Source organism: Ochotona princeps, chromosome 17 (assembly GCF_030435755.1).
Source record: "Ochotona princeps isolate mOchPri1 chromosome 17, mOchPri1.hap1, whole genome shotgun sequence".
Classification (NCBI taxonomy): Eukaryota; Metazoa; Chordata; class Mammalia; order Lagomorpha; family Ochotonidae; genus Ochotona; species Ochotona princeps.
This window is the reverse complement of record NC_080848.1, coordinates 46111309-46181551: the sequence shown is the minus strand read 5'-3', so window position 1 is coordinate 46181551 and position 70243 is coordinate 46111309. Positions and strand designations below refer to the sequence as shown.

Genomic DNA, 70243 nt, shown 5'->3' with positions numbered 1-70243 from the left:
TACATACTCTCTTCGGCTAGTCACTTCATTGATATTTAGGAACAATGTTGTTTTTGTCACTTTGTCCTTCAAGAGATGGACATACCGAAACAAAACAAACAAACAAACAAAAAACCACGAGGCTGCGTAGAGATTTTATACACAAAAGTCATGCTAACACATTTGTATATGTTAACAGTGCTGGAATATTCCATATTCAAACGGCTTGAAACTACAGTGGTTTGGGGACAAGTGACTTCTACAGATTTGGGGATTATTTGCATTTAAATAGTGGCTAAACTCAGAAATGTATGTTTCATACACTTTATCCACATGATCTGAAGGGTTTTGCTTTTTTTTAAGTCTGAGGTAAGGGAGCAGACATCTTCCACTTGCCGGTTCGCTGCCTAAGTGGCCACGGCGACCATGGCTGAATCAGGTGAAAGCCAGGAGGCGCCTGGGACTCCGTCTGGGTTGCTCAGGGCCCTGAACACTTGGGGCATCCCGCCACCTTCCGCTGTTTTTCCAGGCACCCTAGCAAAAAAGCTGGATCAGAAGTAGAACAGCTGAGACCTGAACCAGTGCCCATGTGGGATGCTCGTGTGGCAGACGGCTGCCTCACCTGCTGTGCCACAACCCAGACCAGTGAGTGGAGTTGTGTGTGCTATTTTTCAGCCTTTTGAAGGTGGACCATACGAGGTCATGGGCATCACTTTCCATTTGTGGCGTTGTGGAAGAGCTTAAAAAGTTTTGCATTTAGGATGATTTTGGATTTTTGGATCAGGGGATGCTCAGCCTGTACATACACGGGGGGCATTAATCAATTATCTGTGTTAAAAAGATGGGCACAAGTCACACCCAGCCCCCGGCAGCAAGGCGAGGGCGTCCCTCAGGGACGGGGCAGAAAGGCTGAGGCAGAGTTTCTGTCTCTTTTCAATCATGTTTTTATTTCTTTGAAAAGATAAACTGCGAGAGAACTTCCATCTTCTGGTTCACTTGCCAGATGTCGACAACGGCTGGGGCTGGGCCAGGCTGAAATGGGGGCTGGGAATGCCTTCCTGGTGTCCCACTGTGCCTGACAGGGACCCAGCCACTGCGGCCAGTGCCTGCTGCCTCCCAACGGTGCACCACCAGGTAGCTGGAATCTAGAAGGAGTTACAACTGGGACTCCGTAGTCTGCAACATGCTCTGTGCGTGTGTGTGTGTGTGTGTGTTAATTTCTTTGATAAGGAGGAAGGGAAGGTGAGAGAGATCTCCCATCCACTGGTTCACTCCCCAAATGGCCACAACAAGCAGAGCCTGGCCAATCCGAAGCCAGGAGCCAGAGTTTCTTCTAGGTCTCTCACACGGGTACAGTGGTCCAAGCCCTTGGACCATCCTCTGCTTTCCTGGGAGCATTAGCTCCTTGCTTATGACCTGGGAAAGCAGTGGAGGATGGCCCCAATGCTTGGGTCCCTGCCACCCTGATGGGGGATCGGGATGGAGTTCTGGCTCCTGGCTTCAGCCTGGCCCAGCTCTGGTCAGTGTGGCCGTTTGGGGAGTGAACCAGCACATGGAAGAACTCTGCTGTTTCTCCGTATATTACCCCCTTTCAAATAAATGAATAAATTCATATGTACATATGATGACCCATCTGACCTCTGTCTTTTGATCTTCTTCCCCTCATGACTCTTTTTATGCAAATAGTGAGGAAAGAGGACTTAGCTCTCAGTTCTGCATTTACCCCAATTGCGTGACCCTGGACAGTTCAAGCAACCTCTGTGCGTTCAGCTGCCTCGTCTGTGCTTCTGGGCTCGGAGTGCCTTGAAGGCACCGGGCTCACCTCCCCGGTCGCAGGCGGCCTGGCCCCTGCGGGATCCCCTGGATCCTCGGAGACCCAAGAACTGGGGTGCGCGGCTGGTTTAACAGCCAACCTCAGCCCACCAGCAGAGGGCGCAAGCGGCAAGCCCGGGAAGCACTGCTTCACTCCCAGGGCTGCAGCGCTTCTAGCCCTGGGAGAACTTCTAGAAAACCCTGTAAACTTTGCACATTAATAACCGTACATCTAAATTTCTCACCACAACCTGAAGTATTTGCTAGTGCTTGGTATTCTTTTAAATAGCTCCAGGAAAAATCCATATAAACCTGGAAACCGTCATGTATTATTAAAAATGAAAGAACAGGTTGGGGCAAAAGGAGCCCCCTGCAGTGTGGCAGCTTTGGTGGGTGCCCCAGCCAGGTCAAACTCAATGCTGGGGACTCAGGTCAAAGTCACTGCTGCCAGGCGGTGACCGAGTCCTTGGCTTTTGGCGGCCAGCACACCAAGCGATGCCTGCTGGCCGCCCTGTTGTGAGCTCTGGGGTTTTTAGGATATGTAATTGCTGCCTTGGGACATCCATAGGTAAGGCCAGTGTGAGTGTAGCTGAGGGATGACTTCTGGGTGATCAAGGAACTTTCTGGCAAGCGTGGGGACTGAGACCTGGTGGTTTGGAGGAGAGTGTCCATAAGATCAATTTGGGCTAGACTGATTCACCAGCCAAATTAGGAATCCTGAGATGGGCTGTTAGCGTAGAGCATCACTGACTGCCACACACTGCTCCACCCAAAAGCTGTGGCTGGGGCCTGTCTGGCAGGGCTAGGGACCAGTGCCTGACTGAGTGGTGGGACAGTGGATGGGTCACACTTGGCAGGGTCAAGACACTAAGCAGCACGTGAGAGAACCAGGTCTGGGGGTGGATTCTGTGGGGGAAGTGTGGGCCCAACCCTGTGGAAATACAAGTCCCGCTGGTTAGCTCGCAAGCTGGGGTGGCGATGGGCTGAGCTAGGTGTGACCATGGAACCTGCCATCGCTCACGGGTAAAGGAACAGTCTGGGCAGGTCAAGCCAGCAGCAGCTGAATGTGCATCCTAAAATAGGATGTGGGGTGGGCCAAGCTGCAACTGGAAGGGGGCAGACCAGGCAGGGCCGAGCAAACCTCAACTCACAAGGAAGAACAGAAATCAGGCTGGAGCACTGGTCATGCCAAACTAGGCTCTTACACCGACTGGTCTGCATGAGCCAGGGATACTATGCCACAGCTTCGAAGGCAAAGGCCAAGACAGATGAGGGGCTAAGCTAACTGGGTCAGAGCAACCACTGACACGTGCCTAATTTAGGGCTGGAAATAGTTTGGTTGGGGAGCTGTGAGAGTACACCCTTGCTGGGTTGAGTTTCCCACGGGAGAGTGCGGGGGCTGGAGTTGGGGCTGCGTTCTGGTCTGGATATGACTGCAATCTCCCTTGGCACAAGTGTGAACTGGGACTGGGTACACCTAACTGGGCTAGATGCCAGCACCATCTGGCGCTCTGGAGAATCTGGGTAGACGTAGGACGGACTAGGCTGGGTCTCTGCCCCAACTGAGCCATGTGTGAGCAGTGTCTGGGCTGAAACATCCAACAGCAAGTACCAGAAAGGATTGAAGGCCAGCAAGGAAAGGTCACTGCTCCTACCAGGACAGGAGGTAGACTAAGTAGGGCTGGCCCATGGACCCACCAATGTGCGCAAGATCTGGCATAGGGAGAGGTTCTGATGGAAGAGCTTGGGAAACTCCTCTGGCAGGACACAGTCCCTGTAGGTGAGCACAAGAACCATGATAGGGAGCAACCCAGACCAGGCCAGAGCAAGATACCCACTGGCATACATTTGGCATAGGTTGGGGGCAGACCAGGCTGAATCAGTTCACATCACCCGCTGGCGAATCTGAGTAACAAAACAGTGTGGGTTGGGCCCGGTTCGGTCGTGACACAAACCAATGCACATTACGGAATGCCATGGTGAAGTGAGCCGTACCAGATGTGGCTGCAGCGCCCGAACAGCACACATGAGAACCAGGGAGGGAGGGGGCAAAGACGGTAGGGGGAATGTAGGCTCCCCTGCTGGACAGCCACTCCCACTGGGGAGCGTGAGTTGGGATGGGGGCAGACCAGACCAGGCAGGGATACAACACCTGTGGGCCTCATGTAAGCTAGATCAGGGAAAAGCCAGGTTGGGCTGACTGTCCAGACTGGTGCAAGCAAAAATTAGAGTGGGTGAGCATTGGTTGGGTTTTGCTGCAGCATCAGCTGGCAGAGGTTGGCACTGGGGGCTAAATCTGTCAAGTTAAACTCCAGAACCACCTGGAGAGTGCATAATCCAGGAGTGGGAGTGGCCTAGGAGGGAAATAGTGGGCTCCTCCTTCTTGGGTTACCACTCCCACTGGAGAGCATGAAAACCAGGACAGGGGCAGGGGTGGCTAGACAGAAAGGCACCCGCCAGTATGTGTGTGGCCTGAATAGTAGGGCTGGTTGGGTTGAACTAGGCTTCAATGCCCATTGATATGTATGAGAGCTGAAAGGGATGTGGGACAGACTGAACAAGTCTGCTGTACATCTGGTAAGCATGGGAACCAGAGCAGGGGGCAAGCCTGGTGAGGTTATGGGGAGTCACCTCAACTATATGCAGCTCCCACTGGTTTGCATGAGGGCCGAGTATGGAGTGGGCAGGATCGGGCTGGACTACAACACCCATTGGTTCGTGTGGAAGACAGGGCTGGAAACAGAACTGACCCAGCAATTGCAACGACCAGCATGTGCATAAGCTGACTGGGGACTGTGCCAGAACCTGTACGTGCAAGCACACACAAGAATCAGGTCTGGGATCACCTCAGATGAAGTTTCTTTGGAGAGCCCTCCAACTGAGCCCCTGATCTCAGAACCCCAACCATGAAGAGACTGTGTCAGCCAGTGGATTCTGAATAGATTTCATCGTGCTTGGAGTGGCGAGACTGGCAGCAATTCAGAACTGTTGAACTATCAAAACTGCTTGAGCAGGACCCTCGGAGCGTGCCCCACATCGGGGACCTGGGGTGGGTGGGAGGCTGGGTGGGGCTTCTCCCTTTGTCTCCCTCTTGCCCCAGACACAGGGGGAAAAATGATGATGTTAGTGTGGAAAAATGGTCTTACCAACTTTCCTGTAGCCCTTGACCCTTTGTGCCCTAATCAACTATGTAAGATTAGCAAGAAAGAAAGAAAGAAAGAAAGAAAGAAAGAAAGAAAGAAAGAAAGAAAGAAAGAAAGATGTAAGAACAGACTCATTCAACAGGAAATCCGGGGCCTTCAAATACAGTCTTGAAATAATTTTTAAAATGTTAATTTTGTTTGAAATGCAGTTACAGAAAAGAAAGAGAGAGAGAGAGAGAGATCTTCCATTTGCTAGCTTACTCTGCTGGTTCACTCCCCAAGTGGCTGCAATGGCTGGAGCTGCACCAATGGGAAGCCAGCAGCCAGGAGCCTCTTCTGGCTCTCCCATGCAGGTGCAGGGTCCCAAGGTTTTGGGCTGTCCCCCTCTGCTCTCCCAGGCCACAAGCAGGATGGGAAGTGGAGCAGCTGGGACGTGAACTAACACCCGCATGGGATGCCGACGCCTCAGGTGGAGGCTTAGCTTATGATGATTCAGTGCCACCCTCCCAATACACTTTTCAATGAAGGAGTTTAAGACATTCATTTCTTTGAGAAGAAGAGGGAAAGAGGGCAAGCATGCCCATATGCTTGTCCGTTCGCTTCCCCTTCCCCACAATGTGCAAGAACAATCCAGGATGCGTCCTGAAACTGCCCGTGTGAATGGCCGGGATGCAGGCACTTGGGCTGTCCCTGCTGCCTCTCAGGGAGCCAGGAGCCAGAGCCAGAGCAAACCAGCTGCTGCCCTGTCGGCTGTGCTGTCCTTCTCGCTAATGCTTTCTCCTCACACTTGTTCTTTCTTTGAGAGTATTTATCCAGAGTTGGTGAAAACCATCTCCATTGCTCTCTCTTCCCCTCCAGTGAAGGGGAGCCCCGAGTTCTCCACACAGGGCAGGCCCAGGGAAGCCTGGCCAGTTCTGGGCACCTGAACTTTTGCAGAACGTGGGGCGTCTTGGTAGAAAGGAGATCAGTGGGGCCGTGGGGCCTGACATGATGGTGTTGCAAACATCCTCTGCTTGCGGCACCAGCATCCCATATGGATACTGATTGGAGCCCTGGCTGTTCCACTTCCCATCCAGCTCCTTGCTAATGACCCGGGAAAACACTAGAGGCCGGCCCAAGTCCTTGGGTCCCTGTACTTACATGGGAGACCTGGAAGAAGCTCCTGGCTCTTAGCTTTGAATCAGCTCAGCTCTAGCCATTGCAGCCATTTAGGGAGTGAACCAGTGGATGGAACATCTCTCTTTCTCTCTCCTCTCTCGGTACAATTTGCCTTTCAAATGAAAAAAAAATTTTTTTTTTCTAAAGAGGAGCTCGCTGACTAAAATAAGACTCCCCAGAAAACATGCTAGAACTTTCCTTTTAGAAAGAAATGGGGGCACTTGCCTCAGAGCGCGGGAAGCAGGAGCCTGCTTGGGTGTGGCTGCTGACAGCATAGCTGAGTGCGGTAGGAGGGAGTTGCAGGTTCAGTCGGCCAGCAAGTGTCCTGCCACAGAGCTGCTCAGAGCCTGGGAGGGGGCAAGCAAGATTTACTTATTTTTATTACAAAGTCAGATATACAGAGAGGAGGAGAGACAGAGAGGAAGATCTTCCATCCGATGATTCACTCCCCAAGTGACCGCAATGGTCGGTGCTGTACCAATCCGACGCCAGGAGCCAGGAACTTCCTCCAGGTCTCCCACACGGGTGCAGGGTCCCAAGGCTCTGGGCTGTCCTCGACTGCTTCCCCAGGCCACAAGCAGGGAGCTGGATGGGAAGTGGAGCTGCTGGGATTAGAACTGGTGCCCACATGGGATCCCGGTGCGTTCAAGGCGAGGACTTTAGCCTCTAGGCCCTGGGGCCCCGCTCAGTCAGTCTTAATCCCCAGGACCCTGTGACCTCGCCTGGCTCTGCCAGAGTCCCCCAGTCTCCTCTGATACAGCTGAATGAGTCTGTAAGAGATTGTGACCGGGCCCAGTATGGTAGCCTAGCAGCTAAAGTCCTCGGTTTGTATGCTCTGCCGGGATCCCATATGGGCAATGGTTCATGTCCTGGGGGCCTCACTTCCCATCCAGCGCCCTGTTGTCTGTGGCCTGGGAAAGCAGTCGAAGATGGCCCAAAGCCTTGGGACCCTGCACTTGCGTGGGAGACGTGGAAGAAGCTCCTGGCTCCTGCCTTTGGATCTGCTGAGCTCCAGTCATCTGCCACTTGGGAAGCGGACTAGCAGATGGAAGATCTTTTTATCTCTCCTCTCTGTATATCTGACTTTGTAATAAAAATAAATAAATCGTTAAAAGAGAGAGCGAGCGAGAGAGATTGCGGCCACATGGGTGAGCAGTGCCACAGGGGCTGGCCACCTCGGCAGTGAGGGGGTGTGGGCTGGAGGTGGGGTGCCTCAGAGAGCCTCGCTTGGGGTTGTAGAGAACATTTCCCTACACCCCGTGCGGCAATGTGGTTTTCTGCTGAGCACAGAGCAGACCTGCCGTTGCCTGCTGGGGACCCAGTTCTGCTCGCACTCTAAACGTAATGGCTTGATTTCGAGGAACCAGCTTTTTGCTTTTTGCTTTTTTCCCTCTGCCTGGAGGTTGGGAAGACAAAGCAACAGTGGTCACTACGAGAGGAGACACAGGAAGGACTGCAAGCTCACAGGGGTTCAGAAAGGGTGCAACCCACGCAGGGGCCGAGAGGTGCCCCCGAGGGACCCGAGGGCCGGGGAGCTGGGAGAGGAGAAGGAGGGGGAGGTGAATCAGTCTGGAGGGCTGGTAACCCCCAGGACGCGGTGGGCTCTGGTGGGCTGCAACTTCTCCCTCTGGCCCTGGGTGGATGGGAGGAGGTCAAGGGAAGCCCCTCCTCGGGCTCTGGGAGTCACGGAGAGGGGGTGGGGGGAGGTCAGGGTGGCAGGGAGTCCTTAAGGTCGGATTGGATTGTTCGGCACACCACCACCAGGTCAAAGCGGGGAGAGGGCTGGGGTGTGCGGGGTGTGTGCCGTGTTGGGTTTTCCCTCTTGAATTTTATGTTTTCAGTTCTATTCTCTCTCTCTCTCTCTCTCTCTCTCTCTCTCTCTCTCTCTCTCCTCTCTCTTTCTTTCTTTCTTTCTTGATTTATTTTATTTTTACTGGAAAGTTAGATCTACAGAGAGAAGAAGAGACAAAGATCTTCCATCCACTGGTTCACTCCCCAAGTGGCCGCAACGACTGGAGCTGCACCGATCCGAAGCCAGGAGCCAGGAGCCAGGAGCTTCTTCTGGGTCTCCCACATGGGTGCAGGGTCCCAAGGCTTTGGGCCATCCTCAACTGCTTTCCCAGGCCACCAACAGGGAGCTGGTTGGGAAGTGGAGCTGCTGGGATTAGAACTGGAGCCCATATGGGATCCTGGTGGATGCAAGGTGAGGATTTAGTTACTAGGGCATCATGCTGGGCCCTCCAGTTCTGTTCTTTGCTTCTCTATTTTCTTTTTCTGTTGATATTGGATTTAATTTGCTATTCTTTTTCCTACTTTGCTAAAGTGGAAGTTTTGATAACAGAGTTTAGAGTTTTATGTTTGCATTCAATGCTATGGACTTTATTTATTTATTTATTTTTAAAGATTTATTTATTTTTATTTGAAAGAGATACAGAGAGAAGATTTTCTGTCTGCTGATTCACTCCCCAAGTAGTCACAACGGCTGGAGCTGCACTGATCCGAAGCCAGGAGCCCAGAGCCTCTTCTGGGTCTCCCATGCAGGTGCAGGGTCCCAAGGCTTTGAGTGGTCCTCCACCGCTTTCCCAGGCTACAGGCAGGAAGCTGGATGAAAAGCAGGGCCGCTGGGATTAGAACCGGCATCCATATGGGATCCTGGCATGTGCAAGGTGAGAAATTTAGCTGCTAGGCTACTGTGCCAGGACCTGTTTTATTTATTTATTTATCTATTTATTTTTATACAAGATTGATTAATTATTTGAAATGATGGAGAGAGATGGCCAGAATTCCTGGGGCTGGTTCTATACCCTAACACCAGCCTGAATAACCAGGAGCTTCTTCCAGGTCTCCCACATGGGTGCAGGGTCCCAAGGCTTAGGGCCATCCTCAACTGCTTTCCCAGGCCACAAGCAGGGAGCTGGATGGGAAGCGGGGCTGCCGGGATTAGAACCGGCGCCCATATGGGATCCCGGCGCGTTCAAGGCGAGGACTTTAGCCACTAGGCCGTTGTGCTGGTCCCAGATGAGTCGTATCATAACTTTTCATTTAGTTCAAAATTTAACAAATGTTTCTTTGGATTTTTTCTTTGGCCCAGGTGCTATTTGAAAGCGTGTAGGTTAATCTTCATTTGGGTCCATATTTTCCCAGCTGTCTTCACGTGCTCAATTTCTAAGTTTTATTTTGTTGTGACCTTCATGCTCTGTCTATATCTGGGAATTTGAGCATTGCATTTCACCTCGTAGACTGCAGTGCATGTTGGCTGATGACTCACGTGGGCTTGAGAGAACTGTACGTTCTGGCATGGAGGCAGGAGCAGTCCAGTGTCCCATTGCGCCCGGGCGTTGACGGTACAGTGGAATTCAACTCAGTCCTCTCTGACTTAGTACCTGCCAGTCTGTTGGGAGCACTGCACGAGTGCCCTGCCCTAAGATGGTGGCTGGTTCAAGGCCAGGAGGCAGCAGGAAGACAGGAGGTCACAGGGGAGGCGGATCTGCCTCCTTTCCAGGGCCTGGCCAGTCAGGTAGCACCCAGTGGACCCACGGGAATGCAAGTGATGGGAGTGAGAGCTGAAATTGCTATGGCAATAAATATAGTTATTTTTATCTTATAGGCTAGCCTGTTTTCGCAATTTTTTGGACATAGAAAATGTAGCTGTTTTAGCCGCTTTTATAATTTTTAGCTAGAGGAATTAAGGATGCTTTTAGTAAGGAAAAATGTTTTTGATTATTGTTTTATTGTTTATGGGGCTGCAGGGTCTATAGTTGTAGAGGGATTTAATATTTGTAATTTTTGTTTTTAGATTTATATTTTTCCCCTTGTAAATTATTTTCCCATTAAATAATGGGCAAATTGTAGAAATGGAAATGTGGTAGGAATGTACTACTGATTAGCAGGTAATCGCATGTGCCTTGGCCTTGGAGTCCTGGCTGCTGCTCCATGGCTACTGTTGAAGAATGAATAATGGCTTGCTTTGAAGAATATAAATACAGTGTTTTAAAGAATTATCTCTGAGGACACCTGCTTAGCCCTGAAGTGCAGACGCAATGACCGAATGTCTGTACATGCCCCCTTAGTCTTGAAGTAAAAAACAGAACAACTAGTTGCTTCTGCAGAAGCTTGCGAGGTTTTGAGTAAATAAAAAGGACAGTTTTTTCTTGGGCTGTTGTGAGAACGCACCAAGTGTCAGTGTCTGTGTCTTTCTTTATTGCCGACTCCACGCACCCTTCCCGAGCTCCGAACTCTCGGCTGGAGCTGGACTCCGGCACCAGTCAGTCCATTTCCAGATATAACAGCCGATCTGTGCATTTCTCCTTGGAATTCAATTCCTATCTTGCATATTTCAAGTGATATGCAAGCCTTTTCAGGTGACCTTGTTTTTTAAGAGATTTATAATTTACTTGAAAGTCAGAGTGACAGAGAGAGGCGGCGGGGGTGCGGGGGGCATGTGGGCAAAGAGCTCTTCCATCCACTGGTTCACTTCCCAGATGCCAGGGCTGAGTTGACCCAAAGCCTGGGTCTCTTACATGAGAGAGGCAGCGAAGCACCTCGGCCATCCTCGACTTCTTTCCCAGGTGCCTTAGCAGGGAGCTGGATCAGAAATGGAGCAGCTGGGACACTAACTGACTCCTGCATGGGATGCTGATGTTGCAAGCAGAGGCGTAACTTGCTATGCCACAGTGCCAGCCCCAGCTTCACAGGCATACCCTCACCCAGGCGAGTTGACAATTGGCGCTATCCACCACAAATTGTTATATACTAAAGATCACTCTTCCTGTTAAGGCGCTTATTATTATTTTTTAATTTGAAAAGTAGAGTTACAGAGAGAGAGAACTCTTCCATCCATTGGTTCGCTCCCCAGATGGCTGTAGCATTCAGAGCTGGACCAGTCCAGAGTTAGGGGCCTCCTCAAAGTCTCCCACGTGAGTGCAGGGACCCAAGCACTTGAGCCATTGCCATCCTCCACCAATTTCCTAGACTATAAGTAGGGAGCTGAATCAGAAGTGAGGCTGCCAGGACTGGAACTGGCGTCCACCTGGGCTACTGGCGCTGCAAGCATAGGTTTAATCTATTATGCCATGAGGCTGGCCCCAAGATCATTTTTTTTTTTTTTACCAAGACTTTCTCATGTATTGTTTTAAATAAAAATATTTGTTTATTGGGGGGGGGGGATCTTCCATCCACTAATTCACCATTCATTACTGAAATGATAGTAGTGGCTCAGCCCCGGAGCATAGAACTCCATCATTCTCTTATGTGAGAGGCAGGGACACAAGTGTTTGAGCCAACAGCCATTGTCATTCAGGATACACATTAGTAGGATGCTGGAACCGGACCTGGAGGAGCAGGGACTCAAACCCAGGCACTCCAACATGAGATACTATCATCCCAAGGAGGGGCTCAAGCAGCTGAGCCAAACCCTGGCCCTGCCCACTCGCTCTGGGACCGAGCTGAGGGCATGTCCAGGTCCGGCCAATCACAGACCCCAGTTTCATGGCCAGCATCATGGCTTGCCCAGAGTTGATTAAGACACCCCAGCAAGGCGGATCAGCTTTCCTCTGCACTTCTGGCTTCTGGTTTTTTAGGAGTTAGAAGGGGGGGGGGCTTACACTCTGACTTCTGGGGTGAGAGGCCACACTCCCTCATGCAGGAAGGGAGAAGAAGGAGGCCCGGGCAGAGTCACACAGGGTGGGGACAGGACTGAGAGGTGCTTGTCTCTAGTTTTTTTTTTTTTTTAAGATTGATTTACATATTTGAAAGGAAGATGTTTACAGAGAGAGAAGAAGAGAGGCCTGGCAAGATGGTTTAGTGGTTTAATCCTCGTCTTGCATGTACCAGGATCCCACAGGGGCGCTGATTCTAATCCCTGCAGCCCTGCTTCCCATCCAGCTCCCTGCCTGTGGCCTGGAAAAGCAGTCAAAGGACAGCCCAAAGTCTTGGGACCCTGCACCCATGTGGGAGACCCTGAAGAGGCTGCTGGCGTCGGATCGGCTGAGTTCTGGCTGTTGCAGACACTTGGGAAGTGAACCAGCAGATGGAAAATCTTCCTCTCTATTTTTCCTCCTCTGTAAATTTGCCTTTCCAATAAAAGTAAATAAACCTTAAGAAAAAAAAAGACACATAATGTTCAGAGCTGGGCTGATGCGCAGCCAGGAGCCAGGAGTTTTCTTCAAGATCTCCCACTCAGGGGCAGGGTCCCAAGGACTTGAGCCATCCTTTGCTGCTTTCCTGGACACCCAAGTGGCTGCACAGACTGCAGGCTGAGGATTAGCCTTGTTACATCTCCACACAGGCCCCAGGATCTTATTTCTAAGTCCCTGAATGTAAACTTCCTGGTTAAGGCAGCCAAGCACTGTCCACTCCCCATTCCTACTGCTTCCGCTGGCTCTCTTACAGCAGAAAGGATTTTTGCCCGTGGCATGACTTGTTCTTCTCACATACAACAACAGCTGCACCCTACTGAGGGCGCCTCTGGCCATGGAGTTCCCACAAGAGGAAGCCAGGTTCCAGGAGGCACTCAGGCTGCTGGCTGAGAGTGGCAGGTGTCACGTGAAACCTGCTTGCCCCTTGCGTCCCAGCCATTCCTCCCCCTAGACCTAGCTGATGGGCAAGCACGTTGAACAGCAGGCTGCACACCAACTCTGCTCCTTGGAAAAAGGGGAATGCTCCATCCGGGTCTAATCCCAAGTCCTTTGAGGTGGAACTTGTTCTGGTCAAGGAGAGTACAAGGTTCCCAGTGCAGTCTGCGGTGCAGGCTCCCACAACAGCTTGCGGGGGCACACCTGGCTGGACACCGCGGTGACTGCTCTGGGACTCTAAATCACGTGTTTCATAGCCTTCAATCTTCAGGAGGGGCGCAGAGCCCCGGCCAGCGGAGGACCCGCTCCCCCCTCACTTCCCTTAGTTCCGCTAAGAGCTCTTTGCCGGTCAAGTGCAGGAGGTCACCCGCCCTGCTGAGTCCTCGGGCACAGTGGAGTACGGGAGTTTCTCAGGTTCCCCGCGCTGGGCGGACCAGGGGCGGGGACTGTGGTGGGGGTTGTCCTCTGTCGTCCCCCTCCAGCGGCTCTACGCGCAGACCACACAGTGCCGGGCGCATGGAAGCTCTGGCGGAACCCGGGCCCGGAGGCCCGGAGGCCGCCCCCGAGCGCCCATGGCTGCGCCGCCTGGTGCTGTCCGACTTCCGAAAAGAGCTGAGGGCGCTCCTGGTGCTGGCGGGTCCCGCGGTGAGTCAGGTGGCCTCAGTGGGAGGCCGCGTGGGGCTTGGCGTGGGTGTTGGGGGCGCAGAGTCGGGCGTGCGTCCCTGTGCCCACTGCTGGCACGCCGCGGCGCTGGTGAACCTGCCCTCCGGTTGGCACAGCTAGCACGCGCCCCAGGCGCGCGGGCTGGAGCCTCTGCAGCAGCCCGGAGCTGCAAGCTGCCAGCACTCACTGGGACCTTCATTGGGACCGGGCTTCCGCTGTACCCCGGGGGTGGGTGCCCTGTCTGGGCGGTGAATCTTGAGTTGCCTGAACTTGATTTCTTTGAAAACTAACAGTCCCGGGAGCTCAGCGATCTGAATAATTATCCTGCAACATACAAGGAGGTGGAGGGTGTCTTGGATTCAGGTCTGGGTACTTCCAAAAGTTCCTGAAAAATGGACTCAAACGACAAATTTATTTCTGGACCCCAATTTTTTTTTTCTCTCCAAAACTATGACACAGGAAGATTTTGAAAAAATTTCATGGAAAATGCTGGTTATAAAAGCTTTCAAATTTCTACACAAGACTGAACATCTTTCATTCCATTCTCCCTTCCCCTCCCCGCCCACTCACATTGTTTGAAGCACCTGTTATTGAAGTTTGGGCAGAGAGAAACAGGGCACAGGGCACTCTACCCCACACAATTTTGTTCCAGAAAAGTTTTTTTTTAATAAATTTATTTCTATTTGAAAGGCAAAGTTACACACACACACTCTCACACACACTCTCTCACAGATCTTCTGTGTGCTGTTTCACTCCCCAAATGGCCTGGTGTAGGTGCAGGGACCCGAGCGCCTGGGCCGTTCTCCGCTGCTTCCCCAGACCCGTTAGCAGGGAGTTGGAAGTAAACTGTTGTGTTCTCTGCTTGCTTTGTACGGGGGAGCCTTGGGAGATCGCTCTGTGGGGAGACTGTCGGGGGGCGGTCTGTGGATCCCCGGCACAGGCATTCCACTGTGCATTCTGCTTGTCAGTAGCATCTTCTTGCTATACTGCCCCGTGAGTTCCGGAATAATCACCTAGAAGCCCGATTTCTTGTGGACTGTGATGGGGCAGGAGCCAAGAGCTTCAGCTGGGTCTCCCACATGGGTGCAGGGACCCAAGGACTTGGGCCATTCTCTGCTGTTTTCCCAGGTACAGGATGGGAAGTGGAGCAGCTGGCTCTGGAACCACTTCCCATATGGGATGCCGGCACCACTGATGGCAGCTTTACCCACTGTGCCCCAGGGTCTTTGGTTTGTGTACCCCATCTCCTCTGAGCTCCTGACCTCACCTGAGCTTGACCGCAGACTGCCCGGGTGCTGTACTCCCTGAAGTTTCCTTCCAATGCACCCCTGCCATCCCTGCCCTGGCCCTTGCTGCAGCCCTGGGAGGCCCTGTGCAGCCCGACTGCTTCCAGCATCCAGCCTTGTTGTGTGTGCCCTGTTCCCCTCACCGTCCACCCCGGTGGCTCCAGGTGGTGCCTCAGCCCCTGTACTCTCTGGGCACACCCTGCTCCCTCTGCCCGCAGAGCTGTCTCCTACACCTGTTGCGTCCACCTGTTCCCTGCTCAGGTGCAGCTTCCTGTCATCGCCCCAGGAACTTTCTCTGCCATGCCTCGTGGCTCCCCTGTGCTGTGTATCGCACCCTGAAAGCTTACCACGCTGTGTGATCTGTGAAGTAGGAGTGGGGACATGGCGTTAGACTCACACCTGCACCCCTGTGCGTGGGGTGCACCCGGTGCTCCCGTGGAGTTCAAGTGAGCACTGGAGTTGAGGGGCAGGGGTCTTTGGGCTGGAACATCCATGTGAGGATGAGACTGCTTCGAGTCTCTCCAGCATTGTAAGGAGGAGGAAGGGAGGTCCTCCCAGACCTTGGTGCAACACCCAGAGTGGGTGTGCGTGCGTGTGTGTGTGTGTGTGTCTGTGAGCATGGGTCAACATGAACATGTGTGAGCACGCATGTCAGTATGTGTGTGTAGCCCTGCAGGCACCCTTCTGAGAGGCAGCAGGAATCTTAACAGCCAGAATCACCTGCTGCTGCCCGGACAAAGGATGATCAGAGACGTCAGGACAAAATAAAGGCCCGCCTGCTGCTACTACACATGATGTTCTCTGTGAGCCTGCTAGGCAGACAGCAGCAGTCGCCGAGTGGTTTTATGGGAACAAGCCTTGTCCACAGCATACTTCATGAGGGACATAGTTGCTAGGGATCCCTTGCCTTTCCCTTACTTTTTCCTAAAAAGATTTATTTTATTTTTGTTTGAAACATAGAGTTAGAGAGAGGAGAGAGAGAGAGAGAAGAGAGAGAGAGGAGAGAGAGAGATATCTTCCATCTGCTGGCTCACTTTCCACGTGTCCACAGCGGCTGGAGTGGGCTGTTGCAAGCCAGGAGCTTCATCTGGGTCTTTCACATGATTTGCAGGGGCCAAGATGCTTGGGGTGTCTGCTGCTGCTTTCCCAGGTCATTAGCAAGGAGCTGGATTGCAAAGAGAGCAGCCAGGGCTTGAACCGGTGCGCGTATGGGATGCTGGTGAGGGGTAGAGGAGTAGTCTACTGTGCCGTGGGGCCACCTTTCCCACCCTTCCGCTTTTGATGGGGACCAGGGCACAGGTGCTCTTTGACCAGGAGTTCACCCAAAGGCTTTGGCCTCTGGGACTCAAGCTCAGGCCAGGCTGGCTCCAGCCGGTACATGGTCCTTGCTTGCACCTCGGTGGAGCCACAGGAGCCCTCACACAGGAGCTCTTGGCACTGGCACTGATGGGGAAGGCACAGCTCAGATTGGTGCAGCTCGGCTGCACTTCCTGGTGGTTTGTGGGAGAGATAGCTGACCGTGTCCACCCTTGAGCTGGGAGTTCATTCCCAAGCAAATGTTCCATCCCCACCCAAGTGCAAATGACATATATGGTGCGTGACTCTGGGTTTGCAAACACAGAGGACTCTGACATCGGGCCTCCTGATTGAAACCTCGGAGAGGGTCTACAAGGCTGGTGACAGTGCCTGAACCATGGCATAATCCCCTGGCCCTGGGCCCCGCTGGTCCTGGGATGTTTTTATAAGATGTGTTTATTTACTTGAAAGGCCAAGTTACAGAGAGGGAGAGGGAGAGAGGGAAAGAGAGAGGAAGCGGGAGGAGAGAGATTGAGACAACCTCCACCTGCTGGTTCAACACCCCCCATACCAAACGGCCACAGTGGCCAGAGCTGGCAAGGTTGGAGCCAGGAGCCAGGAGTGTCCTCCTGGCCTCCCGTGTGGGCACAGGGGCCCTAGCACTTGAGCCATCCTTTGTTGTTTTTCCAGGCACATTAGCATGGAGCTGGATTGAGAAGTGGAGTAGCTGGGACGGGAACTGGTGCCCATATGGGCTGCTCCCGAATGAGGGCTGTGGCCATCTGGGGCTGGACTAGGAGGAAGCCAGGAACTGGGAAGCCCTTCCTGGTCTTGCACATGGTTGGCTGGGACCCAAACACTTGAGCCATCTGCCGCTGACTTCCCAGGCGGTTGGATGGGAAGTGGTACCCCGACAGCAGATGCCAGCATCACATCCTCTGACCGCAGTTGACAGGGGCAGGGCTATCCCAGGGCTGTCACTACCTTCCCCCCTTGTGCCATGGTGGATGGATTGTCCTCATGTCTGTCCCTCTCTCACTGCAGTTCCTGGCGCAGCTGATGGTGTTCCTGGTCAGTTTTGTGAGCTCGGTGTTCTGCGGCCACCTGAGCAAACTGGAGCTGAATGCTGTCACGCTGGCGATTGCGGTATGCGTGGGGCTGTCTCACCTGGGTGATGAAGGTCGTTCGTGTGCCGCTGTCTGGCTTGGCGGGGTTGGGGGTGGCACGGGGCTCCCTGGAGCTGCAGGGGCACCAGGGTTTGGTGCTGACCCTGGGGAGGGCAACTGCATCTGAGAAGCGACAGGCCACTTGAATGGTCTCACTGCAGACGACCAGCAGTCCTTGGGAATCTGTCTTTGGGAATCTGTCTTTGGGAATTTGTCTTGCTTTGAGACAAGTGGGGGCTCTAGGGGGTCAGGGGGCTGGGAAAGGGTAGGCAGCAGAAGCAGAGAGCGCTCCTGGGCTTCTGATGGTCTTCAGTTCAACACGCCGTTATATTTTGGAGAGAAATGTCTTGGTTTGCTTCTGGAAGACCAAGAGAGCAGCTAAGAACTTCCTTTCTCTTCCCTCTCCTGTTTGTGCTCATCTGTGATGCTGGCCCAGACAGGGGCTCCAGTCTGTGCTCGGAGGGGCTTTGTGGGTGTGTTTCTTTTAAGTCCCTCACACACAGACACAGGCTAAGGTCTGTCTTCCCACTCAACAGAGTCACCTGATGTAATGCTAGCTGACTGACCAGCGTGCGCGTGCACAAACACACGTAGAATTCACCTTCCTTTCCTCCCTTAACTCAGTGAGACCTTATCCTTGCTATGTCTTCCAGGTTATCAATGTCATGGGTGTTTCCGTGGGATTCGGCTTGTCTTCGGCTTGCGACACCCTCATCTCCCAGGTGTGTGTGGGAGGGACAGTCTCAACTGCATGTGGAAAGAACCCCTTGCTCAGGTGAATGTATCCACGGCACCCACAAGGGCCTTCTCTGGCATGTGACTGGATCTCTTTCAACCCTTGGGAGCCGCCTGGCCCTTACGGCACACTGACGCCAAGCAGGGAATGTTCTGGAAAAGTCCCTCTATAGGGCTGGGGGTTTGTTATGGTGGTGCCCGCCTCCTGTAGAGTGGCGCCTGACTTGGGCTCTTGGCTTTAGCTTTCTGCTAATGCACATCTTGGGAGACAGCAGTGGGCTTCCTGCCACTCTCGTGGGAGGTGCAGTTTTACTCCCGGGCTCCCTGGCTTTCTCCTGACCCAGTTCTGGTTCTAGAGAGTGAAGTGGTGGATGTTTCTGATTTTCTTCTCCCTTTGTCTTTCTACCATTCCACAAATAAAATAAAGTCCCTTGGGCACATCTTAAGGTTTGGTGCCGTCCCCATGGTTCTCAACTTGAGCTTGCATCAGAATCACCTGTAAGTTTTGTTAGGACAGGGTCGCTCCAGAGCTGCAGGCAGAGGAAGGATCATTCCAGCTTGTGGCTCGGGTGCAGGTGTATCCTAGAGGCCCAGTGCAAGCTGGAATTGTCTGGTTGGTTCAGCCTCCCTTGCCTGTGCTCAGAGCACTTCATGGGCCTAGAGCAAGGCCACAGCAGCTGATGCCGGGCTTGCTTTTGTTCAGCGTGTTGACTACCTCATGTCCCTTGCTGATGCTGTGGTGGGTGTGAGCACACAGGCCAGTGGTTCCAGTGGTGTGAGTGCCCCCTCCAGTGAGAACAAGCCTAGCACCACAGTCTCAGCCCCCAGAGTGTCTGCTTTAGATGGTCCAGAGGGTGTCCAAGAATTTGTGTGTGTGTGTGTGTGTTTGAATAAATCTCATGATGTGCAACGCTCATGGGTCATTAACATCACATGGGGATTTATTTATTTTTTTGTTCAGAGGCAGGCAGACGCACACAGAGAAGTTCCCATTGACCCCACACGCTCCCACAGCTGGGGCTGAGCTGGGACCAAAGCCGGGAGGTGGGGGAGAACCTAGGACTCCCACGTGTGTGCCAGGAACCCCTCTGCTTGAGCCATCCCTGTGCCGTCTGGTGTGCATTGACAGGAAGCTGGAGGAGGGACCCAGAACCCGAGCATTCTGTTGGGGGATGTGGGCGTCTTGGCTGGTAGGCTTCCAGAAATTGTCATCTAGTTGTTCCCCTAGATTAGTTAATTTCAGGATGTCTTCACCAAGTTCACGGCTTTAGTTTTAATATAATGTCTATTTGGATGTTTTCACCTATTTGAAAGGCAGGGCAACAGTGTGTGTGTGAAATAGCAAGATAAAGAGAGAGAAAGAGGAAATTGTCCTTCTGCTGGTTCACACCCCAGACACCTGCAGCAGCCAGGTTGGGCCACGCTGAAACCAGGGACCAGCCTCTCTATCGGGGTCTCCCATGTTAGTGGTAGGTGTACGAGTGCTCGAGCCATCACTGTTGCCTCCCAGGATGCATTAGCAAGAAGCTGGATCAGAAGGTGAGTAGCCGGAACCAATACTTGAATATGGAATGCGGACATTTCAAGTGGCAGCACAACCCGCTGTGCCACGACTCTAGCCACAGCACCAGCGTTTCCTCGGCTGATCTCACAGACTCGCACTGCAGGATCACTCACCTCTCTCTCCATCAGGGCCTTCCCTTTAAAAGAACACGAAAGGGCACACACTGTGGCATGGTGCTGGCAGCCCATACGGGCTCTGGTTCCAGTCCTGGCTACTCCACTTCCACTCCAGCTCCCTACTAATGTGCCTGGGAAAGCAGTGGAGGATGGCCCAAGTGTTTGGGCACCTTCAACCCACATGGGAGACCTGAGGAAGCTCCTGACTCCTGGCTTTGACCTGGTTCAGTGTTGACCAGTGCAGCCAATCATCTGATGTAAGATCTCTCTCTTTCTCTCTCTCTCTCTCTCTCTGTAACTCTGTCTTTCCAAAAAGTAAGTATTAACAAAGGCAACAAAAAAGAATATGGCAATGTCTCAGGGCCAACTGTTTCTGGATGAGACCTGGCTGAAGGTGGGCTTTTGGCAGGGGTGTGTGTGTGTGTTGAGGGTGTCGTTTCCATGCTAATGACTGTGTCTGGCTGTGTGCACACCAGACCTACGGGAGCCGGAACCTGAAGCACGTGGGCGTCGTCCTGCAGCGGGCCACACTCATCCTGCTGCTCTGCTGCCTGCCTTGCTGGGCCCTCTTCCTCAACACGCAGCACCTCCTGCTGCTCTTCAGGCAGGACCCAGCTGTGTCCAGGTAGGCTGGCACAGGCCATGATTGAGTGAGAGGCATACGCAGCCCATCCAGTGCAGCCTTGGAGATGGGGGATGGTAGAGGCCATTAGCATTTTCCATGGCTGGCTTCTATGATCTAGAACCTTCCTTCCCTGTGAATTCCTGGGGAAGTAAAATGTCTGAGAAGCCACCTTGGTGTGCGGTTGGCTGGTGGCTTGCGCTGTCAGCGAGTGCGGGCTGAGTCTGAGACGCCTGTGTTCTGGTGCACTTGGCCCGGCCTGAGATCAGCTCCGCCCATTGGCTCTGGTGAAGTGCAAGGGGCTGCTGTGACGGGCGGGAGCCAGGGTGATGAGAGCTGTGCCACGGGGAGTCAGCTGGAAAACCCTGTCCTGGGCTGGGAGACCTGGCTGGAGCTGGGAGAACTTGCTTAGGCTGTACGATGCCAGGCTGGGGGGCGGGGGGCGGGGGGCGGGGGAGGGTGCTCTCCAGCTCCATCCAGTGGCTGGCAGAGGGAAGGGTAATGTGATCTCTTTGGTCCTGCCTGTTTGCTGTTGAAATGGGAGCACTCTCATGCTGGTTTTGCCTCTTTCTCTAAACAGGCTCACCCAGACCTATGTCACAATCTTCATTCCAGCCCTGCCCGTGAGTGTCTGGGGTGGGGTGGGGCTTGGCACGTTGCTTCTTCGGGCTCTTAATGACGGGCACTGTGATACCTTTATCCCCATGGAACTCTCAGCTGCTGCTGGCTTCATCCAGGAAGTGTGGCTCTATTTGTGCTGTTAGGAACGCAGGCATTTGCAGGCAATACCTGGATGGAGGTGAGGGGAAGAAATGGAGATTTTTTCATCTGCTGGTTCACCCTGCATTGACTGGTGCTGGGTCCCAGGCTGAAGCGAGGAGTCAGGAGCCTCTTCTGGGTCTCCCACACGGGTGCAGAGACCCAAGGACTTGGGCCACCCTCTGCTGTTTTTCCAGGCACGTGAGCAGGTAGCTGGAGCAGAAGTGGAGCAGCTGGGACTTGACCCAGCACTTGTATAGGATGTCAGCACTGCAGGTTTAACCCACTGCACCTCAGCACCAGCTCCTGAAGTGACAATTTCTGGAGGGTGCTCCCCTGAGCTCCGGTAATTAGAGGAACTTCTGGCGTCACCCACGGAGAAGCGCAAAAGACTTATTTTTAGGAGTAAAAAAATGTGACCCACATCAGAGCCCTTAGCAGACATAACTTTGTTTACTTTCTGGAAGCTGCGAGTCCAGGCTCCGGGTGCCAGTAGGGTGCTGGTTTCTCCTGGGGTCTCTCTTGGCTGCCTGCTCATGCATGGTCAGCCCCTGACCATGGGGTAGCCCCCACCCTGTCCCCCCGTGCCCCGGCTCCCTCAGTATACTCTGATCTCCCCCTTACTGCATCTGTGGGTGCACCACATTGCAGTCAGGCATCAGGGTGACTCCAGGACATGCAGCTGACCCCGTAGTAGTTGCCCTCTGCCTTGTTCCCTGCCAATGTGTTCTCCAGGGCATCCTGGGAGCACTCACGTGTGGTCTCTAACACACAGGAAGATGGCCTGGTCTGCAGGGAGGTGCCCCCTGCCACGTGGCTTGGGGTGCCTGTCCCATCCCACAAGGCTCTTTTCCCAGCACACTGCACCTTCTTTTGCCAGGCAGGAGTTGGTTGAATCATTTTTGTCCATACGAGAGCTTATGGAGGGCCTGGTAGTTAAAGTTCTCCCCTTGCACGTGCTGGGATCCCAAATGGGCACTGTTTTATGTCCCGGCAGTCCTACTTCCCAGCTAGCTCCCTGCTTGTGGCCTGGGAAAGCAGTTGAGGACGGCCCAAAGCCTTGAGACCCTGCACCCGCGAGGAAACTCCAGGCTCCAGGCTCCTGGTTTCAGATCGCCACAGCTCCAATCATTGCAGCCATTTGGGGAGTGAATCAATGGGCAGAAGATCTTCCTCTCTGTCTTCCTCTGTGTAGCTGCCTTTCCAGTGAAAATAAATAAATCTTTAAAAATAAAAAACTAAATAAAATAAAAGAGCTTATGGGCCCCTTAGCCTGGAGGACCCTGGCCCTCTGCCCGGTGCGTGGTGCCCTCCCTGTCTCCTGTATGGAGAGAGGCAGCCCAGCCCCAGGAGAGGCTGAGCCAGCCCAGGCTCCCGTTCCCTGCTGGGGACCTAGGCTGTACCACTGAGCTGTGGGACAGGTGTCTCTCTTGTTCTCTTGCAGGCCACCTTCCTTTATGCTTTACAAGTGAAATACCTGCTCAACCAGGTAATGTTGCCTGTGTCCTTGTCCCTTGGGAAGTTTGGGGAGTCTGGACCTCTGGGGCTGGGAGGATGGGTGCTTCAGGAACACTCAGGGGTCACAGAGTCAGATGGGATACGCTGATAACCATTTCTGGGTGTTGGGCTTATTACGAAAGGAACACATTATTTTTGGTTCTGCAAATATTGTCATTGGCAATGTTACTGTTGGAGCTGGCTCTGGCTTTTGCTTTTTTTTTTTTTTTGAGATTAATTTTACCTAAAAGGTGGAGTTACAGGGAAACAGAGGGAGGTAGGGAGAGAGAGAGAGAGAGATCTTCCGTCCAGTGGTTCACTAGCCAAATGGCTTTAAAGGCTGGGGCTGAGCCAGGCTGTGTTTAGGAGCCTGGAGCTTCATCTTGGTCTCCCATGTAGGTTAGAGGCGCTAGGTCTTGGGCCTCCCCTCGCCTCCCTGCTTTCCCAAGTCTGTAAGCATGGAGCTGCATTGGAAGTGGAGCAGCCAGGGCTTGAACTGGTGCTCATGTAGGATGCTGGCATTGCAGGTGGTGACTTTATACTCTCTGAGCCACAACACAGCCCCCTGGCTTTGCTTTTTGAATCGGTTCCCTGGATGAAAGGTACAGCTTTGTGCTCCCAGAGGTTGTGAGGAGTCAGAGCCAGCTGTCGGGCTCCCAGGAGCCAGCCTGGCTGCTTGTGTTCAGTCTGAACCCCCACTTATCCCAGGGGGAATATGCAAGCCCCAATCATAGAAATAGCTCATGTCAGGCTCGGGCCAACAGCAGTAGGATGGCTGACTGCATGGGCGTATAGCCATGATGCCATTGTGTACACTGTCGGCCTCCTTCAAAATAAATCCAGGTAGACGGGGGTCTCCGGCTCGGGCAGTAGATCCTGACCTGACAGACGGGCTGTCTAAGCATACACAAACAGGGAAGGACAAGGGAGGGATGGGAGAAGAGGAAGCTTCCCCCCCTAGTTTATCCTTAAAAAAAGTTTCACTGGGGCTGGTGTTGCGGTGTAACGAGCTAAGCCTCATCCTGCAGTGTGGCATCCCACATAGGAGCCAGTTCAATTCCCGGCTGCTCTGCTTTCATTGCAGCTCCCTGCTAATGCGCCTGTGAAAGTAGTGGAGGATGGCTCAAGTCCTTGGGCCCCTGTGCCCACGTGGGAGACCTGGAGGAAGCTCCCGGCTTCAGGCTGGACCACTATGGCGACTGAGGCTGTTTAGATAGTGAACCAGCAGATGAAAAAAACTCTATGCTTCTAATTCTCCCTTCTCTGCAACTCTGCCTTTCAAATAGATAAATCTTTTAAAAAGAATTTTCACTCCCCCAAAATGGATGCAGTAGCTGAGGCCAAGGCCCTGAGCCTGGCGCTTCTTCTGTGACTCCCACATTGTTGCAAGTGACCCAAACATTTGGGCTCTGTTGTACTGCTTTCCAAGGCACATTAGCAGGAAGCTGGATCAGAAGCGGTGCAACCGGGATGCAAACCGCCTGGGATGTTGGCCTTGTGGGCTTCAGGTGTGACCCGATTCCCCAGGATTATTGACAGTTCGTTAGCATTGGGGTCCTTGAGTAGCTGGAGACTGGAGAGCAGGAGGTCGACATTTCAGAGGGACATGGAGGTAAGGTGGGGCTTTCACCCACTGGTTCACTCTCTGAATGGCTGCAGGAGCCAGGGGCGCTAGGTCGGGCTGAAACCAGGAGCCAGGAGCTTCCTTGGGGTTCTCTCTCATGGGGGCAAGAGCCCAAGCACTTGCATTAGGCTCTGAGCTAGATTGGAGGTGGAGCAGCGGGAACTTGAACCAGTACTCAAGTGGAATTGCTGTAGGTGGCTCACGTAACTCCGCCATAGCGCCAGCCTGAAAGGGAGATGCCATCTTGACCCACAGCGCTGCTCTGTGCCTTCCTGCAGTCCCTGGTTGGTTGGTGACCCCACTCACTTTGCTTCCCCACGTTTGGTCCTTCACAGACGCTTCACCCCCAACTCCACCTCCCGCCTCCTGCGCCTGGGATCCCACCTGCTCCTCCACCACTCAATTTCATTTCTCAGTTGTCCTCTGTGTCCTCCCAGAAGGGGCTCAACCCCTCTCCCTGCTGCCGCCCTGGCCCTGCCTCCCTCCAACACCAACCTGGGGGATTTGAATGTGATGGTGACTTCCCTTGCTGAAGACTAACTGGCTTGGGGGCTCACGGTCTGATTGGTCATTTGCCCAAGGTCATCTGTTTAGAGCTAGGATTTCAGACAGCAGTGATTAGCAGAACAAAAGTTGCCTCCCAGGCAGACATTTCACCTGGGAGTTAAGGCCTTGAGTTTCCGGGTTCAGCGTCCAGCTTCAAGCCCTGACTCCTCTTTTCCCTAACGGAACCTGGGAGGCTGTGGTGGGGATGGCAAAGTGCATCCTTGCTACCCACGTGGGAGAGCTGGCTGCAGTTCCTGCCTTCCGCCCTGCCCTGGGGAGTAACCAAGGAATGGGGTGGGGAACTGTCCATCACTCTATCTTCCAAATCCAAAAACTGAACTTAAATACAAAAAGAAATGAGGATAGTGACCCTTTCTGGCCTGGGGGGAATGGTGTCCTCTGCCTTTTGCCCTGGACTGCAGCTCTGTCTGCTCATGGACCTTATTTCAACAGGTTTTTTTTTCGCTTTAATTTTATGTTTGTGCTCTAAGGTCTTTTTATCCTTCTTTTATTTTTTATTATTATTTTTGGAGGTGCAAACATTTTATTGAGGAGCCTGAAGGGGTGTGGAACTTGGAAGTCGCGTTGAGACCGGAGGAAATCCGAAGTCTGCGGCCCGGACCTTGCTCCTGCCACATCCCCGCCTTCTTTTTTTTTTTTTTCAAGATTTATTCATTTTATTACAGCCAGATATACACAGAGGAGGAGAGACAGAGAGGAAGATCTTCCGTCCGATGATTCACTCCCCAAGTGAGCCACAACGGCCGGTGCGCGCCGATCCGAAGCCGGGAACCTGGAACCTCTTCCGGGTCTCCCACGCGGGTACAGTGTCCCAATGCATTGGGCCATTCTCGACTGCTTTCCCAGGCCACAAGCAGGGAGCTGGATGGGAAGTGGAGCTGCCGGGATTAGAACCGGTGCCCATATGGGATCCCGGGGCTTTCAAGGCGAGGACTTTAGCTGCTAGGCCACGCCGCCGGGCCCCCCCCCTTCTTTTGTTTTTTAAAAGAAAGTTTTTTATTTACTTCAAAGACAGAGTGGCAGAGAGGAAGAGGCAGGGAAAGAGATTTTAAAAAAAAGATTTAATTATTTTAAATAATAAATATAGATAAATTATATATATTATAAAGCAATTATTTATTTAAAATAATACTAATCAAATAAATATTACATAGAGGGGGGGGAGAGAGAGAGAGAAAAATCTTCCATCCCCTGGGTTCACTCCTCAGTCCTCACTCAAATGGCTGCAGCAGCTGGAGCTGAGCGCAATAGCCTAGCAGCTAAAGTCCTCACCTTGCACGGTAGCCCCACTTCCCATCCAGCTCCCTGCCTGTGGCCTGGAAAAACAGTCCAGCACAGTCCAAAGCCTTGGGACTCCACACCCACGAGGGAGACTCAGAAGAGGCTGCAGGCTCCTGGGTTGGTATAGCTCCAGCCATTGCAGCTGCTTGGGGAGTGAATCAATGAATGGAAAATCTTCCTTTCTGTCTCTCCTCTGTATATCTGCCTTTCCAATAAAAATAGAATAAATCTTAAACAACAACAACAAAGAAACCAGGAGCTTCTTTCCCATTCTCTCATGCAGATGCAAGGTTCCAGGGTCCCAAAGACTTGAGCCATCTTCTGCTGCTTTCCCAGTCCATAAGCATGGAGCTGGATGTGAAGTGCAGCTGGGACATGAACCAATGCCCATAAAGGATGCTGGGAACTGTAGGTGGAGGGTTAGCCTGTGGAGTCACCATGTTGGCCCCCAGAAATCTCTTTGATCCAAGTGTTGGTTCACCACACAGAATGGTCATCACAGCTGAGGTTGGCCCAGGCTGAAGCCAGGAGCCGGAAACTCGATCTGGGTTTCCCATGTGGTTGGCAGAGTCCCAGAACCTTCTGGGTCCTTCTGGGTGTGTTAGCAGAAGGCTGGATCAGGAGCAGAGCGGCAGGGGCCAGTGTGCTGATATGAGATGCTGGTGTTGCTGGTGGTGACTTATCTGTGCCACCTCCAGGTGCCCTGAGTCTTAGACACCAGCCAACCACGTTGTTTCTCCCCCTCCCCTTTGCTCCGCCAGGCATTTAACCCTGAGCAGGTATGCCCTGTTCCACATTCCAGAAAGACATTTCTGAATGTCGATCTTGGCCGGTATAGAGTATTGTCTTTTCAACCTCCCAGTTGACGTTGCAAATGACTTGTCTAAACTTTGACCCCCTGCCAGTGTTTGTCGTCTCAGAGATCGCCCATTTCCCTCTACCCAGCTGCTACCTTCTCCCTCCCTGCCCACTCCCCTCTGTACCTGGGACTCTGCGCTTTATACTTTAAAGAGAGAAGAAAGGGGCTGATGCTGAGGCGTAGCAAGATAAAGCTGCTGCCTGAAGCCCTGCATGATGGCCTAGTGGCTAAATCCTCACCTTGCGTCCTCTGTGATCCCATATGGGCGCCGGTTTGTATCCCGGCAGCTCCACTTCCCATGCAGCTCCCTGCTTGCGGCCTGGGAAAGCAGCAGAGGACGGCCCAAAGCCTTGGGACCCTGCATCCACGTGGGAGAGCTGGGAGAAGCTCCTGGCTCCTAGCTCTAGGACTGGCCCCAACTTGAGCTTTGGCTGCCATTTGGGAAGTGAACCAGTGAATGCAAAAATCTCTCTCTTTCTCTCTTTGTATTTCTGCCTTTCAAATAAATAAATGAAGAGGAGGAGGGAGAGAGCAGAAAGGAGCAGGACTGGCCAGGGACCATCAGCTGAGCAGGACCGGTCAGGCACCACCAGCTGAACTCTCCTGGGCTGCATGACACCCAGTTGGCTGCCTGGGTTGGCAGGAGCCTTTTGGGAGCGTGGGAGGCAGGAAGGCCTCCCACTTTGCAACTCTTGACTGGCTTGTGCTATCTGCTTGCTCTAGGGAATCGTCCTGCCCCAGGTGGTGACTGGAGTGGCAGCCAACCTTGTCAATGCCCTCGCCAACTACCTGCTCGTCCATCAGTTGCATCTGGGGGTGATGTGAGTCTTCCCTGCTCTTGGGTCACACAGAAGGGAATCCCTGGGTGGGTGGCTTTTCCCTGGGGAGTGGGGAGATGAACGGGACCTTTGGCTAGCATCTGTGTCACTGCTTCGACTCCTTGCCCCCCACTCTGAACACACTGCCGGGGCACAGGGGATGCTGTTCGGGATGGATGGATGGATGGGTGGGTGGGTGGACGGATGGGTGGGTGGATGGAGATGGCAGCCCAGCCAGGCCTCCCCTCACAGTGACCCTTCCTTCCAGGGGCTCTGCGCTGGCCAACACGGTAGCCCAGTTCACTCTGGCCCTCCTCCTCTTTCTCTACATCCTCAGGAACAGGCTGTATCAAGCTACGTGGGGAGGTAAAGAAGCCGGGATGTGCGTGAGTCGTGTCTCGGACTGTAGTATGGCCAATGGCCACATATGTGTGTTCTTCCTTGTCCCCTCTGCAGGGTGGTCCCTCGAGTGCCTGCAGGACTGGGCTTCCTTCTTCCGCCTGGCCATCCCCAGCATGCTCATGATGTGCATGGAGTGGTGGGCCTATGAGATTGGCAGCTTCCTCAGTGGTCCGTGGGAGGATGCGTGATGCCCACTAGTGGGGGCTTGAGGTCTTGCCCCCAATCAGGGCGTCAGCTATCTCTCTGTCTCTGCACTAGGTATCCTGGGCATGGTGGAGCTGGGGGCCCAGTCTGTCACGTATGAGCTGGCGGTCATCGTGTACATGGTAAGTAGCTGGGAGCATTGGTGGAGATGCCAGACTTTTTTTGAACTTACATGTTCATCCCTTTAGGTAACAGTGTGGGGAGTGGCTGATGAAAGTAGCGAGGCCATATTGAGTCCAGGCAGGTCCTTTACGAAGTTTAGCTCTTCCCCATGAGCTGAAGGGGTGGGCAGCAGACACTCCCAGTGGTCTGTCCTACAAATCCTAACCCAGTTCCCACTGGATCTGTTAGAATCTTGGAATGGTCACAACATAAATGCCCAGGGGTTGTGGGGGTGGAGCGGGGTGAAGAGTGACAAATGTCAAGTTAGCATCCTTGAGAGTGTGACCCCAGCGAGACAGATACATAAAGCCTTCAAGAGGAGGAGAGGAGCAGGTGCTTGTATGCGGTGTGCCTAGCAGCAATATTCACCATCGCCCAAAGTGAATACCTCGGGTGTTAGGTGGCTGTGTGGGTGAGCAGAACATGCGCACGACAGACTCGTGTTTGTCCACAGCAGGGAGGTGTTTCACGCGAGGCTTCTCTCTGGCCTTGTTTCACTGAAAACATCGCTTCTGAAGGGCCATCCTCAACCGCTTTCCCAAGCCATTAGCAGGAAGCTAGACAGAAGTGGGGCAGCTGGAACTCGAACCAGCATCTGTATGAGTTACCTGCGCTGCATCCTACAGGTGGAAACAGTCCCCCATACTGCAGCGCCAGCCCCTAAGGGGAAATTAGTGCAAGTGAGACTTAGATATACAGATGTAAGGCTTTTGTACATGTTGCCAAACACTTTCCAGCACATTTGTAGGAATTGGTGTTCCTATTTGTCAGGTGTGCAGGCCCTGTCCTCAGATTCGCCGGTTCCTTAGGTTTCACCCCGTGATATCTACGCATCTGTGTAAATGTCCATCCGTGCATGCGTGTTGCTTTGTGCCTGCACGGTCTGTTCGGATGCTGTTGGATGTCCCGGTAATGTCCTTTCTGACAGTTTTCCCTCTGGCAGGAGGACATGCTGTGTCATCTGTCCTGTAAGCTGGGATAGATCTGCAGGCTCTATTGTTTCCCCTTAGCGTTTGGACAATAAGCCCCTGTCAATTTCCCTTCCTGTGTTACAGCTGGTAGCCCCTCATCAGTAGATCCAGAACCCCAGTCTGTGTCCCTCTCAGAGCCTCCTCTGAGGACACTTGTGATCGAGACCCTTCCCAATACGGACGACCTTAATGGGTTGCTTGGTTCAAGTGGTTTCTACCAAGCTTCTCCCTGCCGCCCTCTCATCTTTTCCTCTCATGGTGAAGAAGCCGTTTGTTGGGAGCTCTCGCTCTGTCCCTGCTTGTGAGCTTCCAGGCAGGAATTCCGACTTCGTTCCTTCTGTTACTCCTTCAGCCTCATCTGCAGTCATCCTGAGCGGAAGCAACATTCCTGTGTGGATGAGTGCCTAATCGTCTTTCCTTATGCATGTGCATTTGTCAGATGGTAGCTTCAGAGATCATGGCGGTGGCAAATCTACAGTGAGCGATCACGCCACTGAAGGCTCTCTTCTCAATGGAATGAGGGGGTTTGCACCAGCTTTCATACAGGTGCTGGTTCAAGTCCTGCCTGTTCCACATCCAATCCAGCCCCCTAATAATATGCCTGGAAAAGCAGCAGAGGATGGTCCAAGTGCTTAGGTACCCTGCACTCATGTACGAGACCCAGATGAAGCTGCTGGATTGTGGCTTCAGCCTGGCCCAGTTCTGGCCGTTGTAGCCAACCGGAGAGCGAACCAGCGGGTGAAGGATCTGTTTCTGTCTCCATGTGCTCCTTTATCATTCTCTGCTTCATCTTAGATCCCCATGGGCTTAAGTGTGGCCGTCAATGTTCGGGTTGGGAATGCGTTGGGTGCTGGAAACATCGAGCAAGCAAAGAAGTCCTCGGTGGTTGCCTTGCTGGTCACAGGTGCTGAGCTTGACCACTTGTTGGGTGGAGCCCAGTGGGGCAGCATCTGCTTATGCAGCAGGGGTCCCCGCCTTCGGGGGGTGAGGGTCGGGGGTTGGGGAGTCCCTGCTCAGTATGCTATTTTTTTTTTTACCTCCAGAGCTTGTTGCCATCATCTTTTGTGTCCTGCTGTTGAGCTGCAAGGATCTTGTGGGCTACATTTTCACCAGCGACCGGTGCGTGCTGGAATTTTCTTGCCATGTGAGATCTAGGACAGAGAAATAACTAAATGGGATGGATGTGATCTTGGGGTTCCCTGGGACTGTTGTGTGAGTCATTTGCAAGATCAGAAAATTTACCGATTGTAGACAGGAACTGGCTTGTGATCTGAAGTGTCAATGTAAGGACCCCTGGTAGAGTTTGGAACACTAATGAATTTTATAGAAACCCTTACCTGGTACCATCTGTAACTTTTTTTCAGTTCATTATTTTATTCCTAATAGCAATGAGCTTGGTGTCTCAGTGTATGCCCAACTACCTGTTTTGTAGTTGTTGTGTGATGTATTTCTCAAACCACATTGAGTTAAAGTCTCACCAATGGGCTTTCTCAACAGTCATTTTACAGTGTGACTATCCCCAAGCCTAAAAATCTGAAAAATCCCAATTCTCTGATGTCCAAAACATTTTTATGTAAAAGTTTATTTTACTTAGAGAAGGGGAAAGAGAGAGAGAGAGAAAGAATCTTCTATCCACTAGTTCCATTCCAAAATGCCCAGAAAAGCCCAGGTTGGGTCCGGCTGAAACAGGGAGCCAAGAGCCGGGAACTCCAGCTGTGCCCCCCGTGTGGGTGGCAGGGACCAAGTACTTGGGGCTATCTCTCCCTCCCTCCCAGATGCATTCATAGGGAGTTAGATAAAAAGCAGAAAGGTCAGGACTCCAACTGGCACTCCGATATGATGCAGGCACCATAATCTCCGGCTTAAGCTGCCATATCACAATGCTTGACCTGTCCTGAACTTTTTGATCAGAGACGTGATACACAGAAAGTTCCAGATTTTGAAGTGTTTCAGATTAGAGACATTCAACTTGTATTGTCTTTGCAAGACTTTCCAGAATTTGAAAAAAAAAAAAAAAGCCTGCAAAATCTGCAATATTCCTGGTCCCAAATATTTTGAAGGGACAGTCTATCTATTTCAGATGGAGCACCAAAAAATTCCTGTTGGTCTCCCCTGTGCTCTGTGGAGTTTTCCCTGTGCTGTTCAGGGATGGTGGCTATTCTGTGACATATAGAAACAGGGAGACATCCTGCTTGACCTCATCCCCGAGGGGGAGGGAGAAGCTCCCCTACGCCAAGTGACAAACGCGCAGGGGCAGGTGACTGGCCTGTGGTTCAGGCACTCCTGTGCTACCTCGGAATGCCTGGCTCCGATACCTGGCTCGACTTTCTTGCTGTACTTCCTGCCAGTGCAGATCCTGGGAGGCAGAGCTGATGGCTTCAGTAGTTGGGTTCCTGACACCCACTTGGGAACCTGGATTGAGCTGCTGGTTCTCAGCTTCAGCGCTGGTCCAGCCCTGGCCATTGTCGGCCTTTGGGGAGTGGACCGAGACTGGCCAGAGGGTCTTTCTTCATCTGTCAAATACATAAATAGATGAAACATTTAGAAGGAAGGTAAGGGAATTCAGACTTCTGTTTCAGGGATAGGGAGAGGTACCAGGTTATTTCATTCGTCTATGTGAGCCGACGGACTAGGTGTGTGTTGTACAAACTGTGTGATTTGACACAGTTGAATGATCCACGGGCCGGACAAAAGAGCTGTGCCGGGCTCGGCTGTTGGCTGGGATGTGCGTACAGCAAAAGCTGAGTCTTGTGGAGTGGCTTAGACACAAAAGTCCCTGCTGTGGGACCGCAGGGGCCCCCGCTGCCACTTGCTTGTTCCTTACTAATCACCATGTGCTGTATCTTCCCAACAGAGACATCATCGCGTTGGTGGCCCGGGTGACCCCGATTTATGCGGTTTCGCACCTCTTCGAGAGCCTTGCTGTAGGTATTGTGTAGTAATCTCTTGGGCTCTGTCATCATCTATGAGGACATTCCCCCAAGTTCATGAAAAACGAAAAAGAAATTTTTAAATGTTTGTTTTTCTGTGAATAAGTTTGAGACCCATACAAGGGATCTTCAGATCAGAAAGTTCATTGAAAACGGGTATCATGGCGGGGGGGCGGGGAGCGGGAACCTATGCATGGCTTTCAAACTTTTTTGGTATGACTGATTTTTATTTTACTTAAAAGGTAGAGCGCTAGAGAGCAAGCTCCCACATGCTGGTTCTGGGCCAAAGGCCTGCAACCACCAAGCCTGGGCTGAGCTCAAGCGAGGAGCCCCAAATTCCATCTCTTCTCCCACATGGGTGGCAGGGACCCACAAGTACTTGAGTCATCACGGCCCGCCTTCTGGAATGCATTAGCAGGAAGCTGGATTTGAAACAGAGCAGCCAGAACTCATACTGGGCACTCTGAGTTGTGGGCAGCTGTGCCACGTGCCCACCCCAAGTTTATCTTTTTATTGTCTGTGAACCTTAACCCTAATCCTCCTATATATTTCTTCTGATGACAGTAACTTCAACTGAAAGGAAGGTCTAGGGTCCGTAGTGAAATTGAATACTGCTAGCACGCTCAGTGAAGTTCAACGCTGTCATGTGGCCATGGGCTGTTAGATCAGGGTTCCGTGGAGAGGTTGGTTTTGCCTGGGAGATGGGAGTCTCTGGCGAAACCCCATGTTCACACTTATGGGTGATGCTGTCTACCTGCAGGGAACGAGCGGCGGCATCCTGAGGGGAAGTGGGAATCAGAAGTTTGGAGCCGTTGTTAACGCCATTGGGTATTACGTGGTTGGGCTTCCCATCGGCATTGCACTTATGTTTGCAGCCAAGCTTGGAGTGATCGGTAAGCTTTAACCACGGGAATGCAGAGCTTGGTTACCGTGGCCCAGGAAACGGCTAACAGAACACAGGAATTCCAAAGCTCTCCTACATTCCCTCTGTGCCTGGTGACAGAGAGCAGGAGGAGGACGGGTGGGGACCTCAGCTCGGCCAGGGACCCAGGGCTACATGATGGCACGAATCTTGCTGACACAGAGGGTCTTGCACCAGCAGGCACATGTACCCTGTCCTGAGCTATCTAGTCCTCATTTCTTCAAGGGGGTGACCATAACGCCCACGGAAGAAGCACCTGGCATTGTTTCTCTCGTGGACCTCATTCCATCTTTCAGAGATGATACTTGGATGGTGAGACCCTGTGAGTCTGTAGAACTGAGGCTCTGGTGCACTTGGCCATCGCCACAGTTTTGTCTGAGGCAAGGGAAAGTTTGCAGGTGTCTAGGGTTAAGTCCCAGCACAGCGCCCCCTTGTGTTAGTCCGTGCACTCACAGAGAGCCAGGCATGGGTCAGTGCCCTTCTTGTGTGTCCCCCCATCCCACCCTGCATCCCCCAGCTCGCCGGTCTCAGCCGGGGCTCCCCACCAGGGTGTGGGTGTGATAGTGTGCATGGCTCAGAGCGCAGGGGTGCTCCTGGCTTTACTGCCTTGAGAGGAAAGAACTTAAGCAGGATCTGAAGTTGCCCCAGGTCGTCTTTTTGAAGAAGGGAAACAGATGGCTTTGATTTCTAAGATAACCATTTGGAATACATTGGCAGTTTGCTGGTGATTATCTCAAAACCTGAGTGTTATCTCTGGGATGAAGTCTGGCTTGTTTTGACCCAGCAGTGCTGGGTGGGTTTAAAGTCATCTGAAACCTGTAAGAAAACTGCCTGCCCGTGGATTTTACTGAGGTTACAGATTTCTCTCAAGTTCAATAATATTTTAATTGAAAATATGGGACATGTTTCCAGAATGGAATTCCCAGAGTTCACTGGACTTGCCTTGTGGTTCAGGAAATTATTTAACCAAGTTTTCTGGCATTATTCTTAAGTTGGCTATGCCAATGGTGTGGCCAATAGAAATATTAGTGTGATCTACTTTGCTTTTATTTTTTGATGAATATGTTTTATTTAACACTGTATATCCAAAGTATTACATTGCAGTACATAATCAGTAAAAAAATATTAAGAGATACTTTACATTTTCGTTTTGCATTTTATATCTTTTATGGGAAGGTCCTTCCAAAAGCCCATGAAAAATAAAAGATAAGTTTGTTTTGGTACAAAAGGTAGAAATCCATAAATATTTCTTTTACCATAGAATTTTTCATTAGACCTCCGGAATTTTAGTTATGAAATGTTAATTGTGTACCTTTGACACACAGAAAATGATTAGATGTAGTTCTGTGGTGACACATCTGAAATGTTAGGGGGCTGGCATTGTGGGACAGCAGTCTCCGCTGCTTCCTGTGAAGCCAGCATCCCATAGGAGTGCTGGTTCAAGTCTGGCTGCTCCACTTCCCATCCATTTCATGCCCCAAATGTTTGGGGCCCTGCAACCTGTGTGTGTGAGATCTGCATGGAACTCTAGGCTTCTGGCTTTAGCCTTGGCCCTGCCCCAGCTGTTGTACCCTTTTGGGGGCGTGGACTAGTGGTTCACTATATCACACATCACACACACACACACCACACACACACACACATACACCACACACACACACACACCACACACACACACACACCACACCACACACACACGTTCACTTGAAATAGAAGGCACATTATCACTGACTGCAGTCGCCCTGCTGTGCAATGCAGTTCCTGACTTAGTCCTCCTGTCTCAGCTCCTCTTCCTTCTGCCCCCAGCCCCCTTTGGCCACCCTCTCCTAGTTTCTGTTTCTGTGAGTTCAGCTTTTTGAAGAAGAGGTGTTGTTTTAAACTATAGATCCCCCTGTATCCGAAGCGCCCGTGTATGCATTGTCAGAAGCACGCCCGCTGTCTTCAGCATTGAGGGAGTCGCGGATTGGGGCGGGAAGGATCCAGGGGAGACGAGGGCTCTGTGAGAAGATCAGGTCAGTGCCTCCACCCAGCTTTCCGAGAAAGCGTAGTCAAAATTGGCTTTGAAGTCTGTGTGGCTGTGGTGCGGTGTCCAGTGCTGGAAGGGTGGCTGGATGCTAAAAGCCCTCACAGGCAATGGCCATCGTAACGGTCATCAGAATTCCCTGGGGTGGGGATGGGATCTTCAAACCTGCAGACCCCTGGACCTTGCCTCCGGAATCTTACGTGATTCCTAAATGCCATGAGATACTACATATGAATTCAATCAGTTTCCTTATAGTTCCTAAGAAATGCACAGTGACAATAGAAAATGCTGTTGGATGGAACCACTGTTATCATCTCGTCATTCTTCTGATTGGGGTTCCTTGGTTGAATGAGATAGAAATATTTTAAAAAATTATCCATCGATCTATCTACCTCTCTTTTTACCTGCCTGTATCTTATGTGTTTGAAAGGGAGAGAGACGCGGAAGCAACCAGAAACTCAACTTGGCATCCTCATGGATGCTTGGGACCCAAGTACTGGACTCTTTACCTGCTGCAGCCTGCTAGTATCGTTACTGCTAGGCCAAATACCCATCCGTAAGAGAATCTTTTAAGTGATGTATGGTGAAATGAACAGAAAGCCAATTCTAAATGTTTAAATCATAGCAGGAGATAGCTGATTATTTTTTGTTGTGAGGTTGATCAGGGCAAGTGTGTAGTTTTTGTGTCATTAGAAAAAGACTCAAATGAGCGTGCCATATTGCCTTGCTTTACTAATGGATTACTAGTTCAGAACTTTCTCCTTCTCCTCCTTCTTCCTCAGGTTTATCTGGACATAACAACACAGGAGGACACTAGGTCCACACAGACAGGTCCAGAGGTCATGCCAGTCCTTCTGCCCTTGGATTGGCAGACAGAAGCTGTTACTGTGGAGCCTTTGTGGGGGCCTGGGTACCCTTGGGAGCAGGAGCCTAAGCTGGAACTGGGGCTGCAGGTGCAGTAACCAGGCCTGGGCTGTGACTTAGTCTTGGCCTTGCTCTTGGTGTGATGTTTGGCTTTGGCCTTTGCCTGGTGGTTCTCCGGGGTCAACCTAGGACCCTTGGTCATGAGTGTGAGTTAGACAATGTAGGCAAGTGGATAGAACTTGATGTTGTCCCCTTCTGGGGTAGTGAGCTTAGCTTCCCTGGGCTTGGCAAGAGCCTTGGGAGCCTCAGCAGGTGCCTAGGCATCATTGGCTAAATGCCTATTCTTCAGGAACTTGGAGTTCACCCCACTAAGAGATACTTAGGGATTGGGGTTTCTTGATGTCATTTTTTGGGGAATGGTGTGTTTGGTTGTGGTTGTTGGACTTGGCAATGTCTGCGCTGTCATCTTTAGTTCCCAAAGACCCGGGAGCCTGAAGAAGAAGAGACTGATTATTTATTCTAAAGGGCAGGCTGATCACACATGAAAACATGACATGAGGCTGATGGGTGGTGACGAGCAGAGCTATGTGTAAACCAAAAGCCTAGTCTAGCCACCTTGACCCCCGTGGACCTGGGCAGCTGTGGAAATAAGCCAGGACCAGAGGAGAAAAACAGAGGGTGTATACCCTGGGCTTGCTCTAAGAAGTGAGTTGTTCAGCATTTCCATTTGCCAGAGGCTCGGTGCAAGGCAGAGGGGAGAGCCTCATGGGGGAGCAGAGAGTTGGTTCAGGGGGCCCCCACTGGAAATGGCTGCGGACTGGAAGTGGGGTCTCCTGTGTGTTTGGTTAGAGCTGACAGTCCCTGTGTGGATGTAAGTTGTAAATAGGGGCTGAATATCGTAGAAGGTTCCGCTGGGTTTCCCCTCCTGGCAACAGCTTGGCCTACTGGGGCATTTATTGTGGAAAAGGGGTTGTGTTCCTGGGCTGGCTGCAACAGTCGTGGATGCACGGTTGTACCTCTTTCTCCCCTCTGACGTTTCTACAGTTTTAGTGTATGACGTAATCTGTGAACACACACAACAGGAAAGAGAACAGTTAAATTCTCTCGCCAACGGTGTGAGTGCCTCAGACTTGGCCCGATAGGGGAACCTCACGTCCAGCCTGACAAAGAGAGAGTGTCTGGGCTTCTCATGGCGGTGGAGGTGACCCAGGCCCTACAAGGTCTAGGGGCGGGGAGGCTCACAGGGAGCCAGGTGTACCTTGGGATGCAGGGGATGTCTCCCAGACAGCAGCCACCTGTGGGCTTTGCCTGGGCACCTGTTGGAGCCCCAGCTTTCCTTCCTGTGGAATCTTCCTAGACAGAACGTGTATCTGGGGGTTGTCTGATGGAGAAGACTCTGCGCCTGTCTTTCTGTTTTATTCATGTGGATAGGTACCAAAGAAAGGACAGTTTCTTGGACTCATTCCTTTGTCTGCAGGTGTGCAGTTTTTCCAAAGAACCAAATCACGCCACAGAAACATACGTGGATGCTTACCATGTTTATGGAAAGTGGAACTAGAAGTTTCCTTTGGCGCAAAAAGGTTTTGAAATCCATGCAAAAATGAAAATGCTTGCAAAAATCCATACAAAAATGATGAAAAAGAAGTATTTAAAAAATTTTTTTTCTATTTTTTTATTTTTGACAATCTTTACATAGTTAATTAGGGCACAAAGGTTCAAGGGCTATAGGAAAGTGGGTAAGACTATGATTCCCACATTTTTTCCTGTATGTGGGATTAAAGGGGAGGTAAAGGGAGAAGCCCCGCCCAACCTCCCAGCATCCCCGATGTGGAGCACGCTCCGAGGGTCTTGCTCAAGTAGTTTTGATAGTTCAACAGTTCTGAATTGTTATCAGTTTCGCCATTCCAAGTGCAATGAGGTTGCTGAAGAATCCTCTGATCAACGTAGTCCATCTTAGAGTCTCCGTTTGCCCTGTTTGAAAAAGAAGTATTATGACAAAAATTATGCAGATTTGAACTTTCCTTTTACATCAAAATTATTTTTCAATTCTCTTTTGATTCTATTCATTTTAGGTAACTCAATTTCTGTTCCTACATAGATAAGTTTTTTTTAATATATATTTTTAGTTGAAAGGCAGGTTGAGAGAAAAAGAGAGAGAGAGAGAGAGAGAGACTCCTTCATTTGTTGGCTCACTCCCCAAATGGCTGCAGTGGCCAGAGCTGCACTGATTGAAGCTGGGGGACAGAAGCTTCTTCTAGGTCTATCATGTATATGCAGGAGCCCAGGGGTTTGGTCCAGTCTGCTGATTTCCCTAGCTATGAGCAGGGAGCTGGATTGGAATTGGAGCAGCTGGGACACAAAGTGACACCCATATGGGGCCCATGCCACAGGCGGAGGCTTAGCCTACTGTGCCCCAGCACTGGCCCCTGAATGGTCTGCTTTATATGTGATTTGGTCATTATGTGCGTCCTCAGCGTCACAGCCTTGTGGTCTACCACTGCTCCACCACTGCTCCCGTCACCTGCGTCTCCCTGTGCTGTGTGTGGGATTATCTGGTAGAGTCTGGGCTGGGGCTTTGAGATCCCTGAGGCTTTTCCCAATCAGCCTCTCCAGGCTTGCCGGGTCTGCTTTGGGAGCGCTGGTCTGCCCTGAATCTTCTGGTGAAGCCTGTGCTCAGAGCCAGGCAGGTGCTCTCCTGGAGGGAGGGAGAGCTACACTGTATGTGAGAGGTGAAGGCTTAGTCCCCAGCCCCTTTTCAACATGCTTATAAGCCTTGGCTGGTTTTGAAATACAGAAGGATAGAGATCTTCCATTTGCTGTCTCTCTTCTCAAATGCCTGTGATAGCCAGGGCTGGGCTGGTTGATGTCAGGAGCCTGGCTCTCAATCCGGGTCTCCTAACGTGAGGTACTGGGACCCACATGTCTGAGCTGTTAGGGTTACATTCCCGGGTGTATATTAGCAGAAAACTGTAACCCAGGTACTTTGATACTGACTGAGGACATCCTAAGAGGTGTTTCAGTGATGGTGCCCAATTGTCCCCATCCCTTCCTCCCCCTTTTGCTAGAGAAGGGAGGACAGGAGAGTACAGTGGTTTGTTCTGGGAAGTTTTATTTCCTTGTAACTCATAATATCCAAACATTATGGTTACAAAGGCCATCAATGGCTTCTGGATTTTTCTTCAGACATCTTGAATTGTATGAGTTGTTCCTTCAGGGGTGTCCTTAGGGAGCCTCTAGAACCTTCTGGAAGCCCTATGAGCAAGCCTGTTGTGTGTTCCACCTCAGACTTGAAAGTAGCTCCTCTCTGTGGCCTGTGGGATGGCATGATGAATTCCCAGGGTGGGAGTGGCTTCCCGCTGCATTAACCACTGTTCTTTCCTTCCCCAGGCCTGTGGTTAGGGATCGTGGTCTGCGCCGTCTCTCAGGCTGTGTGTTTTCTGGGCTTTATTGCTCGGCTCAATTGGACGAAGGCCTGCCAACAGGTAACTACGCTCACTGCTGTCCCTGTCAAAGTTGCTTTTCCAGAAAACAGGTGGGCTCCACTTCGGTGCCCTCTCTCATTTTGGAAGACGTTTTTTTTTTCTTTTTCATCACCAGTGTTGTTTTTTTGGTTTGCTATGTTGACCAATTTTTTTTTAAAAAAAGATTTATTTGGAAGGCAATGGGAGAGGGAAGAACAGAGATCTTCCATTTGCCGGTTCATTCCCCAGAGGACCACGGTGGTCAGGTGCCTGAGTCGGGCTGAAACCCGGAGGCTAGGACTCTGTCCAGGTCTCCCATGCAGGTGGCAGGAGGCCCAAAACTTGAGCCATCTTCTGCTGTTTTTTTCAGGCACAGTAGCAAAGAGCTGGATCAGAAGTGGAGCAGCTGGGACTCAAACTGGCACTCAGACATGGGATGCTGGCATTGCAAGAGGCAGCTCAGCCTACTGAGGCATGCTAGCTTCTATTTTCAGTAGATTTAATCCAGATGTGAAGGACCAGATACCCCTAACCTTATCTGTTTCCCTTTGTTTTAATCATTGAGCAACAAAAAATAGAAGGTTCTTTTCGTCCTTGTATCTCGTGCTAGTTTATCCCCTGAGCCAGAAAGGCCAGTCTCAGGGTAAGAATTGGTATTGGGGGCAGGCATTTGGCCTAGCACCCGAGCTGTTTCCAGGTTGGATGCTGTGGTTTGATTTCTTTGTTCTGGCTCCCAACTCCAGGCAGCCCCTGGGAGTCAGCGTTGCTAGCTCATGTAACTGGGCTCCTGTCCCTCACATGGGAGACCTGGTTCCAGCTGCAGGCACCCCTCCCCGCTGCTCCCTTGACTGTTGTGGGCGCCTGTGGAGTGAACCAGCAGATTGGAGCTCTGCACACATCTGTGTCTATTACAAAAACAACAAAACACAAAAACAAAGCAAAAGTATTGACCCTAGAAGCAAAGACAGGAAGCATGGCTTCCTATTCCTACTGTTTATTTATAATCCTAAAATAATTTGTTAAGATACTTGTGTGCCTTATCCTTCTCCTTAACATTCTGGGGGTCATTGTGGGGTCTGGCCATAGATGGGAGAAGAAAGAAGGGAAAATTGCGGTGAGCTCCGTGACTGTTTTCGCCCTCCCTCTGCACTGCCACATGTTGACATTCCCACCTATGACCACACTCTGGTCACTGTGCAGGCTGCTTCCACACCTGTGACCTGGAGGAACTTCCATCTCCGCTGTCAGTGAAGGTTCCTGGCCTGGCTGTTGCTGAACTGGGTGGTGGAGTCATATATACTCATAGCACTGATGTTGAGCTTTGTGGACTTACCTGAGTTTCAACTTGTAGGCTCAGATCCATGCCAACGTGGTGGTGAACATGGCCTCCAGCGGGAATTCCGCTGTGTTCTCAGACCTGCTTCACTCAGGTAGGTACGGCTCTCTGGGTTCTGGGTCAACCTTGCTTGGTGGCCCTCAAGGGATTCTCTATGGGACGCAGCTGATGTTGCTGTGAGCTTCCGTTCCAAGAGGGCAGCTGTGTTTAGAAGCTAATGTCCAGTAACACCCAGTTGGAGGTTGTTTGTGTTTGCTTCAATTCCACACCTGGGCAGGTCACTATAGAGGCCTGAAGGGTCACCAGTTTTCCAGGAGTTTCTATAGACCATCAAGGATCTCCGAGCCTCCAGGAATTTGTGGCACTTTGTGTCAGGAAGCTGTAGGCATGTCTGATTACTTGGCTGTCCTGTGCTGTGAGCCTGCCTTGGAAACTGCCATTGGCGTGTTTGTTTTAACCTAGTCTCTCATGTTCATCAGGCTAACAGCCATGGGTGTTGATGAGCAGCATGGGGAGTGATGATCTTTCGTTCTGTCGGTTTCACCAAATTCCCACACCTGCCTCACTAGGCCCCTGGGCCTCTGGCCAAGCCGTCACAGCATCCTGTCTTCATAACTTCCCCCTCACCTTCCTAGGTCCTTTGGCTAGGCTGCAGATTAAGTTGACAAAAGATACAGTGAGCACATGTATCTCATACAAAATAAGAGGCTCAGGGAGGGCTGGGGTTACTGACACCGAGATCCAGAGCTGCAGGAAGGATGAGCGGGTGGAGTTTCTGAGCAGCGGTGGTGACTTGAGTTATGAGAGGGTGAAGGGAAGAGACGCAGAAGGATGAACGCAATCTCGCTGTCCAGATAAAAAATCCTTAGGGACTTTACTAACACAGCTTTCCTGGATAGATATACGTGTATTTTTACAAGAGGGCGGCTCTGCACAGCCATTCCTGTACCTGCATTGTCTCGGAGTAGGCAGCTGGAGCTATGCCCGATCAGTGATAATGGATGGCATATTATGGTCTCTGACAGCTGTGTTTTGGGGTGATGTGTCATGATCCCCAATTCCTCCTTATAATTTAATCTCCTGTGAGTTTGCATACTGGCTTTTTTTTTTTTTTTTTAAGATCTGAAAGGCAGTGGATAGACAGAAATAGAACTTCCACTCTGCTTCACTCTGTAAATGCCCTCAACAGCCCAGGGCTTGGCCATGCTTTAGTATGCGGCAAGGAAGTCCTTCCAGAGAGACCACGTGGGTGCAGGAGCCCAGGCACTGGGGCCATCTGCTGCTGCCTTCCCAGGTGCATTAGCAGGGAGCTGGCTGGGAAGTATAGCAGTGGGACTGAACCAGTGCTCCAGCGTGGAATGTCGGTGTCCAAGAGGCAGGTTAACCCTCTGCACCACAGCCCTGGTCCCATCTCAAATGACTTCTGAAACAATTTTCAAATAAGTCTGTAGATTCATCAAAGATAACCTGCACTCAGGAGATCAGACAACCAGAATGGGAACTGGGAAAATTAAAGCTGGTCGCCGACCACAGCTAAGCCAATGTGCTGAGTATAAAAACAGCCTCATGCTGTCCAGGTGTTAAATAATACTTTTCTGAGCCTGGTGTGGTAGCCTAGCGGCTAAAGTCCTTGCCTTGCATGTGCTGGGATCCCATATAGGTGCCAATTCTTATCCCGGCCGCTGCGTTCCCATCCAGCTCCCTGCTTGTGGCCTGAGAAAGCAGTCGAGGACGGCCCAAGACCTTGGGACCCTGCACCTGTATGGGAGACCTGGAAGAAGCTCCTGGCTCCTGGTTTTGGATCAGCTCAGCTCAGGCCATTGCAGCCACCTGGGGAGTGAACCAGCAGATGGAAGATCTTTCTCTCTGATTGTCCTTCTCTCTGTAAATCTTTCCATAAAAAATAATCTTTTGAAAATTACTTTTCCCTCAGAACTCTGAGAGCACTTTAATGTTCCTAATATCCGTTTTTCTCATGAAGAGGACTCCCGGGCCAGCACTCAGCCTGGAGATTAGAAGGACAGTGTCTCACAGCCCGGGGCTCGGGTTCTGTTCCCGGCTCCGACTCCCAGTGCCCGCCCGCTGTGTGCAGGCCCCTAGGTGGAGACTGTCCACCTCTCTGTCACATAAACACGATTTAGAACAACAGAAAAAGTGTACCAATTTTATTCTTGTGCTGTTACATAGTCCTTCATTTTTGTCTTGGTAAACTTACTTCCTTATTTTTATTTTATGTGCCTAAGTGTCCCGACACTAAGTAGAGTTGTATGTCTTGCTGTTGCTCGATGCCTCATAAGCCCTTGGATGTGGAGATTGGTATTTTTCTTCAGTTCTGTGAAGAGCCCGAACTGCTGTTTAGTGTATTTCCCCTGCATTCGCTGTTTTTTAAATGTGAATTTTCAATGAAAAATTTTTAAAAAGATATTTGAAAGACAGTGTTAGAGAAAGAGAGAATCTTTCACTTGCTGGTCTACTCCCCAAACAGCTGCAAAGACCAGGGCTGGGCCAGACCAAAGCCAGGAGCTTCTTCCAGGTCTCTCCTGTGGGTGCTGGGGTGAAGCACTTGAACCATCTCCCACTGCTTTCCCAAAAGCATTTGCAAGAAACTGGATTGGAAGTAGAGAAGCTGGGATGTGGAAGCAGCACCTGAGTGGATGCCTGTGTCTCAGGCAGCAGCTTAACCTACTGTGCTACAGTTAGAGCCCCTCCGTTCACTTTGTTTCTGAAACACTTATGAGTATTGGCCCCTTGAACACGTCACCTGTGAATGTTACCCTAGAACACGGTGGGATGGTGACTGTGTGAGGAGGAGTGGCCGAGGCAGTGGGCGGCAGGACTAACGTTTATTCACCGCAGCAGCTGCTTCCTGGACTCTCAGTTTTTAGTGCACATCTCCCTGAGATAGTTCCTTTGAAGCTGCTCATGGTGTGTTTCCCTCCGCCCCGCCCCCATAGCAGGTGCCGAAAGTGATAGAGGATTCGTGCTGGCCGACGGAAAAGCCGAGGAGGAGCAGGTGCCCCAGGAGCCCTCTCGTCCTGCCCGCCCGGTGGGCAGTGCTCATTTGTCGGTGAAACAGCTGCTGCTGCGGCGAGGGCTCCTGCTCCTGGGCGTCCTGCTAGTCTTGCTGGCGGGGATCCTCGTGAAAGTGTATGTCAGAATTCAGTGACGTGGCAGGAGAGAGGGCGGGGCTACCTGAAGCACGCTTCCCCTGGGGTGCTGTCCCAGTAAAGCTGTCTTCAGTTGACAAGACTGTACGTGGACAATGCCTGAAGCCCACCTCCCAACAATGGGACTGTAGCACGGCATGCCCAAGAATCTCACTTGTGATGTGGGTTGCCCACCAACTGCCTGGTGTCTCCAACAAGATCCAAATCCCAACGGAAGGCTTTTGTGCTTGCATTATGAGGTCAAGCCATCTGTGCTTTGAGCTTCCGACTCGCAAGCACAAGGTGATAATTTTCTTAATGTAATCCAGCTGTGCCATAGAGCTCCCCCTCCACCCCCAAAAAAGCAAGCCTTCATTCTGTCTCGGGCCACTTCTGAAGGGGACCTTCACCCACCGCTGGCTGCGCCAAGGACTCTTGTGTCGTGACGGGCAGTGACGTGTGACTTAGCACTTTTTTCTGCTTCCTGTGTTTTAAGTTACGAACCTATAGACAAAGCCCTTCAAAAAGAAAAATCCTCTTGTGTGAATGCTTGAAAATATATTTTACAAAATATCTTTCCTTGTGTCTTGGATCGTTCTTCAGCGGGGCCCCCGGCATCTGTCCATCTTCCCCTGGGATCTAGCTCGCAGGTGCTGTGGGCTCCGGAAACACAAGGTGTGAATCAAGGGCTGGTCCTTTCTGACGTCACGGTGGAGGGTGGCCTGGGAAGACGGTGTGATGACACCCACGTGACGGGACTCCTACGTCATTCTGTGAGGTAGGAGACAGATTTGGGGGTGCCTACAGAAAGCAGAACACCTCTGGCAGGGAACGTAGCAGCCGAGGAACAGCCCAACAGTATGGTGTGGAGGCTGGGGTCGCTCCCTTGACCCTATCTGTCCCTCATACCCCGGTAACCACAGGTGACCACATCTCTCCCATCTCGCAAGTCTGGCCACGTTGTGTAACGAAACCTGGACAGGAAATGCTCTGTTTTCACACCCAGCCAAACCTCTGTCCAGGAGAAAGGGTTGGGGAGAGGAGAAATAGTGGCAAGAAGTGGACCCCACGCCCTCATAAATCCGACCTGAACCCATCCTTCGGACTGCTTCACCCCATGCAATTCTTTCAGGAGTGTGCAAGCAGCCCTGTCCCCCTGTCTCCTGGAGCAAGCCCCCCTCCCTGCACTCCCTCAGCAGGCTACAAGGACGCTGGCAGGGCCGGTGCTGCAGTGGATACAACAGCCAGGCATGGCTTTGCCCTGAAAAGAACAAGATAACGACCAAAATCAGAGGAGAGAGAAACTACGCCCGGCTGACTGTGACCAGGGTCACCCGAAGCTGTCTTGCTCCCACCTCGGGGCATTGACGCCTGCTGCCCTAGATCTGTGTGACTGGCCCTCACACCGACATCCTTTCTCCCCAAGAACCCCTGCCCTGTCCCCTTCTCCTCCCCATGTCCCCAAGGCTCTTCCAACCCCTCCGCACGCCTGGACGCCACCCCAGGAGTCCCGAACACCTGGACGCGAACATCTGTGGTGGGCGTGGAGGCTGGGGTCGCTCCCTCTGCCCTCTCTGGTCCGCCCTACAAGCTTCTCCTCTTCCCGCAGCTGTCTCCTCGGAGAACCTTGGGTGTCCGGAGCTCCTCCCCTCTCTCCCCTGGGGCCCGCGGGAGTTGCTGGTGTCCAGGCTGGTGTCCACCGCGCGCCGCACCTCCTCGCTGTCCCTGGCCCAGCTGATGATCTTTCTCATCAGGCTGGTCAGCCCCATCTTCTGCGGACCCCTGAGCAAAGCGGAGCCGGACACCGTCACCCTGGCCATCTCGGTAGGTGCTGCCCTTGCCCTGTGGGTCTCGGCATCGCTCAGGAGCGTGACTCCTGCGTGGGCTCGCCACTTTGGTGCTAGGCTGGTGGTGGAGGAGGCGGTGGGTCAGGGGAGCAGAGAAGCCCCAGACTGTATGTGTTTTTATGAGGAGATGACAGCAGCAGACTTGTAGATTAATCGCAGTTATCTGCTATTAGTAGTCAAGGTAACCCGTTCACCCTGATCGCCTTATTGCACCCTCCTGTCCTGTCTGAAATGATACCATCTCAAGTCTTTTTGTTCCCCTGGTTTTTTTTTTTCTTTCTTTCCTTCTAGATTCTCGGAAAATTCCCACCCTGTGAGGTGAGGGATGCCCTAAGCTGATCCCAAAGGGGCCTGAGTTTCTGGATGGTGAACAGGCGTTAGGTCTGTTGCTGCAGTTTAGTGAGCTAAGTGACGTTAAGGGACATTTTATTTTCTTGCTTGCTTGGAAGGTTTCAGATGAACCTCTAGAAAGAGTGGGGAAGAGGAGGAGTTTCATACACATTGGCTGAACTGGGTCCCCTGCAGGACCTCTGCATGGCACAGCGCAGTGGTCCCCTCTCCCCTCCCACCTTGTAGGCTCCTGGAGCTCCCTAGGGGTTTGGCATGAGCCAGACCCCCTGCACGGCACAGGGCAGCAGTCCCCTCCTCTCCCCCCCCACAAGGCTCCTGGATGTCCCTGAGTGTGAGCGCGCGTTGGCAGGGGTGAGGACGATGACCCAAGACCAGGAGTGGGGTCCAGCCGTGACTCTCCCAGAGCTTATTTCTGGACAGCCCCATCCAGAGTGGGAGGGGAAGTGAGAGGAGGGGGCGCTGCTGGTCAAAGGGTACAAACTCGAGCCATGGGGAGGGTTAAGTTTTGAGATACAATGTACAACACGCAGACTACCGCTTTAACACCACAGGTCAAAACAACAAACAAACCCAATTCCAACCATATCACCACAGAAATGGTAAATAACTTAGGTGATGGATATGCGAATTAGCTTGATCTAATCATTCCACGTTGTGTTGGCTGACTGCATCGAATCCATTTCATTTCATTTGCTACGAAATCAGTAGATGGAAGGTCTGTCTTTCTCTAACCTCTGTCTCTCTCTGCCTCTCGAATAAACAAAGCAACAAATGACCCTGAAATGTTTACTTTTTAGGAACATTTTTCATAACTGTTGGATTGCCTAACAGATGAAACAAAACAAAAACATCTGGTTCACTCTCCAAACTCCCCAAACAGCTGGAAGTGGGGCAGAGAAGAAGCCAGGAGCCCCAACTCCACCCAGGTCTCTCCTGCGGGTGGCACTGCCTGCTCCCGGGGGACCATTAGCAGAGCTGCAACCCAAGCCCGGATACACTGTCACATCTTTCATCTTTTAACTTCATTTTTTCCCCTGCACACTTTTGAAAGGGACTCGCTTGTTGGGTGAGAGGAGGGTCAAGAACTGCTGGGGTGGCCCAAGGTTCAGGGAGAAGGGCCCCCTGCAAGGCTGCAATGTGAGAGAAGATAGATGTCTCCCTGACACCAAGCGCAGGTGGGGCCCCGACAGGGTTGAAAAGAGACCAAGCAAGGGAAGCTCAAAATCCCCCTGTGGGCCCCCATGGCAGGACGAGGATGGGGGGGAGGGCTGGCGATGCAGTGATTTGCGGGTTCCTGAAAGGCAATGGAATGGCAGGAGTTTGAGCCCACCCCTAAGAATGGCAATAGAGACCAGGAAAGGAGAACCCGGGCGTGGGGGAGAGGAGAGGCGGGGGGAACCACCATATGACATCATCCATCAGCACGACAAGACAAAGGCCTGGATGTGACTAAGTGACAGTATTCTGTTTTTTGAAGATTGAATAATATTCCATTGTGTATATCTGAGGGCACTTCCAAAAGTTCTTAACTGCATCCTAGGTGAAATCCACTCATAGCTTTCAAAATTTTTTTGCACCAGAATAGACTTGTCTTTTTATTTCAGTTTTCCATGAACTTTTTTTTTTTTTAAGGGAAAGGGACAGCAAGAGAGGTAGCTTTCCTTTTTATTTATTTATTGTATTTTTATTGGAAAGTCAGATTTACAGAGAGGAAGATCTTCCATCTACTGGTTCACACCTCAAGTGGCTGCGATGACTGGAGCTGAGCCAATCTGAAGCAGGGAACCAGGAACCTCCTCCAGGTCTCCCACGCGGGTGCAGGGTCCCAAAGCTTGGGGCCGTCCTCGACTGCTTTCTCAGGCCACAAGCAGGGAGCTGGATGGGAAGTGGAGCAGCTGGGGCACAAACTGGCACCCATATGGTATCTGGGTACGTGCAAGGCAGGGACTTTAGACACTGGGCTACTGTGCTGGGTCCTTCCATCAACTTGTGAAGGTATTTCATATACTAACCACCTTTTCATGTGATGAGCATCCAAGTAGATTTCCTATCCCGGCTATTGTAAATAACGCCGCACTTGGTGTGAGGTTGCAGGTATCTGACACTGGTCCCAGTCCCTCCTAGCAGGGCGATCATGGGGTCTGGCCGTGTGCAGCCATCCGAGATCTTCTTAGTGTTCCTTCCCACGGTAGCTGTGTCAACTCCTGCTCCATACAAGCAGCGGGCAAGGCTCCGCCAGCACTTGTTAGCATTCCTCCTTCTGGTGAAGCCACTGCAGCAGGTGTGTGTTGCTGGCTCGTGCAGCAGGTGTGTGATGATTGGTTGTGCAATAGGTATGTGATCATGGCCCGTTGTAGCAGGTGTGTGATGACGGCTCATGCTTTCAGTCAGCATTTCCCTAATGAGTGGTGATGTTGAGCATCTTCATGAACTTGCTGACCTTCCCACGGGTCTGCTGCTAAGGACTCATCAGTCAGGAGAGATGTCACGAGTTTGAACTGTGTTTACCTTGAGTCTGTGTCTTTGGCCCTGAAGACATATCATTACAGCCACGAGTTACTGAACTTTTTTTTTTTAAAGATTTATTCATTTTTATTACAGCCAGATATACGCAGAGGAGGAGAGAAAGAGAGGAAGATCTTCCGTCCGATGATTCACTCCCCAAGTGACCACAACGGGCCGATGCGCGCCGATCTGAAGCCGGGAACCTGGAACCTCTTCCGGGTCTCCCACGTGGGTGCAGTGTCCCAATGCATTGGGCCGTCCTCAACTGCTTTCCCAGGCCACAAGCAGGGAGCTGGATGAGAAGTGGAGCTGCCGGAATTAGAACCGGCGCCAATAAGGGATCCTGGGGCTTTCAAGGCGAGGACTTTAGCCGCTAGGCCACGCCTCCGGGCCCGAGTTACTGAACATTTAACAGTGACAGGAAAGTATGAAAAATAACATAATGAACACCTGTGATTTACAATACTAACACTTTATCTTCGAACTACCATTTTCTTAAAAACAGAAATTAAACATTGTAGATAGAGCTTATGGTAGGACTACATTATGCTGTGAATCTCAGAAAAAAATTAATAAATTCATGAAGAAGGTTGAATTTTATTTTTTCTCATACAGGATAGCTGATAGAGTTGTTGAGTTGGGGGGTTCCTGTCCCTTCTCCAGGCGCAGGGCTCCAGGCAGGGCTGTCCCTGCTGTGGAGTCATGTGTGCCCTGCAGGAGTGGGGCCAGCATGTAGCCCTTATCCACATGTGCCATATTCTGCCTCATCCTCTGGCCAAACTCTAGGCCACAGAGTTGCGTTCTCCACCTCTGACCCCACAGTCATGTTATTTTGTTTCTCCACTATGTGGTTTGCATTCCCAAGCTCACCTCATGGACCAGGATGGCTCTGGTAGGGCTCCCACATTCCAGTTAGTCAAGAGAGAGTTCCCCCACACTCTTGGAGAACTTTCCCCGGACCTGGCGTTGTGATGTGGCAAGTGAAGCCTCTGATGTCAGCAGCCCAAGCTGGATCACTGGCTGGAGTCCGGCCTGATTCTCAGATCCAGCTCCCTGGTAGTGCAGCTGGGAAGGCGTCAATGATGGCCCGGTTCAGTTCAAGCCACCGTCGCCATTTGGGGATTTAGCCACTAACTAGAAGATTCTCTCTCATTCTGTCTTCCAAATGAAAAAAATAAGTCTTTTTTAAAAAAGAAAATTTCCCAAATGTTGCCCTCACCAATTCTGATTTTCGTCGGGAGCATTTATTCACTTGGATGCAAAAAACTGTAAGATATGTACAACTAGCCTCTAAAATACGATGCTTTTTTTCTGTGAAAGAGAAATGGATTCTCTTTATTTTTTAATAAGTTAGAGGGCCTTTTTATTACTATGATTTTTTTCCAATTTATTATTATTTTATGATACATTTTCATAGGCTCTGGGATTTCCCTTATCCCGTCCCCAAATACCCCGAACTGATTCCCCCGACATTAGTACAACAGTATAGTTCTTCATGAACAGTCCTAAGTCCATCATTCTGCTATTTAAGCGTATTCTGATATTGGAGGACTGGACAATGGCCGAGTCCAGCATCCTATAGTCAAGATATATTTCACAATTTCATTGGGAATCCCTCTTTGATCTGAAAGTGGAGATGCATACTGCATTGTACCTTCACATCTGGATATGATAGTCTCTATTACAGTTACTACACATCCCTTTAAATGAAAAGCCACAAAACAAAATCAACAACAGGGAGAAAAATAGAAACTTGCAATGCCATGAAGTTAAATAACATGCTACTGAATGATTAATGTGTTGCTGAAGAAATGGAAATCAAGAACCTTCTTGAAGAAAGTGATGAAATTGTGTGATCTATCAGTCAGTGAAGAATTTAATATGAGGAAAATTTGTTTTGAGAAAAGGAAAGTAAAAACAAAAACAGCAAAATCCATGAGATATAATTTCTGCTGATCCTTGATGGTGATACGTGCCTCCTGTAGGCAACAGATATAGATGGGTTTTGCTTTTTGATTCAGTCCATTAATTTATGTTTGATTGATGAGTTTAAGCTATTTACATTCAGGGTTAATATAGATAAGTGGTAATTTGGTCCTGTCATTTTAGCAATGGGTTGTGCATTGTTTGATTTAGTCTTCTGTTGTCATTTTACTGGGATGTTTTCCACATGTGCCTTTGGTTTTGGTGGGTGTCATGCCTTTTCTCTGTCAAGAGAACATCTTTAAATAGGGCAGGTCTGGAAGAGGCATATTCTTGACGTTTTCTTTACTGCGGAAGAATTTTATTTTATTTTCAAAGACAAAGCAAAGCTTTGCTAGGTTATTAAAATCTGCAATATATCACTCCATCCTCTTCTGACCTCTCAGGTCAGTTGTGAGTCTGATTGGGGCTCCTCTAAATGTTAGTTGATTTTTTTTCACGTGCATATTTCAGGACCTTTTCCTTATGTTCAACTGAAGAGAGCTTGGTTATCATGTGTCCTGGCGATGATCGTTTTTGGTCAATCCTATTGGGAGTTCTGTGCCCCTCCTGTATGTTGTTTCCCAATTCTTTCGCCATATTAGCAAAGTTTTTATTTAACATTTTGTTGAATACATCTTTAAACCCAACTTTTCTTTCTGCATTTTCGGGAACTCCATGACTCTTATATTGCCTTGAAATAGTATTTCTTCATTATTAAATACTTTTTTTTTGTCTTGAGTCAGCTCTATTTCCAGCTTTTTGATTGTTTCCCCATTGTGGCATGAAATATCTTCCAATTCTGAGATTCTTTCTTCTATCTCATTCATGCTTTTTCTTTTTCTTTTTTTTTTTATAAAGGAGCCTGGTTTTTATTATTATTATTTATTGCAAAGGCAGATTTACAGAGAGAAGGAGAGAGAGAAAGATCTTTCCACTGGTCCACTCCCCAAGTGGCCATAACGGCTGGAGCTGTGCTGATCTGGGAGCCAAGAGCCAATGGGTCTCCCACGTTGGTGCAGGGTCCCAAGGTTTTGGGTCATCTTCCACTGCCCTTGTGCTCTCCCAGGTCACAAACAGGGAACTGGAAGGGAAGTTGGTCAGCTGGGACACAAAACAGTGCTCATATAGGATTCCAACTCACAAAGAGACGACTTTAGCCGCTATGCTACCACTCCAGGCCTGCCTCATATATTCTGTTGCTGAGGCTTCCCACTGAATTTTTAATTTGCTCCATTGTGTCATTCAAGTGGAGGGCCTTTAAAAAAAATATTTATTTATTTGAAAGAGTTACATACAGAACCTTCCATCAGTTGCAATAGCCAGGGCTGGGCCAGGCTGAAGCCAGGAACCAAGAGCTTCTTCCATATCTCCTACAGGGGGGTCAGGGGACCAAGTACTTGGGTTTTCCCAGGCCCTTAACAGGGAGCTGGTAGGGAAATGGAGCAGGTAAGACTTGAACCGGTGCTCACAGGGAATGTTAGTGTTGTAGGCAGAGGTTTAATTTGTTGCACCACAGCAGCAGCCCTGAGAAATGGTCAGTGCTAAGATGGGAACTGCGACACACTGGGCCACGGTGGGCAGTTCTAGCCCTGAAATCCTCCCACGGTCGCCGGGTGCCTCCTAACCCTTGTCAACTTCCATGCACGTGCCTGCTCGAGGAGGAAGTCCTCTCAGAGCTTCTTTGCACGGTCCCAGATGGAAGTTGAGCAACAGTCAGTAGCTCGGATGCATGGTTTCACTTCCCATGGCTTCACACACCCATGGTCCACAAGGAGGGTAAGTCCACTAGAGGATATTTTCAGTGGGAGGCCACATTCACGAACTTTTCCTTTTTTTTCTCCCTCCCTCTCTCCTTTTTCCCCCTCCATCCTTCCTTTCGTCCCTCTGTGGATCTTTATAATTGTTCTCTTTTCTCAGTTAGTTATTCTAATATCTCTTATGCGTAACTCATAAAGTAACACTATTACAGTTATGTGTGTACAGGAAAACCACATAAACCAGCAGTGGTTGGATTTGGCTCTGTGTGTTTCCAGGCTTCTGCAGGGGTCTTGGAATGTGTGTGCTGCAGACTGAGTGTGGGAGCTGGGGATTGCCTACTCTGAAATGATAGGATGCCAATTTTAGCCCAGTTGTGTTCCAGTGTGTTCACATGAGTGATATGGTCTTGACACCAGACTTTGCTTGCAACAAGCAATGTTTCATACACTACACAGGCGAATGTGAAACAAAAGGAACTTGTTAAAAGCGATAAAATAGGGCAAGTGTAAACTTAAAAAAACTCCATCCCCCCTCCCCTTATAATCCGTTTATTTCCAGTTCTCTTCTGTTACCAGATCCGAGTGTCAGCTTTAAGAAATTCTCAGCTCCACTCCACTCTGCCTGAACCTGTCATTGCAAACCGTGTTTCTTCGTTTCCTCTGCTCAGACCACAATTCCTCATCATGCAGATTATTTGTGTTTCAAGGACAAGTAAGAAACACTATGTCCGCAACGTTTTACAGGTGTGTGGAGGTAGAATTTACATACCGCAAAGTCCACTCATTAAAATGCACAATTTAAAGATTTTTTTTCAGATTTGTGGAATTGCACAATCATTGCCACAATCCAGTTTCAGAATATTTTCATCACCCACTCGTGATGGTGAGTCAATTCCCACGTCCACCGAGAGCCCCAGGCTGCTCCCAGTCTCCATAGACGGGCCTTCGGGGTGGGGAGGGCTGCCTCCGAGACGTGTGCTCTACCCACTGGGTTATCCGCAGCTGGTGAGTGGCTACTGCTTGTCATGAATACGCCAGCGCAGAGGAACCAAAGTCTCCTTGCTCCAACTCTTTATTTTCACTGCCCCTCAGCCTTGGGTTTGGCAGCAGAGAGAACACGCGTGTCTTCATCGTTTTTTGTCAACGCGAGTGTTTAGTTTGGACCCTCTGTGAGTCCAGCTAATCACAGCAGACTGCCAGGGGCACTCTAAGTGTGGATGTGTGTCTTCTATGTGAATGTATTAAACGTGGAACCTTCTTCAGTTCATCATCTTTCTTCCAAATAGTCAGCCGGACTTACACAACACAGAGCCAAAAATGTAGCAATGAGCCAATTAAATTCCCCTCAAAGTGTATGCATTGATTCCAATCACTGTCAAATGGTGGACTAATATCTTTGGGCCTAAGGCATCAATCTCACAAATGCTTAGGCACATGTGCAATGATGAAAAGCTAATCAAAATTTATCATGCTAATTATTAATGTAAAAAGGTAAAAATTTTGTTTCTTTTTTTTTTTTAAAGGATTTATTTTATTTAGTTGAAAGGCAGAGTTAGAGCCAGATAAAGAGAGAGAGAGATCTTCTATCTGCTGGTTTTCACAAAGGCTGGGCTAGGCCAGAGCCAGGAGCTTTTTTTAGGTCTCCCACTTGGAAACGGGGTCTCAGGCACTTTGGCCATCCTCTGCTGCTTTCTGAAACCATTAGTAGGGAGCTGGATGGGAAGTGGGGCAACCAGGATTCAGGGTGGCACCCCTACGGGATGCATTGCCTGTGAAGTGATGTGACATAAATTGTAATTGGACTTATCATGGAATAATTTATAAATTATAAATATATATTAATATTACTTTAATAAGACTTTAAGTAATTCAATATCAATGTGGGGAACAAATCAGATTTTATAATCCAAAGAAGGCTTTTATAAAAAGTTCCATTTCTGAATGCAAACATGCTCATTCCTTTCTCATAAATTCACAGTCAGCAAGCACAAAAATGCATAAAAGCATTTTTGAGACAATACTATGGACTACGAATCCTACAAAGCAAAACCACAGTACTGGAGCTACAGGCACCACAACTTGACACAAGTCTTTTCCTAAAAGAAAAAAAAAATTAAGTTTTCTCTTTAGGGTGTCCCAACCAAATGTGCAGATCTCACGTTGTTGGGGAGACTTTCTTTAATGCAATACCATATTCCTGCTTTTTTTTTTTTTGTCTCAGCTTGCACAGCTTTTGAACAACAAGGTGTCAGTGAGGACACATGACAATCATCACTTCATTTCACATTTAACTCTAAAGGAAAACTGAACCCCACAGTCAGCTGCCTCCGTAAATGCCTCTCTCAGAGGCCCAGGCCAGAGCTTAGAATCCCCCCAGCCACACTTTTTTTTTCCACACAAAATATGCAGACCAGCAATTTTCACACATTTCCCCCCTGCCCTTCTCATTTGGTACACCAGGGGGAGCCAGGAGACAAGGATGTTTTCACTGCTGTGCCTGTGTGCTGGAGAATTCCCAAACAGTTCCCACTGCAAATGCTGGTGTGGCCGTCAGTGTCTCCTGCATTCCCAAGCACACAGTTCAGTGACACTGTCTCATCATACAACCGATCAGTCCAGGGATTTCCCACCTTGTCTATGCCCATTAAATAAAGATGTCTCCCCACCCCGCTACTCTTCCACCCCCAGAAAACTCCCAGCAGATGGCCAGACACCATTCTGCTCTAGTTCCTATGTTCACCCCCTCTTGCTCCCTCCTGTCTCACTCAGTAGGACTCTTTCAGGGTTGGTCACCTTGTGAGAGGCCCACTTCACTTGGTGTCACATCTTCCTTCCAGCTTCGTCCAAGTTGTGGCACGTGTCAGGATCCCCTTTCTTTTTAAGGCCGAATAAGTTTCCACTCTGTTTAGATGGAGCGTTTCATTGATTCCTCCATCAATCAGTTGATATCTGGGTTGCTGCTGTCTTTGGTTATTGCGCACAAATATCTCTTCATTCCAATTTCAGCTCTTCTGGGTGTACTAGGGTACCCCACAAAGTTTGTGGAGGGTAGGCATTGCGGTACACCACGTTAAACTGTTGGTTGGGATTCCAGCATTGCATATTGGAGTGTCCATTTGGGTCCTGGCTCCTCACTTTTTGGTCCGGTTTCCTGCTAAGCAGCCTGGGAGGCAACAGATGATGGTGCCACTGGTTCGGCTCCCGTCACTCCTGTGGGAGACCTGGAGGGAGCTCCCAGGCTCCCGACTTTGGCTGGCCCAGTCCTGGCCGTTGTGGCCATTGGGGAGTGAACCAGTTGACAGAAGATATTTCTCTGTCTCTTTCTCTGTTTCCTCTCATCCCACTCTGTTTTTTGTTTGTTTGTTTGTTTTTTGCTTTGCCTTCCACATTTTAGAACTCCATACTTTAGATACTTTAGATAAGCATTTTAGGACAGAAAATTTTAAAATTCATGCGTAGGAAGGAATCTTCAAAATGCCATGCCAAAAAAAATGCATGTCATGGGAAAACTATGTGTAGATTTCAAAGTTTTTTCACACCCAAATAAACTAATTTTAAATTCAAGTGTTCCATGCACTTTGCAAAGTATGCTCATACAGGTGGGACAGCTCATAAGTTCCTTCCACCTGTAGTCCTCTGAGGAACTCCTGGACTGTTTTTCTGAGGTGGCCACACCACCTGACACCCTAATTCACACTTCAGCAATGTTTCTTGTTTCTCTATATCCTTGCTAACTTTTGTGATTTTTTTTCTCTCTGTCTTTGATAGTAGTTATCAAAGGTATGAAAGGTATGGTGTATAACTCTGTGGTTTTGAGTTGATTTCTAATGATCAAAAACATTGGCCTGGTACTTTCCGCGTGCTTGTTGGGAATTTGTCAGCCTTGTTTGGAGAAATGTCTCTGTAGGGATCTTGACTGTGCATTTCATCGTTGAACCATGAGTTCCTTGTGTATCCTGGAGATTAGGCTCCAGGCACCTGTGTCAGGTCTGTGACTTGCAACTGTCCCCTCTATGCGGGCTGCCCTTCCACACTGCTGAGTATGTCCTTTGATGCACAGGAGTTTGACATAGCCCAACTGATGTAGTCTTGGGGGTCCCTCTAGTGAGGACCAGTAATGACTGCACCAAGAAGAAATTTGGGATACAAGGGATGAAAAGGTGAGATGAACCAATGCACACTTAATTGGGTTTTTCTGGGGCACCAATTTTTTTACAAAACAAGTAAGCTGGTAAAAATTACAAGTTAACTAAACGATAGCATACAAGCTGCTTCTAGGCATAGATCACAAGGGGTTGGGGGAAAGAATCACCTGGCTCCAAGGGGCTGTGTTGAGCAAACATGAGTTACAGGAATCAACAGCAGTAAACAAACAGATCTAACTAGAAAAGGAATCTGACAGAACTTTGCACTCAGATACGTTCAGGCCACAATCACTAAAGGAAGAAATGATGGTGAAGACGCCTCGCACCTCCCAGGCATGCTTTGTCAACAAGCTGGTCTCAGCAGGAAGTTGGCTTCCTGCATAATTCTCAGTCTGCCCAGAACGTTTGAAATTTGGGATCCTTGGACATTTGGTGGTCTGGCTTTTTTTTTTTTTTTTTTTTTTGCGGAGGGGGTGGTGGGGTGGATCTTTCAATAATGTAGTTTTTCTTTTGTTGCTTGGGAGGAACATGCATTTTTTATTTTTTAAAAAATAGATTTTATTTTTATTTGAAAGGCAGATTTACAGAGAGAGAAAGGGAAAGGTCTTCCATATGCTGGTTTATGGCTTATTCCCCAAGCAGCTGCAACAGCTGGAGCTGGGCAGATGCAAAGCTGGGAGCTAGAACTTCTTCCAGGTCTCCCATATGAATGCCCAGGCCCGAGCACTTGGGACATCCTTTGCTGTGTTTTCAGGCTACTAAGCAGGAAGCTAGATTGGAATTCAAACGGGCACCCACATCGGACGGAGGCTTAACCTGGTGTGCCATGGTGCCAGCCCTGTATTTGAAGACCCTCTGTGTGGCCTGTGTGTGTGGCTGTAGCTGCATTGTCACAAGTGTGTCTGTGTCTGCACGTCTCTCCAGGGTTTTGTTTCTGGCACAGCGCACCTCTCAGTTTCCTGAGGTTGGCTACTTGATGTCTGCCCCACAGCCATGTTCTACCCCAGGGAGTATCCTGCAAGGTTTTTCTAGAGCTCTGTAGAGGTTTCTGTGGTCTATGCAGACGGCAGCCTATGGGTTTCACCAAGGATTGCCAGCTTAGGGCTTGCCATCCCACACTCTATCCTCCCGGGACCTCTGTATGTTTTGCTGGGGGAGTTGGGGACACCTTGGCCTCTGGCCGTTTGGAGGAGGTGCATGCGTGCATAGAAGTTCCGGCCTCAGCCACCTGTTGTCTCTCTCTTGTCTAGGTTGGAGCCTGGACTCCTTGCAGGGGTGGGGCTCCTACATCCACCTGGCCATCCGCAGCATGTTCATGGTGTGCACTGAGTGTTGGACTTTTGAGATCGGCACCTTCCTTGCAGATGTGTGCCATCTCCAGAGCTTTCCAGAAGGCTCAGCTTCACCCCTCTGCCCTGCTCCATTCCACCAGACCCCGGGGCGGGGAAGGTGTCTCAGGACAGTTTCAGGTTGGGAATGGGAATGCTATAGAGCTCCCACACCACCCATCGTTTGGTTTGGGTTCTTCATCGATTTGGGATTGACACACAATTGCACATACGGACTTAGGAGACACAATGTGATGTTCTGAGTCCCATGTATGTTGTCCATGGATCCACGAGTGTAATTGGCAAAGGTGTTCAACATTTCCAATTTCCTGTGGTGAGAACATTAAAAATCCTCTCTGGGCTCTTATGGAGGACACAGGACAATCTTGTTAGTGTGAGATTAGAGATCCCTGGTCAGAGGGCAGTGGCAGTCCTGTGCTCTGGAACCAGGCTCAGTATTCTGGGGAGGCCACCGTGATGGTTAACACGGCCCCAGCACCTGATCCTGGCTCTTTGGCTCATGGGATTCACACTGACCCTTAGGAGGAGTCGCTTAGTTCTGTATGACTGGTGAGTTTTTACCCATAAGCGGGCTCACCTTCTGTTCTGACCTGATTCTGTTCTGGGAGTACTCATAATGGGACTTGTAAAGAAGGCTGGACGCGGCTTAACTTCTGAGTCCGGACCGTACAAGACGTCGTGCGGGCCATCTGGTTTGGGAGTTCCAGTTTTTGGAGTTCTCAACGTGTGGTTTCTGGATTGTGTGGCCACATGTCTGTCTTGTCTGTATTTTTGTTAAGTGTATGTGCGTTTTGTGCAAGAAAAGGTTTTGTTTTGCAGTAACAGCACCTAGCCTTGGAGCTCTTTGAAACCAAAAGTAGGAATAAACTTGTAATCTCACCGGGGCCTCCAAATGTTGCAGGGTGCGAGCGAGATCACCTGAGACATGTCTAAGGCTTATTAAGGAGTCTTTATTAACCAAGCTTGGTGATAACAGAGCACAATAGCAAATCACAAGTCCATACAGCAATCCAATCAATCATAATCCAAAAAGGAGCAAATGGTCATTATCCTTAAATCCATCCATTAAGCTGAAGACCTATGTCCCAGCTTCCCCAACAATATAAGTTATCTGAACAACCGGGACGCACTCACAAAGAACCTGGACACACTTACAAAGCTGTACACATTGACCTTTCCCTGGCTTCTCTGCCCACATTCCACTACTGCTAGGCCTCACCCCTGCTGGAACTCCTGACAGCACACAAACCAAACATTATTATAACCATTGCTTTATCTAAACAGTACACAGGGACCATGCTCAGGGGATCACCTGTCCTGGATCAACCAAGAGTGCTAGCATAATGGAAGCACCTTGTCAGAAAGAAAGAGAGAAAGAGAGAACCAGAGCCAGAGAGAGAGAGTGAGAGAGCCAGAGAGTGAGAGAGCCAGAGAACCAGAGAGTCCGAGAGCCAGAGCGCCCCAGAACCCCCTCAGGGCCCTGCTTCCTGGGCCTTTTAAAACGGGCTCGTGAGTCACAGGTGAGCAGGAGCGAGTTAAGGAGTTAATTGGTGCTCATTGGGACGGGCAGGAACTGGGCTTGTAGCTGGAAATGCTTAGACAAATTGGACTTGTCTGTATCCACTATCCTGGTTAAATTAGGACATGGGGGAAGTGGTTGAGGATTGAATTAACATTCCATTGCTGTTAGGACCCACCTTCAGGACAGAGGATAGGGGACCCAGCCAAATTTCACTGGCTGTACCCCATAACAGTTAGTTCAAGTCGTCCAGTTGTGCCACTTCTGGATTCCTCCCTTGGAACCAAGGCATTGAACCTGTTTACTAGTCCCTCACCATCCTCCCCCACCACACCCCTGCCCTGCCCTGTCCTCCTTCTTTTTGGGAGCAGGGGTGGGTCACTGCTGAGGGGTGGCATGTCATGGAGTTAGCCCAGCCGTGTTTTCACAGCCCCTTGAGCCATCCCATGTTGTGGCTGACCCACCAATGTGGGCATCTCGCCATGTTTTTAAGACTCTCACACACGTCAGTGAGACTTTGTTTTGGCCTCCTGCTACAAGTCTGTTGGAACTGTGGACATTTTATTGGTAAGCTGTTTTCCTTAGCCATGTGAGTGGTACCATGGGAACGGAGCCACCACTAGAGCCATGGATGGCACTGCTGCCTGGTCGTTCACGACCTCATTGTCGCCTCCCACAGGGTAATCCCAGCTCTCCTGCAAGCAGCACCCCACTGCAGGGGACTCATTGGTCCTCTGCGGAGGAGCGAGGTATCAGGTTTGGGCCACCCATTGGTGACTACGGCGCAAGGCGGTTTGTGGTTCTTCACACAGATGGTGACTTCTGCCATCCTGCTCTGCCTATAGGTGTGGGCTCATGTCACATGGAAAGCCTTTGCTTGGGCTCACTGTCCTGTGTGTGCCAGCCTTGCAGGGCTCATCAACGTCACCGAGCTGGGGGCGTGGGCCATCATTTATGAGCCGACCTCTGTGGCCTTCATGGTAAGGACCTCAGGTGAGACTGCGGGGCTGGGAGGGAGAAGAACAAGGGAGGAAGGACATGGTGGAGTGGGAGGCGGCAAGCTGCGGGCACCGGGGTCAGGGTCCTGGCCATTGCCACGTGACCAGTAGGTCCTTTCTTAACTTTTCTGAACTTTGGTGTCTCCACATACAAAATGGGGAGAGCTCCACTATGCAGGTGAGGAATGACTGAGACAATGCCCTCAGCCAGCCGGACACTGACGTTGTGTTACCGTGGAGGTGAGGTGAAGATAGTCCTGTCCTCTTGTGGTCGGAGGTCAACAAAGGAGCAGGTGGATAAACGCATTGCTCTTATCAGAGTGAGAGAACTAGCAGAGTGTGTGAAAAAATGGAATTAATAGATAAGTCTACTTTGGTGCACAGCAATTTATTTTTAATTCCATTATCAATACACTTTTTTTGTTTTTAGAAAGTTTTATCAATTTACTTGAAAGGCATTTACGTATAAAGAGAGAGGAGAAGGAGATTTTCCACAGGGTGGTTCACTCCCCAGATGGACACAATGGCTGGGGCTGGGCTGTTTGGAAGCCAGGAGCCAGGGGCTTCCTTCTGGTCTCCTGTATGAATTCAGGGATCCAAGCATTCATCTTTGGCTGCTTTCCGAGGTGCATTGACAGGGAGCTGGATAGGAAGTGGAGCAGCCAGGACTCAAACTGGCGCTCACATGGGATACTGGCACCGAAGGCAGCAGCTTTAGCTGCTACTCCACAGTGCTACACCCCCTAGTACCTTTCCTCCTTATCTCATCCACCCCCGCAAAAATTTGAAGCAAGCTCAGACGTAGTCTTTTTCATAGCATGTACTCTATGACAACCCCTCTGTATACCGTATTCCTGAGCGAAAGCAAATACATCTTGCAACTCTATTTTCTGTGAATTTTCTGAAGTTCCCTTGTTTATAGGGTAAGCATCTTTAAAAAGCAGACAAGATTTGAGGTGCAGAAAGAGAAGTGGGGGGGTCTAGCAGGGTGTCTGGCCTTGAACTGAAACTTCAAGGATGAGAGGAACCCACTTAGGGCCACAGAAGGATTAGCAGGGAGTCACAGAAGGCGGGAGCGGGGCCTGTGGGGGAGCGATGTGGGTGGGGTGGGGGAGCGTGTCAGGACGTTGCAGGAGGAGGCGGAGATGAAGGATGCCCTGGTTGTGTGTGGAGGCCTGGCTTCCTGGCCGTGGTCAGGGCTTGCCTGTGGAATGCCAGACACAGAAGAATTGCTGTTGGGTTGTAGTCTCGGACCACAGTGTGGGCTAACACCCTTTGCCTTCAGGTGCCTTCAGAACACACCAGCCCCAGACAAAGACTGCCTTTGTTCTGTTCTGTTTTGAAGTCAGCACAGGGCAGTGGCATCATGGGGCAGGTGTTTTGTTCTGTTGTTTTTGGCAACCAGGTCTGGGTCAAGGCCAAAGCCGGAAGGAACTCCATCTTGGTCCCCCTTGTGGATGGCAGGGACTCAACTACTTGAGCCAGCAAGTGCTGCTTCCTACGACATGTATGAGCAGCAGCAGATGCTCAAAGCAAAGCTTAGTTTCCAGCCCCAGCATCCCAAGAGATGTCTTACTCACTGTGCCCCATACCCGGTGTAGCCTATGGATGCCAGAATGATGAGTGAAAGAGAGTGGGAAGTGGCTGACTCTCCGGGCAGAGAGGGGAGTGCAGTAGACAGCTCTGCCTAGAGCTTTGAAGGTCTCTTAGTGGATTAGCTCATATAGAAATGACAGAGAAGTAATCCACCATAAGCCAGGGTTAACAGACACAGCACTTGGGAGAACACTAGAGTTCAGAAACTGAACTTGGTGGTGTGGTAATTAGACAGGAAACAGAAAATTATCATGCATGAAATTGTTAGACGTTCAGGAGTGAACCGACAGGTGGGCATCTAGCCTAGCAATTAAGACCCCAGTTAAGATGCCCACATTTGGTATTGGAAACCCCGAGATGCATTCCAGGCTCTGTCCACCAATTTCAGTCAATGCTGAGGCAGCTCCCGGGAGGCAGTGGTGATGTCTCAAGGTGTCTGTGTTCCTGCCACCTGTGGCTTCCGGCTTCTATCTGGCCCACTCCCCACCCGTGGAAGGCATCTGGGGAAGCGACTCCATGGATGAGAGTTCTCTCTTGGTCACGAAAAAAAAAAATAAGTAACCTGTTTTTTTTTAAATATTTAACAAACAGGAGTTGAAACACAAAGAACAATATTTGGAAAAGAACCAAGTAAAACTTGTAGACACAGAACATATAACCATTGAAACTTGACACCTGACAGGCTAACGAGCAGGTTAGCTATGCATAGAAACGCTGAAGACAGGTTTGTGGAATTTCCCCCAGAATAAAGGGAAGATGTGTGAAGACGTGGGGTGTGTGATGCACACAGGTGATTCTGTTCACAGAAGGAATTGCACGGGAGAGAACAGGAGACCGGATTGGGTGGGAAGCCAGGATCCAGAGACAGAAAACAGGAGAGAATAACTTATAGATTTGCTCACTTTCTTTGATTCCTTCTTTCCTTGCTAACATCTAGGTTGCCTTAATCTTACCTTATGTTACTTCCCGTCTTTTCTCAGCAGTGTGGATTCCGTGTGGCTTACCTCTATGGTTGCTATCTTTTTTTTTTTTTTTTAATCCGCTGTCAGTGCTGGCTTAGACGATCCGACAGTTACCAGCTCCTTTGCTGGCAGGCATGTGCGTGGAGCAGTGCCAGGCTGGGCCGACAAGTCCTTTGGGAAACATGCCCTTCTTGGAGGGCAGTGGCTGTGCTGGCTGAGGGGCCCACGCCGCTCTCTCATGTTTGGATGATCTCTCCCCGTCTTCTGGTTTAATGATTGTGGCTGAGGTGACCTCTCCAGCATCCGTCTTTCCTGCGATGGCCATGACCGTTCAGCATCCTGTGGCGCCTGCAGGCTCACCTCATCCAATCCCATGGTCACAGTGTGGGAGACTGGACTGTGACATGCCTTGTTGGGAAGGCTGTGTCCCTACAGTGACCCACCAATTCAGGGCTGTCCTCATCCAAGGTCAACCCTACCACAGCACCCCAAGTACAGTCTTGCCAGAAATGAGTATTTGCAAAAGTCTTTTGCTATGAATATATGCAAATGAGCACTTTCTTTTTTTTTTTTTTTTTGAATCACTGACTGCGTTTATGTTGAACCTGTCGTTTCTTTTTAGGGATAGGTTAAATCCTTTGCCTTTTTGCTGGTCTAGGGAGTAGCTTCTTCCTCAGTTAACATGAACTCATGATGGCAAGATTGTTGCTAGCTCTCCATGCCTTGTGTGTGATCATTTTCTCTAGTTTCCTTCAAAGTTTTGGTTTTTTTTTTTAAGATTTAAAAAATTTTTATTGCAAAGTCAGATATACAAAGAGGAGGAGAGACAGACAGGAAGATCTTCTGTCGGATGGTTCACTCCCCAAATGGCCTCAACGGCTGGAGCTGAACTAATCTGAAGCTTCCTCCGGGTCTCCCACGTGGGTGCAGGGTCCCAACGTCTTGGACCATCTTCTACTGCTTTCCCAGGCCACAAGCAGGGAGTTGGATGGGAAGTGGAGCTACCGGGATTTGAACTGGTACCCATATGGGATCCCAGGACGTGCAAGGCGAGGACTTTAGTCACTAGGTTATCGTAAGGGGCCCTTGTGTGTTCTTAAAATGCTTTAGTATAAAAAACAGCTCAGGTTTTTCTCTGAAAGCAGCTCATGCTAAACAGCATATGATGGGGTCTTCAAAAAGTTTATGAAAAATAGGTGTTAGGAAAAACCTGTGCACGGACATCCAAATGTGTTGCATCAAGTTGTCTTTGTTTCCCGTGCTGTACAAGCTTTTTGATGTACTCTGTACTTTCTGAAGTTTGCAAAACTGAAAAATCAATTTGCTTCCTCTTTTTTTTTTTCCCCCTTCAGTTTGGTTTCTCAGCGCTGTCCCACTTTCTAACTCCTTCCGCCTCTAGTTCAGGCGATTGTCCCCAGAGCCTCACACCTCCTACGCACCGCGACCTGGCAGCTGCTGCCTGGGGCAGACGGAGGGGAAACTCACTTTCAGCAGTATCATTTGAAACCATGTGGTTTTGTTATTTGTTTCTCACTCTCTTAGTGGATATGACTTTAAATGATAAACACAGACCTTTAGTTCCTGATCCACCACCTGCAGCTCGGCTTGCTAAGCTACAAGACAAGGAACCTGGTATTTTTGTATTTCTTTCCATCATGCCTTTCATTGTCCCCCCTCCCAGATCCTATAAGCTGGGTAACAGGCTAGGGGTCAGGCACTCATGCAGACCCCTCTCTATAGTGTCAATTGAGAAAATGTCATATATTTATCTGGAAAGAAACTGGGAGCCAGGAACCAGCATTTGATCAAGTGTAAGGTTGTGATTGGCTTGGATTGGCTATACCTTCTGCCACCCCTCTGATACAACCCCCAGCTACTGCCATCCCTTTCATACGCCCCCCCCAAGGGACTGCCGCCTGCCCCTCTAAATGCCTCCGCACCCCAGTTACTGTCCTGGCACATGGCCCAGCCTTCCCTGTGCTGTAGGCTCTGACCTCCAGGGACTCAACCCCAGGGTGGTGGCACCTGCTTCCCCTCTTGCTGAAGTTCCTCCACTCTCATTTTCAATATTGACCATGAGTTTATTTCCCACTAAACCTGGACACTTATTTTCTGCTAGTGACATTCTGAGAGGGAGGGAAGTTTCTTACACGAGCCAGTCACTCCTCTTGAGCCAGAAACTGAGGCTGTATATACTGTGACCAAACACGTCTTAAACCTTCTCATGCACTCAAATCCACTGCTTTCCAACTTTTGACAACTTATTGTGCGTTTTTATCAACACAGGTGCTTTTCAGAACAGTTGCAGATCTGTAGCTGTAGGAAGGATGTTCCTACTGGTGAGGATAAGTTCAAGCTGACATGTAAATCAGGAAAGGCAAACATGAGTGCCAAAGTCAAAGTTTGTGTGCCATGGTAGCTGAGGGCCAAAAGGCCGATTCTGCAAACTGAGCGATAATTTGTTTTAGATTTCCGCAACCAGAGATTAAACAGTCTCCACTTGCAGAGGTGTCTGACTCGGGTGCATGGGACGTTTCGTCCATGCCGCTCTAGGTGAGCGGTTGCTGGGAATCAGATGGCATCAGTGCCAGCCAAGCGCCAGGCTTGGCTTGCAGCCCTTCTGCACATGGCACATTTAATTCTCACAAGCTATTTGCATTTTTACATTAAGCTACAGCTTACACTACAGCTAGGAAGTGTCAGGACTGAAGTCCCAGGATGGTTTAACCCTCAAATCCAGCTTCAGCAAGAAGTTCTGACTCATTCAGTAATGGGGAGCAGTCAGGGTGGCCACGACACTTTCTTAACAGTGAAGAAATGGTGTATTGGCAAGGCTGAGCCCTTTGTGTCTCTCCCCCCATCCCATCACATACCTAAGATGGAACAGAAGGTTCTAGAATTCGAATCTCTTGAGTCTGTCTGGAGTTTCCATGTCGGTGGACCCTAGTGCACCAGGCCTGAATTGTCATGTCTGTGACTGTGTTTTCTGATGGCTGATTCCCAGGTGCCCTTCAGCTTTGCCTGCAGTGTCCATGTAGGCAACGCCCTGGGAGCTGGGAACGCTGAACAAGCCCGGTGCTCCTGTACCATGGCGCTCCTGTGTGCCAGTGAGTGGTGTTGCTGATCGTGTTGGATGGAGTAGCTAAATTAAGGATCTCTGTATCTGAATTTCTCTATAAGCTCCCAGCCCCCACCTTGAATTTGAAATTCATGCCCAGGAAGGTCCTTCTAAAAGTCCATTAAAAATGCCTAATTATGAAAAATCTATACAGCTTTCAAAAAGTTTATATACCAAAGCAGAATTCCCTTTTGATTCCATTTTCCACAAACTTTTTGAAGTACCTTTCTATCCTTAACTAAAATATCTATTGTGTGGAAGATGTATTTATTTAAAATCAGAGTTGGAGAGGGAGCGTGGGAGGGAGGTATCTTCCATTTGATGGTTGATTCCCCAGAAGGCTGCAGTGGTTAGGGCTGGGCCAGGCCAAAGCCAGGATCCTGGAGCTTTTTCTGGGTCTGCCATGCAGGTGGCAGGGGCCTAAGCACTTGAGTCATCCATCATCAGCTGCTTTTCTCAGGTAGGACATGAGCTGGGTGAAAAGGGCTGCGACTGAAACTTGAACTGGCATGCATATGGATGCTGGCATTGTGGGAGGCAACTTTACTGGCTACACCAAAATGCTGGTCCTTAAAATTTCTTTCCTTAATGTTCTTCCCCATTTACTAATTAAAGCTTCTAATTGGTTTTCTGTCGCTATCTACCAACTGAATAATGTTATGCTCAGTAGTACAGCGCTGAGTAACCTCACTTGTCGTTTTCTGTAGACACTAAGAGGAAGCTCTTATCCCACAGTATGAGAGCTCTGAAGCCACTGATGGAAAATTTCACGAGAAGTCAGCCGTGGGACTGACCACCCTGAATAGATGGTCACTTCTTGCTGCTCCCATGTTTTGTAGGTGTTTGAGTGCTGGTGGTGGGCATTCTGCTGGTGGCTCTGAAGGACGTGGTAGCCTACGTGACAGGTGATGCCCTCTGTGGGCTTGTGAGGGCCCAGGCAGCGAGGGAAGGGAGGTGTAGCTGGAAGCTGATGCATTTGGGAGGATGCAGGCCATGGCCATGTGCCTCTTCTCCACCAGCCAGCTACCCCATCTCCTCACCCAGCCAGTGAGAAGCCTCTCCATGCTAGGTGCTGGCTCTGCTCGGAGACCCCCAGAGGCAGCCCACTGCAGTCCTAGCCCCACCGTCTGCACGTGCAGCCTGCCTTCCTGCCAGCTGTATCCTGGCCGGTAGCATTAGGTGGGATTACCTTCCGCTTTAGGCAACATTTCTGCTCTCTGTGCAATTCTTTGTTTCCATGCTAGATACAATAAAGTGCCATTTGAATATATATTATTTTAATTTTTTAAATATTTTATACATAAATAAGAGCTTCAATAGTTTGTACCGGCTACCTCCGATTCCTCTTAGGAGAACATTTGCTTTGGTTATTTTGTAAGTGTTCTCTCCTAGTTTCCCTTGATCTTGATGTTTTTAGACACATTCTTAGGAAAGTTTAGCACTAAGAAGATGATCAGACCAAGTTGGGGGGACTGGATTTACCTTCCAGCCTTAGGTAAAAATAAAGGATCAGGACACACACACACACACACACACACACGCACACATTTTTCCAATGGCTCTCAGGCATCAGACTGTAGGCAGCGCAGACTGATAGAGTCCTGATGGCCCCTTGTTCCTGTGAGAGGGTCTCCAGTCCACAGGCCAGGAGGGGAGCATGCTGAGAGGAGCAGGGCCAGACGGAGGTTTCGTTGCCACCAACCAGAACACGGAACAGCCTCATAAGACACATACATGGCAGCTGGGGAATTCAGCAGAGTGTCTGGCTTCCGCGGAGAGAAAAGTCATTAGCTCTAGAAGTGAGATGTGTCCTGGTCCTGCGTAACAAGGGCTGGCAGCAAGCCTAGAGAAGATTAAGCTGATCCCAGGAGCCAGAACTGCATCCCAGACCTTGACTGCGTCAAAACTCAGGAATGCTCAGCAAACAGTCAAAGGCCGGGCAGTCCTCAGCAAAGTGAAATTCACCCTGTGTGGCATCCAGTGAAACATGACCCTTCCCCAACCCCTGCATGATGGTCTTTGCTTATTGAGGCTACAGTTGTTTGTTTGATCAAAGCTGAAATGACCTGATAGAGATTTTGCTGGTTTTCTTTGGTCTAACAAGAGAACTTTAGATTTTGTTTGTGTGTGTGAATACCTCGCTGGGCACAGCCCCAGGCCCTCTGTGCCAGTCCCCCAACATCCCTCCAGGCAGATCAAGTGACACAATCTTGATTTCTGGAGGACAAAGGCCCTTGTTGCCTAATCGGGCACCATGAGCCACATCAGGAATGCAGGCAGCTGTCCCTGCAGCCAGCCGACCGCTGTGGACCGGGAGATGAGATGGACTATCAGCATGACGTGAAATGCCAGAATCCCTAATATTTACCAGCCTCTTTTCTTCAAGCCTCACTCCTGTTATTTACTGCAAGTTTTTAAAAAAAGATTTATTTATTTTTGTTTAAAAGGCAGATTGAGAGAGAGAGAGAGAGAGAGAGAGAGACTGAGAGAGAATCTCTCATCTTCTGACTCACTCCCCAAATGGCTACAATGATGAAAGCTAAACTGGTCTAAAGCCAGGAGCCAGGAGCCAGGAGCTTCTTCTGTGTCTCACACATGGATGCAGGGCCTAAGGGCTTGAGCCGTTCTCTGCTGCTTTCCCAGGCCACAAGCAGGGAGCTGGATGGGAAGTGGAGGTACCGGGACTAGAACCGGCGCCCATATGAGGTGCTGCTGCCACAGACAGATGTGTAGCCTACTAAACTACAGTTCCAGTCCCAACTGCAGATTTTTTTTGGTAGAGTCAGGGTTCTAAAATAGCCGCTCTTGACAATTCTTGCCAGTTCAAAATTGTTTTGGTGATTGGAGCTTCCACAGTGTCACCTTGATGGAGACTTTTTGTAATGATTCACGTCTCATTAAAAAAAAAAATGTCTTAAGGAAGCTTTTATTTTCATTTTACTTGAACGACAGTGAGAGCAAGACACACAGACACAGAGGATCTTCCATCCTCTGGTTCTACTCATTTGAGGGGACAGGCCAAAGCTGAGAGCACAGAGCTCAACCTGGATCGCCTACATGGGTGTCAGAAACCCAAGAACTTGAGCTGTCCCCTGCAGCCTCTTAGGGAGCGCATTAGCAGGAAGCTGGATCAGAATTGGAGCAACTGGGACTCAAATCTGGGCACTCCAATGTGGTATGTGGGAGTCTGGCATGGAGACCTAGCCATGGCACCAAATACCCTCCCCGTGGAGTGATATCTTACCACACACTTTGTACAAAAGAAAGGTGCTGCTTTGAGCAAATCAGATGAGCCGTCGTCAAGTGTGTCACATCAGCCGTTTAAGTTCACCAGCGGTAATTAAGCATGGTTTTGTTTCAGGTCACTGACTACTTGCTTTTTTTCCAACAGCGAGATTATTTCCCTGGTGAGCCAAGTGATGTCTCTTTCATCTGTCTGATGCACTGGCCATATTGGTGTGAGTCCAGCACTGAATGTCTGGTGATTTCATTTTGAACAAGAGGGAACTCCAGCTTGGAGTGAGCAGCTTGCTCCTTGGAGAACAGGATGGGCTAACCTCAGGATGCAGCCTCTCCAGCTGCAGGAGCTCCGAGGGCTGCAGCCCCCTGCCTTTGCCTGGTGCTTGCAGCCCAAATCCCTCCCTAGGCTGGCTCCGGTGGCTTGCCAGGGTCTGAAGCCCCCTCCACATCAGCCCCTTGATGCGCCTTCCCAGTTGAGCAATTACTCTTCATGGCTTGGCTTCTAGGCCCATTTGCCATTTGCTTCTCTCCGCCCCCGTGGGGTTTCTTCAATTTGGCAGCCATGATATTGGAACAATTTCAGTTGCTATCTCAACAACGAAACCTCTATGTCACCTCCTTTCTTCTTCTTCTTCTTTTTTTTTTTAAGTAAAAAGTAATTAATGAAGAGCCTGGCGTTTGTCACTGGTGTTTGAGTCGCCGACAGCTGCAACATCCCAGATTGGTTTTCTAGGGTTCAAGTCCCGCCTCTGCTTTTAAGTCCAGCTTCCCACCGGTGGGCGCCCCAGGAGGCAGCAGGCAATGGCTTGAGGACTTGAGTCCCTGTGGGTGACCCAGAATGAGTTTCTGGCTCCTGATTTTGGCCTGGCCCAGCCCCAGCTACTGGGAATATTTGGAAATCTAGGCGGCAGGTGATGGCGCCTAGAGAGGAGGAGAGACAGAGAGGAAGATCT

General features: G+C 50.3%; 1 protein-coding gene and 1 long non-coding RNA gene across 4 annotated transcripts; one reads left to right on the top strand and one right to left on the bottom strand.

Annotated features, from left to right (window-relative positions):
* The first annotated feature begins 13139 nt into the window (after nt 1–13139).
* Nucleotides 13140–44223, top strand: SLC47A1 (solute carrier family 47 member 1). Of its 3 annotated transcripts, none has more exons than XM_058676339.1 (17): nt 13140–13309; nt 16954–17055; nt 17729–17797; nt 19967–20115; nt 20693–20735; nt 22316–22360; nt 27423–27520; nt 27786–27883; nt 27974–28087; nt 28178–28245; nt 30052–30160; nt 30300–30375; nt 32111–32180; nt 32947–33079; nt 39383–39477; nt 40808–40886; nt 43750–44223. In XM_058676339.1, the coding sequence occupies exons 1-17, from the start codon at nt 13181–13183 to the stop codon at nt 43956–43958; spliced, it is 1686 nt and encodes a 561-aa protein (XP_058532322.1). In that variant the 5' UTR covers nt 13140–13180; the 3' UTR covers nt 43959–44223. The 3 variants fall into 3 exon arrangements, with proteins under 3 accessions (XP_058532322.1, XP_058532323.1, XP_004599701.2); XM_004599644.4 differs by having other exon boundaries at nt 13141–13309; nt 43747–44221; XM_058676340.1 differs by lacking the exon at nt 22316–22360 and having other exon boundaries at nt 43747–44222.
* On the bottom strand, nt 31839–33059 carry LOC131482415 (uncharacterized). Its single transcript, XR_009246975.1, has 2 exons — nt 32921–33059; nt 31839–32209 (listed from the first exon to the last, which is right to left on the bottom strand). It is a non-coding gene; the product is annotated as an uncharacterized LOC131482415 (long non-coding RNA).
* Nucleotides 44224–70243: the final 26020 nt, after the last annotated feature.

Excerpts from the sequence above, each read along its gene's own strand:
- SLC47A1 (XM_004599644.4), top strand. The coding sequence starts at position 13,181 with ATGGAAGCTCTGGCGGAACCCGGGCCCGGAGGCCCGGAGGCCGCCCCC. Across the intron at positions 20,116-20,692 it reads CAGGACCCAGCTGTGTCCAG|GCTCACCCAGACCTATGTCA; the intron begins GTAGGCTGGCAC and ends TTCTCTAAACAG. Across the intron at positions 28,246-30,051 it reads TGGCGGTCATCGTGTACATG|ATCCCCATGGGCTTAAGTGT; the intron begins GTAAGTAGCTGG and ends GCTTCATCTTAG.